This window comes from Molossus molossus, unplaced genomic scaffold (assembly GCF_014108415.1).
Source record: "Molossus molossus isolate mMolMol1 unplaced genomic scaffold, mMolMol1.p scaffold_m16_p_12, whole genome shotgun sequence".
NCBI lineage: Eukaryota > Metazoa > Chordata > Mammalia > Chiroptera > Molossidae > Molossus > Molossus molossus.
Genome location: NW_023425347.1, coordinates 66,521,925 through 66,594,013, shown reverse-complemented (window position 1 = coordinate 66,594,013; position 72,089 = coordinate 66,521,925). Strand labels below are relative to the sequence as shown.

Below are 72,089 nucleotides of genomic sequence, written 5' to 3'. Positions count from 1 at the left end.
GTCGTGAAGAAGGCATCCAAATGATGTGTCTCTCTCATATCGATGTTTCTCTCTGTCTCTGTTTCTCTGTCTCTGTGTCTCTCTCGTCCACTCTCTTTCTAAAAAAAATAAAATAAAATAAAATAGCCTCAGGCCCTGGCTGGTTTGGCTCAGTGGTACAGTGTCAGCCTGCAGACCTATGAGCCATGGGTTCGAATCTGGTCAAGGGCACATACCTCGATTGCAGTTCACCCCTGGTCCTGGTCAGGGTCGTGAAGAAGGCAACCAGTATATGTGTCCCTCTCACATTGATGTTTCTCTCTCTCTCCCCCTCTTTCCCTCCCACGCTATCTGAAGATAAATAGAAAAATATCTTCAGGTGAGGATAAAAATTAAAAGGAAAAGAAAAATAGCCTCAGGAGAGGATTAACCAACCCCCCTCCAACTCTGACCTCACATCCCCTTTCAATTTCAACCCTATTTCCTGCTCTCCTTTGTTACAAAAGTCCTCAAAAGCCTTACCTACTCCTACTGTATTCACTTTCTTTCCTCAAAATCTCACTTAAACTGTCTATGCCCCCAATATTCTATCAGAATTTCTCTTGTCAAGGTCACCAGTAATGTCTATATTGTTCAATCTGACAGTCAGTTCTCAGGCGCACATGATTGGGTTGATCACTACCATTTCCCAAAAACATTTTCTTCATTTTATTTCTAGAATCTACCCTCTTCTGGTTTCCTTTATGTAAGTTCTCCTCAGTCTCCTCTTCTGGTTTCCATGTCCTGACCTCTAACTATTGGAGTGTCCAGTACTCAGCATTCAGTTTTTGGACTTTTCTTGTATACATTCATTTCTGTGGTGGCCTCATGTGGCTTCAAATATCATCTATATGCTGATGAATCTCAAATTTTTATCTTTAGCCTGGACTTCTTCCCTGAACTCCAGATCCATATATCCAATTGCCTACTCATCATCTCCACCTGAATATTACATATGCATAGTATAAAGCATGGTATTGCCAAACTGAGCTCCAGATCTTTCTCTTAAAACTTGCTTCTTCCTCAGTCTTATTCATCAAAGTAAATCACATTCTTCCATTTCCTTAAGGTTAAACCTCGGTGTCACCCTTGACTTCACTCTTTCATTCCAATTTGATCCATCAGCAAACTTACCAAGCTCTACCTTTAAAATATTATATGTCAGAATCAGATCTACCTTTACTGCTACCATTCTGATCCTAGCCATCATCATCTCTTCCCTAGATTGTTGCAAAAGTCTCTTAACTGGTCTCTCTACTTACACTCTTATCCATTATCAACACAGCAACCAGAATGAAAATGTGGCATCAGAAAATAGAGTATATCACTTCTTGGTTAATCATTTTTCTCCAAATTAGTCAAAATTCTTGGTGCTTTTTCCCTCTGGGGAGCAGCCTGCACCATTTCCTTCCCCCTCACCTTCTCCCTCTTCTTCCCCCACAGGCACACATCTCCTAAACTCTAAGGGTCCCCACTAGGAGAACAATGGGCAGCAGCAGCTCATCCCAGGCTAATGCCCTGAACGTGTTCTCAAGGCCCTTTTTTCTCTGACTTCCCAAGAGAGCTAAGGCAGCCCAGCCTAGGCACTCCTGTTGCTTCTTCTACCCTAAGCCCTTCCTTGTTTTATTTTCCCCAACTTTGATAAAAGTACCCTCATAATCACCTGGCCTCATGTTGTGAAATTTTTTCTACACGGAGTCAAGAACGCACCATTAAATTTTTATTTAAAAATAATTCTTAAAATGCTCACTCTACCCTGGTTACATTGGCCACTGTGCTATTCCTGGATCACACCAAACACTCCAGCCTCAAGGCTTGTGTACTTGCTCTTTCCTCTACCTGGAATGCAAATGCAGGTCTTTGCCCATATACCATCTTCTTAAAGGGGCTTTTCCTGACCTCTCTAGCTCAATAATACTTTCTGTCTCTCTTCCCTGCTTTATTCTTTCTGGCTATTAGCACATTTTAAAATACTATATTTTTTTTCCCTGACGGTGGCTCAGTTGGTTGGAGCAGCATCCCAAACACCAAAAGTTCGCAGGTTTGATTCCCAATCAGAGAACATATCTAGGTTGTGGGTTCAATCACCAGTCAATTCCTGGTTGATTCCCAGTTGGGGTGCATATGAGAAGCAATTAATTGATGTTTCTGTCTCACAATGATGTTTCTGTCTTTCTCCCTCTCTTTCTCTCTCTAAAATCAATAAACATACCCTCGGGTGAGGATTAAAAAAAAAACAGCCCTGGCCGGTTTTGCTCAGTGGTCAGAGCGTTGGCCTGCAGACCAGAGAGTACCGGGTTGGGTTCCTGCTAAGGGCATGTATCTTAGTTATAGTTTGTCCCTGGCCCTGGTTGGTGTCATATGAGTGGCAACCAGTCGATGTGTCTCTCTCACATCGATGTTTCTCTCTCTCTCTTCTTCCTTTTCTCCCTCCCACTCTATCTGAAGATAAATGTGAAAATGTCCTCAGGTGAGGAAAAGAAAAGGAAAGGAAAGAAAAGAAAAGAAAAGAAAAGAAAAGAAAAGAAAAGAAAAGAAAAGAAAAGAAAAGAAAAGAAAAGAAACCACAACATTCTCTATAAGAATGTTTTTAAAAATTAAAATTAAATATTATATGTTTTACATATTTGTTTGTGTCTTCCCCTAATAGAATATAAGCTCCATGAAGCCATGTCTGTTTTGTTTACTGTTGTATCCCCAATGCTTTGAACAATGTCTCACATATAGTAGGTTCTCCATACTTATTTGTGGAAAGAATGAGCCAACCACAATGACCACTACAGGGAAGAACTGTGCCTCACTTTTATGTGAATCCCTGGTGCCCAATAGCAGCACAGAATAGGAACTAGTAAAATAAATGAATCTTCATTGTTGTTTTGAATAGTTGTGCCTCTCATGTGTTTCAGTGCTTTCTGGATTCTTATGGGTAACAGTGTTTCCTCTTTTTCCATCCCTCAAATATTCCTGTGGGGAGATAGAGATCTCCCTGGGCACTCTTCCTCAGTCACTTGGTATCTGGGATCTATTTCCTTTCTCCTTGTTCCTGGAACTTTTACCCTAGAACCCCGGCCAAGCCCTGGGTATATATGACACCATCTCTCCCTCGGGCTCCATTTCTGGATTACCTGCGCTTTCCACCTAATTTTAAGTGCCTGACACCCTTATCAGACTGATTTCTCCTTCATTGAAAAATAATATTTGACTTTGCTGTGTCCCCAGTACTTGGGATAGGGCCCAAAACATACTAGGCACACTATAAATGGTACTTGGACTAAATCTTTGCCTACTGCTAAATAATTTCCTATTATTTTATAGTTCTCATTCTTTCCATACTTCCATGTAGCCACCATAATACCTTAGTAAATTTTTTAGTACACATGTGTCTAAGGTGTTGTGATTAATAAGCATAGGCTTTGGAATCCAATATGAGTCCCTGCTCTGCAACTTACTGATTATATAACTTGGGGCAAGATACCTAATGTCTATAGCATCTCTTTTTCTATTAGTAAAATGGAAATAATAATGCACAGAAAGTTCTGGCAAGATTAAATTTAATAGTGTACACTAAATCCTAGCAATCTGGCACATAATAGCTCAATAAATAATAACACTATTATTCTCTAACTACTACTACTACTACTAGTAGTAGTAATAATAATAATAATAATAATAATAATAATAATAATAATACTCAGTATCTTGAGGTTCAGGGACTGTATTTCTAGCATCTGAAGATTGTAGACCTTGTAAGGGAGGGAAGTGATGAGAGATGGGGCTCCTGATGCCAGCTGGAGCCACATTATGAAGGGTTAAGGAGTTTAGCCTTTATTCTTCAGATAATGAAAAATAATCAAAGAGTTATGTAACACCTTGCCCGGCCAGTGTGACTCAGTGGATTGAGGGTCCTCCCAGGGACTGAGAGGTTTCAATTCAGGGCACATGCCCAGGTTGTGGGCTTGATTCCCAGTAGGGGTCATGCAGGAGACAGCTGATTGGTATTTCTCTCTTGAAATTGATGTTTCTATCTCTTTCTCCCTTCCTCTCTCTCTAAAAAAATCAATAAAAATATAATTTAAAAAAAGAATTATGTAACACCTAAAGCAAAGAACAGGCTAAAAATGCTATTTGTGAGTAGCAAATGAGGAGAGCCAGGAGAGCTGTGTGGGGCCATGTTAACAACTCATTGAACTTCATGGTGACTGACATCAGTAATGCATTCAGGCTATAGTTACATGATGTCAGCCTTTCAGATGAAAACAAAAAACTTCAGTCAAACATCTGGTTGTTTAGTCTACCCAACATCAAAGACCTGGCTGTTCTGAAACTTTGAGATGTTTGGCTGAAAGGTTTAGTTTTCATCTTCATCTAAGGAGACTGGTAGACACAATCACTATGATTTTTGTCAGCTCTAGGCTCGAGGTTTTCTTTTTTTAATTATAAAAACATTTTTATGACAACATAAAAGGAATTTATTTTTTAAAGAAATGCAAAACCTCCTTAACTCTACCTCTTAAAACAACTGGTTTCATATAGTTTACCTTGCTTTCTCACAATGAACATATGTCTGTGTCATTTCTTTGCATTTGGTATTATATAGTGATATTTACATTTTAATATAATTCATATTCAAAAATAATTATTATATAATATTATCAACTGGATACACTAGACTTCTACTGAATTTTAACATCCTGAGACTGTTGAAAATTTTGTTAACTCTAATTTTTTATTAAAATGAGTATATTTTATTCATTGATTCTTTTTCTCTAAATAATTTTAAAAGATAACCAATTAAAGTTGAAAATATTTTTATGACTGAGTATAGGTTCCCTATTTCACCACAATCTTATCAACATTGATGTTATAATCACAATGCTTTAAACTTTGACCAATTGAACCAGTTTTACATAATAACATATATGTAATATATTATAATATTAAATATAATATGCATTATATATTATATGTAACATATGTTTTATATAACATAATATATTATAATCTATATATGTGCTTATCTCTTCTCCTCTTCGAAAACGTCAATAAAATGAGAACAAAAATAAAATCAGTACAAATGATCATTTTAAAGCTGTCAACTCATGATGAAAGAGAATGCAAGAGAGTGTCAGTGGACATAATTTTAGAAGAGGAAAAAAGTAGCAGAGTTGAGAAAGCTAAAGTGTATGCTAAGAGGAGATTCCAATGGGATGCTATAGAAACTAATATGAATAAGAATAATGTTGTATTATTATATATCTTAGTAGATATCAGGCATTGTCCTAAGCATTTTACATACAGTATATAATTCATTTAATCGTCACAATATCCTTTGAGGTAAGCACTATTATTTTCACCATTTTAAAAATGAAGAAACTGAAGCATGAGGTCAAATACTTGTCTAAGATCACATAGCCAAATTTCAAACCCAGGCTATCTGTTTACAAAGTCCATCCCCTTAACTACTACATTGTACTGCTTCTTGAGAAAGGTTCAGTAATTTGAGGCACAGAGCATTGTGGGAGGCAGGGGTGAAGTCTGGAGATTGGTTGAAAGTCTGTGTAGAGATAAGCTAGATTTGCAGGTCCCTTTTCCCAACTCATCCAACCAGACTACTTTATCTCCCTACCCTGGCAAGAGATTTGATCTACAGAAAAATTGCATCTGAGAGGCTAAAGCCCAAATAAATTAGGCATTGTAATAGGGGGAGAGAGGTGCCAACTGAAAACAAGGGAATTAAGTAAATGTCTGCTTACTAAATGGTGAGTCCTCTAGCCCCTTATTCTACTTAGATTAGAGTTCTTGGATAGCCAGACAGCTATACTATCTCTGCTACCCAAAGGAAGAGACTGCAGAAACTGAGCACTTTCAGAAAAAAAGAACTGCAAATAGATGTTTTGGGGTTCTCCCGACAAAATGGTAAGATAACCTCCTTTATCACCCTACGGCAGCAATGTTTAACCTTTTCTATCTCATGGCATGCATAAACTAATTACTATATTCTGTAGCACACAAAAAAACAGGTATACTTTTGATTCATTCACACCAGACGGTTATTATTGTGTTAGCTCTTGTCATTTTTTATTTGACAATCTAAGGGAAAAGAGGTCAGTGCCCCTGACTATATAGTTATTGCAGGTTTTAAAAATTCTTGTGGCACATTGGTTGAAAATCATTGCATTTCAATGAAGACACCAAACAAAAAGTCCTGTCTGTTCACACAGTACTTACAATCAACTTTTTAGTACTTCACTACTTAATATGAAGGGCTGCAAAATTTCTCCAAATGTTTGAAAAAAAAACTCCAAAATGAGAGAAGCCAAAAGAAAACAAACAGAAAAATGGAATTCAAAGGAAACTGACAAATTAAGGAACAGAAGAAAAATGTTAAATGATCATCAGTGTACTTAGATAAGAATAGATATTGCATTCATGAAGCAAGACCAGGATGCTTTCTTTATTTTTATTTTTTTATTGGTTTTAGAGAGACAGGAAGGGAGAGAGAGAGAGAGATAGAAATATCGACAAGAGAGAACATCAATTGACTGCCTCCTACATGCCCCCCACTGGGGATTTGGCCCACAACCTGGGCACGTGCCCTGACCGGGAGTCAAACCAGCAACTTCATGGTGCATGGGTCCATGCTCAATCACTGAGCCACAGCAGCTGGGCAAATATATATATATATATATATATATATATATATATATATACACACACACACACATATATATATATTTAAATTTATATATATACACATATATATATAATTGATTTTTAGAGAGAGGGGAAGGGAGAGGTAGGGAGAAATGGAAACATCAATGAGAGAGAATACTGATTGGCTACCTCCTGCATGGCCCCAACTGGGGATTTGACCCATAATCTGGGCATGTGCCCTGACTGGGAATCGAACCAGTGATCCAGTAAGCCACACCAGCCGGGCTTTATATTTTTTTAAAACAAATCATTTTCATTTGAATTTTCTTCATTGAAAAATTTTATCATGCGTTTCTGTACTGACTGCAAGTTATTTTAACAAGCATTTATGTATGTGTTAGGTGTCTTGCCTGGCACTGGAGAAAAATAAATGAGCAGAATTAAACCTTTAGCCTTAAATAGCTCTCAGTATAGGTGAGAAAGGTAAGTAATCAAATAGTTATTAAACAGGTGACACATGCTATAATAGAGAGATATGGAGGGCATTATAGGAGCAGAAAGGACTGCATATCTGACTTTGCCTTGGGAGAAGGGGATCTGAGCTGTATCACAGAATGGAAGGGGGAGCTTTTCCAGGCAAATGGAATTGATGTGAAAATGGTTGGAGGTGTCAGCAAGTTTCCGTTGTCATGTTTGTCAAGGCTGGAAGGCAGAATGTGGCATTTGCCTCAGCCTTTGTTCTATTTTATTTGGGTCGGGTCAAGTTCTGTGACCTTTGGTGGACATTTTAAAAACTCAGAAATGTGCCTGTTCTTAAAATGTAGCTGGGGTTCTGTCTTAGAGGTAGAAATAATGCAAACAGCTATAAGTGGCACAGTGGCACAAATAGGAAGGCCAAGAAAACACTCAAGTATTCAAACTCTTGGTATGTTTTCACCAACAGCCTCAGTGTGTTTGATTTGCCCTGTAAGGGAGATCCCTGAGTTGTAGGCAGAGTTCCCAACTTTCCAAATTATGAACACATGCTTTTTATCCAAGCCTCTCCAAGCAAATAACAGGCATCATTTAATCATCTTTCAAAATACTATGCCCAATAGGAAATAGAGATTAGCTATGAAAATGAACACTAATCCAACATATTCCTTGGTTCCCTTTCCACCATTTCCACTACACCAGCCTAGTTCGGGTCTAAATATCAGACCATTGCAAATAAGTCCTGAAAACCTTCTCTACGCCTCCAGTTTCTTTCATTCAATCCATTTCTCCTTGCCACCAGATTATTCTTTCTAAAATACAGACCTAATCATGGAACTCCTTTGATTAAAAAGAAAACAGAACACAGAAACAACTTCAGTGCCTCCCATAGCCTATTAATTATGTGACCTTGGACAGGTGACAAAACTTGTTTCTATATCTATAAGAAGAGGGATAATATCATTTATCTGACTGAGGATTCAGTGATAATTTTCCTTTGAGGTCCACCGTGGTCCTGCAGATAAGCTTAAAACACTTGGCAGGCACACATATCTCTCCGCCATCTGGCCCTTTTCTACCTTTCCAGCTTCATCTCCCCAATTCTCCTTTGTACTTGCTGCTTCAACAGTTTTGAAGTGCTTGCAATTTCCTAAGCTGTCTAGGTTTTTTAATTTTTGCACATACTATTCATTTTGTCTGAATAATTTTTGCACATACTATTCATTTTGTCTGAAGTACCTTTCCCTTCGTGCCTACTTAGTTCTTCTTCATCTTCAAAACTCATTAAAATATTTATTGAATACCTAGTTATATATATTCTATGTTCCTCTAATCACTCAACAAATGTCTAAATCCCATCTGGAGTAATCCAACTGCTCTTAACTGCATAGGAACTGAAAATCAGAACTATTAAGACCCTTAGATCTCACCTAACCTAGCTGAAGAAATAGTTCTAGGGAGAAGAATCTGACCCAAGGTCATGGAGATCTCAGTTATCACTATTGTATAACAAAACATCTCAAAGTTTGTGGCTTAGATCAACGAACACTTTATTTCTCACTATTTTAAGTCAGGAATCCAGTTAGGGCTAGGCTAGTTACTTTTTCTGTGCCACATGGAGTCAACTGAGGTCACTTAGCAGTATTCATTTAGCTTCACTCACATACTTTGAGCCTTGGAAGGAATGACTAGAAAGCTGGCTCCATTTGGTCCCCTCTCTCCCTCTAGAAAGTCTCAATATGGTCTCTCCAGCAGGGTACATGGTGGCTCAGGGCTCAAAGAGACAATGTTCCCTAGAGACGGGGAGTGGAAATTACCAGTCTCTTAAGACTTAGGCTTAGAAACTAGCAATGTCACTTCTGGAGAAATCTATTGGTCAAAACAAAAATAGAGCCCTGGCTAGTATGGCTCAGTTGATTGCATGTGGTCCCATGCACCAAGGTCAGTGGTTCAGTTTCTGGTCAGAGCACATTCCTGGGTTATGGGCTCCATCCCTAGTAATGGGCATGCAGGAGGCAGCCAATCGATGCCTCTCTCTCTCTCTCTCTCTCTCTCTCTCTCTCTCACACACACACACACACACACACACACACACTGTCTCTCTAAAAAAAAATCAATAAAAACATATTTAAAAAAAAAAAATCATAGAGCCCACCCAGACTCCACAGGAGGAGACATACATCCCACCTGTCAATCACAGGAAGATCAAAGAATTTATAACCATTTTTAATCTGTCAGTATCTGCCATCTGGCTACAAATTATTTACATTCTTTAAAAATACATTCAAACACACACACAAAGTATTTTTTAAATGGAAAAAAAATAATACATTCACCTCCTCATAGGATCTATCCCCCAAAACTAAGCCTATTATAGCATCAAACTCAGGATTAAATTTTACAATCTCATTATCTAAATAAGTTTCAGGTGTGGATGAGGCTCCGCAAATATAATTCCTAGGATGTACCTTCTTGAGTATTATTCTGTCAACCTGAAGATCTCTGAACTAAAGAGATAAATTATCTTCCCCTTAACATACTTGACTACAATGGTAAGTCAGCCATAAGATAACTGCAATAGACACTACTGTTCTAAGAGATCTGTGGTGGTGGTAGATAGAGGGAATGGAGGTATCACATAGAAATTACTGGTGCATAGAAATTCTGAAAGCTAGCTAGGCACATGTTACCAGTTCCTTAACTAAGTTCTAGTTCTCCTCCCTGGGAATGAGTCTCTGTGATTTTTTTTTGATTTTTTTATCCTCACCCGAGGACATTTTTGCATTTTTCCATTTTTTGTTCAGATAGAGTGGGAGGGAGACATAGGAAAAGAGAGAGAAAGAAACATCGACGTGAAAGGGACACATCGAGTGGTTGCCACCCACACAACCCATCCAGGGCCAGGGACAAACCGCAACCGAACCAGGGTTTCTCTGGACCACAGGCTGACGCTCTAACCGCTGAGCCAAACTGGCCAGAGCAGTCTCTGTGATTTTTGTTCTGTTCCCTGAGTCATCCTTCTTTTTCCATAAGAAATCACCCATTTTTATAGTTGAGTAGTTTTCTCAGCCTTCTCTCTGCCCAAAGTAGATTAGGAGTCCAAAGACCTCTTTTAAGGTTGTACTGTCTCTGCTAGCTTCAGGCCAAGTTAATGTGATCCTTTTAAAATGTGGAGAGTTTCCTGTGTATCAAATTATACTTTACTCCATTACCCAAGAGACATGCCCACAAATTCTCTTTCAGAAAGCCTTTCTCACCTTGGGCTCCTATAAAGCTCCTGTAGAATGACACCCTTAGGACTTAGAAACCTTATTATTTAATACAGAGGATCCATGAGGCACAGCATTAAGATCCTCAGAATTTTTTCCTCCTGGGAATAATTTTTAAAGGATTTGCGACACATTGCCTTAAACCTTTCTGAGGTCTTAACAAAATATTTTACAGTTGCATCCTTGACTTGTCTTTACCCTCTGATCTCATTTTGCTAACAATACCTTGGATTTGATCTTAACTATGAGGCCATTTGTTCCTTTGGGATCCTTGTGCCATCTGGAAATACTACCCTGGGCCCTTCTTCGGTTTACCTATATCTTCTTACATTTTATCATAGATAGCTAAAAAAAAAAAAGAGAGAGAGAGAGAGCCCAGAAGACATTTTGTACTTTCTGCATGGAAACTCACCAGCCAGATCCTCAAGTTCATTAGGTAACTTTCTATTTTCCATGTTACAAGTAACCATGTTGCCAAACCCTCCTCCAGCTTCCAATATCAATTCCTTGACTGTTCTAGAAGTCCTCACCAATGATCTTCTCCAGGCTTTTCCAGCTTTCACTAAAAGACTCTTCAAGGTCCATAGCTAACATCATACTCAATGGTGAATGATTGAAAGCTTTTCCTTTAAGATCAGAAAAAAGCTAAAAATGTCCACTTTCACCACTTCCATTCAACATAGCACTGGAAGTTCTAGCCAGAGCAATTAGGTAAGAAAAAGAAATAGAAGCATCCAAAGGATAAGGTAAAATTCTATTTGTAGATGATACAATCTTATATGTAAAAAACCCTAAAGATTAAAAAATATACATACTGTTAGAACTAATTAATAAATTCCACAAAGTAGCAGGATACAAAATAAACACATAGATCAGTTGCATTTCTATATACTGACAATGAGCAATTTGAAAAGGAAATTACAAAAATAACTATTTAACAATAGCACCAAAAGGAATAAAATACTTAGAATTAGCTTAGCCAAGAAGGTAAAAGACTAATACAATAAAGACTATAAAACATTGCTGAAAGAAATCAAGACAATAAATGGAAACACATCTTATGTCCATGGAATGAAAGACTTAATAGTCACAAAGTATCAATTTTACCCAAAGCAATTTACAGATTTGATGTAATGCCTATTAGAATCCCAGCTACTTTTTTTTTTTTTTTTCAGAAATATAAAAACCCATCCTAAAATTAATTTGGATGGAATCTCAAGGGACCCAAAATAGCCAAAACAATCTTGAAAAAGAAGAACAAAACTGGAGGACTCGCACTTTCTATTTCAAAATTACTATGAAGCTACAGTAATCAAAACAGGGTGGTCTTGTCATAAAGACAGCTATATAGACCAATGGAATAGAATAGAGATCAGAAATAAACCCTCACATATATAGTCAAATGATTTTTTACAAGGGCACCTAGACTATTCAATGGGGAATGGACAATCTTTTTAACAAATGGTGCTGGAAAAAAAATGGATATGCATACACAAAATAATAAAGTTGGACCTTTAGCTAACACCACAAAAAAATTAGCTTAGAATGGATTAAAGACCTAAATGTAAGCTCTAAAACAAGACTCTTAGAAGAAAATGTAGGTCAAGAGCTTCACAACTTTGGACTTGGAAATGATTTCTTAGCTATGACACTAAGGGCACAGGCAATAAAAGAAAAAACTTGGACTTTATAAAAATATTTTTTGATTGTGCAACAAAAGATACTATCAACAGAGGGAATACCAAAATGAGATAAAATACTGGAAAATCATATACTTGGCTAGGAATTAATATACAAAATATAGAGAACCCCTAAAACTCAACAATAAAAAACAAATAACACAATTAAAAAATGGGAAAAGGACTTGAATAAACATTTCTCCAAAGAAGATGTATGAGTGACCAATAAGCACATGAAAAGATGCTCAGCATCACTGATCATTAGATAATACAAATAAAAACTACAGTGAGATACTATAAACAGTAGAATTTATAAGCCTCTAACCAGGCTAACTAAAAAGATAGAGGACACACAGTACTAACATTAGAAATTTAAAAAGTCTCTGGCCAGTGTGGCTCAGTTTGTTGGTGTGTCATCCCATATACTGAAAGGCTGTGGGTTCAATTTCCAGTCAAGGCACATACCTAAGTTGTAGGTTCGATCCCTGGTTGGTTACCTATAGAAGGCAACCAATCAATGTTCTCTCTCACATGGATGTTTCTCTCTCTCTCTCTCTCTCTCTCTCTCTCTTTCTGTCTCTCTCTCTCTGACCCCCCTCCCTCCCTACCCCTCTCTCTAAAAATCAATAAGCAGCCCAGCTGCTGAGGTTCAGTGGATTGAGTGTCATCCCATGGACTGAGAAGTCCAGATTCAATTCCCAGTCAGGGCACATGCTCGGGTTGTGGGCTTGATCCCAAGTAGGAGGCATGCAGGAGGCAGCTGATCCATGTTTCTTTCTCACATCGATGTTTCTATCTTTCTCACCCTTCCTCTCTCTCTAAAAAAAAAATCAATAAAAACATATTTTAAAATAAATAAATAAAAACTTTAAAAAATAAAATAAAATCAATAAGCATATCCTTGGGTGAGGATTTAAAAAAAAAGAAATGAAAAAGGGACATCGCTATAGATCCTATGGACATTAACAGGATAATAAATGAGTGCTATGAACAACTCTGTGCCCACATATTTTATAACCTAGATAAAATAAATGAACCAAATCCTTGAATGACACAATCTACCAAAACTCACAGAAGAAGAAATCGATCATATGAATAAGCCTGTATCTATTAAAAATTGAATCAATAATTAAAAACCTTCCAAAACAGCACCATGCCAGATGGGTTCACTGGTAAATTCTTTCGAACATTTAGGAAAAAAGTTATTCCAATTTTCTACAATCTCTTTCAGAAGATAGAGCAGGGGAATACATCCTATTGCATTTCATGATGGCAGCATTACCCTAACAGCAAAACCAAACAAAGACATTACAAGATAACTACTGACCAATATCTATCATAAACATAGATGCAAAAAAATCCTCAACAAAATATTAGCAAATAGAATCTAACAATGTAATAAAAGCAATTATATACCAAGTAAGATTTGTCCCAAGTATACAAGGCTGGTTCAACATTTGAAAATCAATTAATGGAATCCATTACATCAATAGGCTAATGAAGAAAAACAACATGATCATATCAATAGATGCAAAAAAAAAAAAAAAAAAAGCATTTGACAAATTCTGACACCCATACATGAAAAATGCTCTAAGTAAATCAGAAATAAAGGGGAACTTTCTCAACTTGGTAAAGAATATCTACCAAAAAAAAAAAAAAACCCCAACTACAGCTAGTATCATACTTAATAGTGAGAAACTTGAAGCTTTCCCACTAAGATAAGAAACAAGGCAAGGATGTCCCCTCTCACTACTGCTTTTTCACATTGTACTGGAAGTCCTAGCTAATGCAATAAAACAAAAAAGGAAATCATAGGATTGAGAAGGAAAAATTAAACAAACTTTGCTCATAAAGGACATGATCATCTATGTAGAAAATCCAAAAGAATCAACAAAAACACTCCTGGAACTAATAAGGTAATTATAGCAAGATAGCAGGATGTAAAATTAATATATAAAAGCCAATCACTTTCCTCCAGCAATGAAGTAGAATTTGAAATTTAAATTAAAATATCATTTACACTAGTACCACTCAAAAATGAAATACCTATGTATAAATCTAATAAAATCTATACAAGATCTATATAAAGAAAACTATAAAATTTTGATGATGAAATAAAAAGAACTAAATAATGGAAAGATAGTTTGTATTTATGGATAGGAATACTCAATATTGTCAAGATGTCAATTCTTTCCAACATAATCTATAGATTCAATTCAATCCCAATCAAAATCCCAGGAAGGTATTTTGTAGATAACAACAAACTACTTCTAAAGCTTTTATGGAGAGGCAAAAGACCCAGAATAGCCTGCAGATAATAAAAGATGAAGAACAAAGTTGGAGGACTGATGATGTCCAACTTTAAGACTTACTATAAATCACAGTAATCAAGACAGTGTGGTATTGAAAAAAAAAAAAAAACAAATAGACTACTGGAACCTAGATAGTCCCACACAAATATAGTCAACTGATTTTTAACAAAGGAGAAAAGGCAACACAATGGAGAAAAGAGTGTTTTCAACACATGTACTGGAACAACTGGACACCCACATGCAAAAAAATTAATCTAGACACAGACCTTCTACCCTTCACAAAGATTAATTTGAAATGGATTACCTCTAAATGTAAAACACAAACATATAACTCCTGGAAGATAATGTAGGAGAAAATCTAGATGACCTTGGGTTTGGTGATGAGTTTTTAGACACAATCCATGAAAGAAGACACTATCAAGAAAATGAAAGACTAGTAAGAAACATTTGCAAAAGACATCTGATAAATGATGTTCTCTAAAAAATATAAAGAACTTAAAACCAATAAGAAAATAAACAACCCTCTTTTAAAAACGGGCCAAACACCTTAACAAACACCCTATTAATTAAATATATGCTAATGGAAAATAGACATATAAAAGGAAAATTTCAGCCCTGGCCAGTTTGGCTCAGCAGTAGAGCGTTGGCCTGTGGACCAATGGGTCTTGGGTTTGATTCCAGCCGAGGGCACTTACCTCTGTTGCGGTTCGTCCCTGGCCCTGGTTGGGCTCATGCGGGAGGCAATTAGTCAATGTGTCCCTCTCACGTCGATGTTTCTCTTTCTCTCCCTCTCTCTTCCTCTCACTCTATCTGAAGATAAATGGAAAAATATCCTCAGGTGAGGATTAAAAAAAAAGAAAATTTCAGGGAAATGGAAATTAAACAATTAGATACCACTACACAATTATTAGTATGGCCAAACCTCAGAACACTGGCAATATCAAATGCTGGTAAGGATATGAAACAATAGGAATTCTCATTCACTGATGGTGGAGATGCAAAATGTTACAGACACTTTGGAAGACAGTTGGTACTTTCTTACAAAACCAAACAAACCCTTACCATACAATCCAGCAACTGTGTTCCTTGGTATTTACCCAAATGAGTTGAAAATTCATGTCCACACAAAAACTTGCAAACAGAATGTTTGTGAGACTGTAAAATGGTACCATTCCTGTGGAAAAAAGTATGACAGTTTCTAACAAAATTAAACATAGAATTACCATATAATCCAGCAATTCCACTTCTGGGTAGAAAACCAAAGAATTGAAATCAGGGTCTCTAAGAGATATTTGTACACCCATGTTCATAGCAACATTAATCATAATATCTAAAACATGTAAGCAACCCAACTGTCCATCAGTGGATGAAGAGATAAGCAAAATGTGGCATACACATACAATGGAATATTATTCAGCCTTAAAAAGGAAATACATTTTGAAATATGCTGCAACATGGATGAAACTTGAAGACATTATGCTCAGTTATGTAAGCCAGTCACAAAGGACAAAACTGTATGATTATACTTAGATACGTAAGAGTAGTCAAAATCATAGAGACAGAAAGTAGAATGGTGGATGCCAGGGGCTGGCAGAAGGGAGAATAGGAAGTTATTGTTTAATGGGTAGTTTTGGTTTTACATGATGAAAAGAGTTCTGGAGATGGATGGTGGTGATGGTTGCACAGTATTATGAATGCATTTAACACCACTGAACTGCACACTTAAAAATGGTTAGGGTGATAGATTTTATGTTAAGTGTATTTTATTTTTATTTTTTCTTATCCTCACCCAAGGACATTTTTTTTTTTTTTTTTTTTTGCATTTATCTTCAGATAGAGCAGGAAAGAGAGAGGGAGGAAGAGAGAGAGAGAGAGAAACATCGACGTGAGAGAGACACATCAAGTGGTTGCCACCCACACGACCCCAGCCAGGGCCGGAGACAAACTGCAACTGAGGTACATGCCCTTAGCGGGAACCAAACCTGGGTCTCTCTGGTCTGCGGGCCGACACTCTAACCGCTGAGCCAAACCCGCCAGGGCTGTTCAGTGTATTTTTATCACAATGGAAAGAAATGGGGGGAAATACCCTTTACTCTGATTTTATAGCAGTTTTATTGATAATTCTCCAAATCTGGAAGCAACTAAGATGACCTTCAGTAGGTGAATGCATAAGTAAAATATGGGACTTCCAGAGTGTGGAACATAATTCATTGCTAAAAAGAAATGAGTTATCAAGCCAAGGATAAACATGAAGGAATCTTAATTGCATAATACTAAATTTAAAAAGACAACCTGAAAAGGCAACATGCTACATGATTTCCACTATATGACATTCTGGAGAAGGTAATACTATGGAGACAGCAAAGAAATTAAGAGATTGCTAGAGGTTAGGGGTGAGAGAGGGATGGATAGACAGAACACAGAAGATTTTTAGGGTAGTGAAACTATTCTGTACGATGCTATAATGGTTGATACATGTTGTTATAAATTTGTCCAAACCCACAGAATGTAAAACACCAAGAGTGACCTTAACATAGGATTTTGTAATAGTGATGTGTGCTTGTAGGTTCATCAATTGTAACAAATGAACTATTCTGGTGCAGAATATTGATAATGGGGAGGCTATGCCTGTGTGGGGACAGGCTGTATATGATAAATCTCTGTACCTTCTGCTTAATATTGATGTGAATCTAAAACTGCACTAAAAAATAAAATCTATTTTTTAAAATCTGGTTCTCATATCTGCTTTGCATTAGATCTTCTGCTATCAGAGAAAACCAGAGCTAGACAGAAGTTAAAGTGGTGAAGGCAAATTTTATTCAAGAACTATTGCATTAAGGAAAGAGTGACCTCAGACTAGAACTGCACTTCATTCTGAATACAAAAAGGACAAGTGGGGATTTATGGATAAAGAACAAGGTTCGGGGTCAGTAGATGCAAAATTACTAAAAGGAAACATTAGGGATAAGGAGAATTCTAGCTAAACCTACTTGATAGAATTTTTACTCAAGGCAGGTCAAGAAGGTCAGATAACCACTTTGGGAGATTCTAGCTAAACTGACTCACCTAGATTCTTGCTAAAACTGGAATAAGTGGGCCAAGCACAGAACCCAAGTTCAGGGCCTTTAAGGCTTAGAGGACCCTGGCAGAGTTAGGTCAAGGAGAGTCTTTGTCACTGCAATAGTTCTGGTTACTATTTCTGATTTTAAATGACATTTTGTGATTAGGTCACACTCTGGTCTGTAGGGCATTTCCCAAGGGCTACTTTCTAAATCTGGGTTAGAAAGAGAGATCATTGAATAGCTACCTCCTTACAAAGGTTTATGCAAGCTGGGACAGTGACAAAAGGGCTTAGGATAGAAGAAACCAACAGGCCCTGGCCAGTGTGGCTCAGTTGGACGGAGCTTTGTCCTGTGCACTGGAAGGTCTCGGGTTTGATTCCCTGCCAGGACACATGCCTAAATTGCAGGTTTGATCCCCTGTTGAGTGCTCGCAGGAGGCAGCTGATGGATTTCTCTCTCTCTAAAAACTCTCTCTCTCAAATAAATAAAAAATAAAAAGAACAGAAAATTTAAAAAGTGAGCCTAGGCAGGGTTGCTTTGGCTCTCTAGAGACATTATAGGAAAAAAATGTGCGAAGGTGGACTGCTGTTGGCTTACTGGAGTCACAGAAAAGGGGGCCTTGGAGACAGGTTGAGGGGATTAGCCTGGTACCAGCTGCAACTGCTCACTGCCCCACTGGTTGCAAGTCTTGTGGGGATCCTTAGAGTTTAGGAGAGAAAAGAGGCATGCCTGAGAGGGAAGAAAGGCATAGGCTGGTTCCTTCGTTTTGAGGGTTTTGATGTATGGGAGTTTAGGGGAGGACTTAGGGGAGGATCTCAATAGAATATTCATCAGCTTTATGCTGATGTGCCAAAATGAGCCCGGCCAGTGTGGCCCAGTGGTTGAGCATCCACCCGGCACCAAGAGGTCACCAGTTTGATTCCCAGTCAGGGCACGTGCTCAGGTTGTAGGCCCAATCCTCAGTGGGGGGCATGCAGGCAGTGGCCAATTGATGTTCTCTCTCATCAACATTTCTATTTCTCTCTCCCTCTCCCCTCCTCTCTCTAAAAATCAATAAAGAAAAAAAATTTTAATGAGATTTATTTCCTTAACTTCATCTGTCTTTGGGTGTGGTTTGCACAAGTGGCACTAATTGGATTTATGTTGTCTGTCTCCCTGAGTATGTGATTTAAGCTATTTACCCTCTGGTTGGAGAAGAGAAGTGTAAACCATTTACTATTAAGTGTCCTTGGTTAGGGAAGATAGGATTTTTCGATTTACTAGATGGCTGTAAACTGCTTGGCTGTTTAACTGTCTCAGTTTCCTATTCCACTTTCCTGGCTTATTGACCTATCTCAATGTGAAGCCATGTTTCTGTTCCTACAAAACAATGCCAATACATACTTTTCAGGACTCTCATGTGTCTGGCTCATGCTAATAAATGGCAGTTATGATTATATATATTAAAAATTGAAATATTCATATATGATATGTAGATATACACAATATAATACAGTAATAGATCCCATTTTATATTGTCACATATATTCCAATAAAGTGAAATCAAGGATAGGTACGTAAGGAAAGTGGTCTTAAAAGATGGCCGAATTTAAAAAAAATAAAAAGAAGATGGTTGAATTTTGCCCTGGCCAGTTTGGCTCAGCAATTACAGCATTCGCCTGTGGATCAAAGGGTTGTGGGTTCGATTCCGGTCAAGGGCACATACCTCGGTTGCAGATTTGATACCCAGCCCTGGTTGGGGTCACGCGGGAGGCAACCAGTCATTGTGTTTCTCTCACATTGATGTTTCCGTTGCTTTCTCTAAAAATCAATGAAAAAAGATCCTCAGATGAGGATTAACAACAACAACAACAAAAATAGATGGCTGAATTTCAACAGAAGGGATAGCATGTCAAATAGTCAGATGTGGAAAAGCATAGTGAAAATTGAGGGCATGGCAAGTAATGTGATGTGGCTAGAGTGTAAGGATGCCTAATTGGAACTAGAAATAAGAATGGGACCAAATGGTGCAAGGCCTTAACGCCATGCAAAATTCCTGAACCACAAATCTATGAATGCTCTCTGATCACATTTCTTATGGCAGTGGTGTGGAGAAAAGATTGATGATTTAGAGGCAAGGGCTTCATTAAGAAGTTGTTGCAATAGTTTAGAGGATACAAGGAAAATAACAATGGGGAAAAAGAAGCATGTGCCTGAAATTTTCTCCCCAAAGAATCCAATGATTTCACTTTTCTAAATTAGAGAGAATTAAGCAATCATTTTGGGCAATGTGTGAAAGATTTTGATGCAAACATGGCATAAGTTATACACCTATTTTAGGTGGGAGCTATTAATGGGAAGGAAAGCAAGTCTTGGAGAAAAGGGCATACAGCAAAAGGGTTATATTTAATATGGAATATGAGTGCATTTTAATAAGATAGTGGCCTGGCTGGTGTGGCTCAGTGGTTGAGCATCGACCCACACACCAAGAGGTTAACGGTTTGATTACCGGTCAGGACAAATGCCTAGATTCTGGGCCCAATCCCCAGTTGGGGGCATGCAGGTGGTAGCCAATTGATGTTCTCTCTCATCGATGTTTATCTCTCTCTCCGTCTCTCTTCCCTTCTCTCTAAAATCAAGAAAGAAAAATAAATATTAAAATAAGTAAATAAATAAGATAGTGATTTTGCAGATTAGGAACTCCAAGAATCCTTTCAGATCCTCACCCAAATGGTCTAATCACTCTCCTCTGGATCTTCTAAAAACCTTTGGTAGGTGAGACAGAGGACTTATCTGTTTGTCTTCCCAGCTGGACTCTGAGCTCCATCAGCAACAAGCCTGGGATGGTAAATCAGTTTTCCTAGGGTTTAGCATAGGGTCCAGAACCCAAATAAACAAATAATTTAAAATAAATAGCCCTGGCCATTTTGGCTCAGCAGTTAGAGCATCAGCCTGTGGATCAGAGGGTTCAGTTCCCACTAAGGGCACATACCTCAGTTGCAGTTTGTCCCTACCCAGTTGGGATTGTGTGGGTGGCAACCAGTCATGTGTCTCTCTCATGTTAATGTTTCTCTCTCTCTCTCTCCCTCCCGCTGTATCTGAAGACAGATGCAAAAAATGTCCTCGAGTGAGGATTAAAAAATAATTAAAAATTAAATTAATAACTAAATAAAATCAGTAAATGGTATATAAAAGAAAGGGAGTCAAGACTCACTTCTTTTTGTTGAATGAATATTTGGAGCATTCTCATCTTTCTTGATGCCTTCCTTTGCATACATTATTTTTTGAGTTTTGTTTATCCAACCAAGAAGAGAGTCCACTCTACCTTAGGTAATGTGCCAGGGGAAGGACAGATGACTCAGCTTGATTAGACTACGACAGAGAAAAACCCAGGGACTGAAAGCACAGAGAATGCAACTAAACAGGACTGGAGGGTCAGTAGAGGCTTTCCAGGAGAAATGAAGTGGAGTCCAGGAAGGCTGAGGGGAAAAAATGGTTAGCCTGAGGGAAGTAGAAGGTCTGGAGTGAGTTTCTATTAAAGAAACAATGTAGGTAAAGGCTGCAACCAGGGGGAACAGTTTTCTAGATAACCAAAAGTATTTAGACAGCCTAGAGATTAGAATATGTGAGAAGACAATGCTGCTGAGATTAGGGAGACAGGAAGATTTGTAAAACATTTAAGAATTAATACTTAGTCATAACAATATTGGGAAACTATTGAAGGTTTTAAACAGAATGACATGATCAGATTTACATTTTAAAAAGATAATTCAGCCCTGGCCAGTTTGGCTCAGTGGTTAGAGCATAGGCCTGCGGTCCAGAGAGACTCTGGTTCGGTTCCCACTAGGGGCACGTTGCAGTTTGTCCCTGGCCCTGGTTGGGTTGTGCGGGTGGCAACCACTCTATGTGTCCCTTTCACATCGATGTCTCTCTCTCTCTGTCTCTCCCTCCCACTCTATCAGAACAAAAAAGAAAGAAAAAAGTGTCCTCTGGTGAGGGTAAAAAAAAAAAAGATAGTTCAATTGTGCAAATAATGGATTGGATGAGGCAACACTGAATGCAAGAACAGCTGTGAGAATACTGCAATAGTGTGGGCGAGAAATGGTGGTGGGAAAGCAAAGAAAGAACACTCTGATACATACAGCTGGAGGCAAGATCTCTCTGGCTGTAATGCAGGAGGATGAGGAAGTGACTGGATATGTAGGGAAGGTTCATTAACGACTTCAAGGGATGAAGGGGAAGCCATTTAACATTTTAATCATGGAAGTGATAGATTCAGATATGGGTTTATAAATAGATCACTTGGCAGAAGGTGGTGAGAAGACCGTCAGAACAGTGCACAAGTAAGAGCTGAGACAAGCGGGGAGAAGTGGCTGTGAAGAGGCACGGAAGACTTCAAACGTTTCAGAGCCAGTTACCAAACCGGCAAAGAGTAAGCAGAAACAGACGCAGCCCAGGACCAGCGGAGGGAAGTTGGGCCGGGGAGGGGGGAAGGGAGGTGCAGCCGGAGCTGCCCACGCCTCCCGGCGCCGGGGGCGGGACCAGAGCACGCACGGCGGCATGACGCAGGGCCGCAGCTGGCCTCGTTTTGGCCGCCGCCGCCGCTTTGAGGCGGAGTAGGATGAGGCCCGCGGCCGCGGCTCCGGCGTCTGCAGGAGCAGCAGCAGCTGAGGCAGCAGCTGAGGCAGTCGCGACGGTCGCGCCCCCCCCCTCCTGACCTGGATTAGGCCCAGCAGCTCCGTGGCCGCCGCCGCCCCGCGGGGGGGCGGGGTGGGGAAGTGTTTCGTCTCCCCGCCCGCCCCCCCCAACACCGCCTCGCTGGGGGCTACTGTCGCGACCCCGCCGGAGCCCGCGGCCCAGCCTTGAGCCCCCGCCCCCGGGGGCTGGCATGAGCGGCCCTTCGGCGGCGCCGGGGGGCGGGGGAGCCGCCACCGCCTGAGCCCCGGCCTGCCGCCCGACCCCACCTCTCAGACCGAGGCTGACCGGGGAGCTCACGGAGGACCCCGCCACTGCTTTCTTCCCACCCCTCCCCCACTCCCAGATCACACACCCTAGCCCCGGAAGATGGGGAACTGCCTCAAATCCCCCACTTCGGATGACATCTCCCTGCTCCACGAGTCTCAGTCCGACCGGGCTAGTTTTGGCGAGGGGACGGAGCCGGATCAGGAGCCTCCGCCGCCATATCAGGTAGGGGAGGGTGTGTATTGGGGAAGAAGGGGTGCGAGGAGTAGAAGCAGCTTCGGCCGAAATTAAGGGGGCTTCGAGGCTGTCACTACTCCCTGGCCTCGGCAAGGCCTGGCCTGGGGGGCGTTGACCTGCTTAGGGCTGGATCTGAGGGTGATTGCTCCCCACTCCCAGAAATGCGGGATCTTCACCTCTTCTCAAGCACGGCGTGGGGATGGTACTCCGTCCTTGAGTTGTGGGATCCGAGTACGTGATCATATCCCCGTGGCCAGCTGCTGGTGTTTTGCTTGTGGAGTTGGGAGTGACAGTCTCCTGCCTTTATGCCTGAATCGAGAAGATTCCTCATCGCACCGCTAACTGGGTTCTGGGATGGGTGGTTGCCCCCCACCCCATTTACGTTTTTATTTGTGATCATCCTGTCCTCTCCCTCCCTGCTCTCCTTCCTTGTTTGTGTTAACTGGTTCTGGTAGGTGTTCATTTCTCCTACTTGGGAAAAGATCTTCAAGTGGTGATTTTAGTTCCACCGTATCAAGAGTTACTTGTTTGTGTGTGTGTGTGTGTGTAAGAATTACTTGTTTGCATATGTATATATTCATTTTTAAACCCTTCTTTACTCCACCCCATGACACATCTTTTAAATGCTGTGACTTAATAAAACTTGATGATCTTGAACTTTGGAAACCTTTAAACCTGACTTGAGAAATACCTTCTGTTACTCGTGGTTCTCCCTTTGTATCAAAGACTTTCTCCTAAATAGTTTCATTGCTTTTTGTACAGCAATCAGCATCCCCAGATGTATTTACACAATTAATAAAAAGCTAAGCTCTCTTGAGAAAACTCAGGGTAGGTATGTAGATGTTATAATTCATAATATATGCAAACCTTTTCTCTACTTCAGATTCAAGTGATGTTGGCTAAAAACTTTTTATCCAGAAGTACTTGCACATTAGCTTAATTTTTTTCCTGAGGGGGTTTAGTTTTCTAATTGGGCAGTCTCCTTTGTTATTTCATGGTGACATCATTATTTAGTGTTATTCTTTTCTCATTCCTTTGTAAACGAGTGTCTCATGACACCAGAAAAACCTGATTACACAAGCTGGTTTTCTGAATAAAACCCTTCAGGGGCTTTTCATAAATACCAATAAAGTCCAGTCTTAATTGTAGCATACAGAAACCTCCATGACTTATCTCACATTCTGTATTCCAGGCTTATCACATACACCAGCCTGTTCATACCTCTCTGCCTTTCCTCTAGTTGCTCCCTCTTCTTGGAGCCCTTCCCCCAAGGTCGACCAGGTGAACATCTAATCCTCTTTGAGGACTCAGCTGTCCTGTCACCTCATATCTGGAGTCCCTACATTCCCTTCCCTCCTGCCCTGAATCTATCACTCCCTGTTTGTGTTCCCCTGAACCCTCAACCCTCCCATAAACAGCACATAGAACACTTGAGTGTTAATGTCCTTGTTTAGTTAGATGTATGTCTCATCCTTGAGGCATTTTCCTCTTCCCACATTGTAAACTGCATACAGGTAGGGACACTGTCTCCTGTTTTCTGTTGTATCCCCAGCATCTGGCTCATAGTAGATACTCGGTAATTGTGGGGTAAATGAAGACTATAAGCCTTGAGAACAGAATATATGTACTCAATGCTTTGTTCAATTTCAGGCACAGAAAAGCACTTAAATGTTGAATGAATTAATGAATTTGAATGCAGAACTATGTTTTGTAAGCTTACACACCCATTTCTTCCAAAGAATTGTCACCGGAAAGTATCTTTAAAAACCCAAGCTAAATCTGGATGTCTTTTTGAATCTTTAAAGCAAGCAAATTGTTTATATTTCACTTTTCATTTCCCTCAAAATACTGTAAGACTGTATATGTGCTTATTTCTGTTTCATGAACAAACTTTTGTAGAGGTATGAATTATTTCAAAATCTTTCATGTTCCCTAGCCTCTTTCCAGGCAAATTGAGTATCTTTGACTTAATTGCCCTTTTTGTCTTATCCTTATCATTACATAGTGTTGAGAATTGTATTTGTCTTTTTCAGGAAGACTGGATGATAATGAGAGGTGTGTTTTTTTTTGGTATCATGGAGGAGCATTCTTTGAAACATGTTATTTATGACAGTGGGAGTTTTTTGTGGTGTTCCTTTCCTGAAATGAATGACCCAGATATGCAAATTTGGTTGGTATCAATTGAAAGAAAATAATCTTTTTAAAATGGGAGCATAAAAAAGAGAAACCTTAGTAGGAAAAAAATTGCCCCCCATGAAGGAAATAAGATTTTAGAAATGGCTTATTTAGATGACCTGAGAAATACCAATCTAAGGAAAATGATTTCTATTTTCAGTGGACAGAAGTAACTCCCCCCCTCCTTAAGTAGTATATAATTAGCAGAGTTATAGGAATATTGCCTAATTACTTTAAAGGATAGCCTCAGCTATAATAGGATTAAACATGTTTTTTCATAAAGAAAGTAACTGATTATAAAGGAACACACTGGTATTTTTCTGTAGTGAAAAGAGATTTTTGTGTTTGTGTTGCACAATGTAAATATATGCCAAAAGTTCTATACAGTAGACTTTTTTTTATGAATTCTGGTTATTTTCTATTAGCAGAATCTGACAGATTTTTTTATTTTGCTTAAAAATAAGTACTGCGCCCTGCCTGGTTTGGCTCAGCAGTTGGAGCGTCGGCCTGTGGACCAGAGAGTCCCGGGTTCAGTTCCCGATAAGGGCACGTACCAAAAATAAATAAGTACTGCACCATTAGTCAAAGTTTATAGGAAGTATATATTTCTCTCCTGGGTTTCTTTAGTAGCCTTCTAACTGCCCTCTCTTGCCTCCCTAATAAGTTTGTTCTTTTAAGATTTTTTTTTTTAGAGAGAGAAGGGGGGAGAGAAAGAGAGACATTGATGTGAGAGGGAAACATCAATCTGCTGCCTCCTGCACACCTGCTGCTGGGGATTGAGCCTGAAACCCAGGCATGTGCCCTGACTGGAATTGAACCAGCAACCCTTTGGTGCATGGTCTGACACCCAACCAACTGAACCACACTGGCCAGGGCCCAATAAGTCTGTTCTTGATTTAGCAGCCAGAGTGATTCCGATAGAACAGATCATGGCACTCTGCTCAGCCTTCTGTGGATCCCCATTTCATTCAGTGTAAAAGCCAAATTCCTTACAGTGTCCCATAAACCTTATATGATCTATTCCCTCTGCCCCGCATACCTCTTATACATCCCCCCCCCCCCCCCCCCTTCCCTGTAGCCTTTCTGGCTTCCTTGTTTCTAGGATACTCCAGGACCTTTGCTCTGGTTTCTGTGCCTGGAATGCTCTTTCCCCAGGTATCACTGTGGCTGACTCCCTCACTATCTTCAAGTCTTGACTCAAATGACACCTTCTTAAGCCCTCTCTGACCACCCTTTTAAAAATTGCAACCTGCCACAACATCCTGGAATTCTTCCTTAGTCTGTTCTGTTTTTTTCCCCTTTAACTTTTATCACTTTCTAACACGCAGTCTTTACTTATTATGCTTATTATCTGTCTCCTCCCACTAAGTGGTAAGCTCCCTGAGAAAAGGGGATTTTTAAAAAAATTGTTTTACAAGTACCTAGAACAATGCCTGATTCATATTAGGCACTCAGTTTATGGTTGAATGAATGGATTTCTTCTAAATGAATTAATATATTTTGAGGCAGGTGCATTTGCATGTACATTCCTAGTGCCCTTTTTTCTTTATTGTGGTTCATTTTTAAGGATTCAATTCTAAAAATCAAACCTCAATAATATTAAATTTAGGAGTCGGTTTAAAATACGCCCTGGCCAGTTTGGCTCAGCGGTTAGAGCGTCGGCCTGTGGTCCAGAGAGACCCGGGTTCGGTTCCCGCTAAGGGCACGTACTTTGGTTGCAGTTTGTCCCCGGCCCTGGTTGGTCGTGCGGGTGGCAGCCACTCGATGTGTCCCTTCACGTCGATGTTTCTCACTCTCTCCCTTCCTCTCTCTCCCTCCCATTCTATCTGTGCAAAAAATGGAAAAATATCCTCGGGTGAGGATAAAAAAAAAAAAATAAAAAAAAAAAATAAAATAAAATAATTATTGACCCAGCCAGTGTGGCTCAGTGGATGAGCATCAACCCATGCACCAAGAGGTCATCGGTTTGATTCCCGGTCAGGGCACAGGCCTACATTGTGGGCCAAATCCCCAATGGGGGGCATGCAGGAGGCGGCCAGTTGATGTTCTCTCTCATCAATGTTTCCATCTCTCCCTGTCCCTTCCTCTTTCTCTAAAATCAATAAAGAAAAAAATTTTTTTTTAAATACACATTTAAAAAAATAAAATAATTATTGATAATTTAGATTTTTTTTCACCCTGTATATATTCTATAACGAACTTTATTTTATGAGAAAGTACTTGAATGCTTGTTCTTAAAGAAATGGGAAGGAAGAGGTTAGAGCTTTTCTTGAATTAGAAGGTAAAAACAAAGAAGTTTGGCATACCCTTTATTCTCTCTTTCTGGAGTGTTTAGAAAGAATACAGAGGAAATCTTCCTATCAAGGACAGTCTTAGAAGGGTTGTGAGAGGGAGGATAAGTCATGAAAGAGTAGAGAATGAAGGTCCTTAAGAGGAAAGGGCCTGGTAGGTAGCCCAGTGCCCATATGTGAACAGGTTGAGATACCACTGTTATCTAAGACCTGTGTGTCATGCTAATTCAAGAGTGGCATTCTATTAAAAGAGCTTAATATACATCGAACAACAGAAGCCACTCAACAGTATTTCTTTCTGAATATATATAAATACTGGTTTCTCTTGGTTTTGTAATAGTTAAATAATTTGAGATTTACTAATCTCCTCCCCCCCATCTTATACTTTGTGATTAATACATTTGAGGTTTTAAAATCAGAAAATTAGATATTGTTAATACAGCAGTGAATGCAGGTGTAGCTCTGGTTTTGGAGTCTGATAGATCTGAATTCAAATTCTGGTTGTTAATGTAAAATATGAGGAGAGTTTATTAGATTATGTTGTGTTTTGAGGAGCATCCTTCACAAATAACAAAACATAACATTTTAGATATTTCAGATTATGACTGAATAAAGCTTTCTTCGAGATACTTTAAAAAAAAAGGCTTGATGTCTCCTATAGAACTCATTAAAAGTAACCCCCTCTTTGAATAGTCTATACTATAATACAATAAAATGGTTATTTAAGCACTAATATGCTATTAATATCTTGTTTTTTCTGATACCTTCATGATGTTAAATTCAATTAATTGAAGCTGTTTTTATGTTTTAGCATTTTGTTTACCATTTTGGTGGAAATTACCTCAAAATGTAGTTCAGATATCTTTTTGTTTGTTTGTTTTTTGTTAATCTTCACCAAAAGGATATTTTTCCATCTATTTTTAGATAAAGTGGAAAGGAGGTGGGGTGGAGAGAGGGAGAGAGACAGAGAAAGAAACATCAATTTGAGAGAGAGACATTGATTGATTGCCTCCTGAATGACGCCCAACCAGGGCTGGGGCTGGGGATGGAATCTGCAACCCAGGTGTGTGCCTTTGACTGGGACTAAAACCCTCAACCCTTCAATCCATGGGTCTGCGTTCTAATTGCTGAGTCAAACTGGCCAGGGCTATATTGGTCTTACTGAAAAAATTATTTAACTTTTAAAAGTGTCCTATGTATAAAATTTTACCCTTGTTCACTGAGGTGCAGATCAACTCCAACCTTTTTTTTGTTTTTATCCTCACCCTAGGATATTTTTACATTTATCTTCAGATGGAGCAGGAGGGACAGAGGAAGGAAGAGAGAAAGAGAGAAACATCGATGTGAGAGAGAAACATCGATTGGTTGCCACCTGCACAACCCCAACCGGGGCCAGGGACTGCAACTGAGGTATGTGCTCTTGGCCAGAATCAAAGCCGGGACTCTGGTCTGCGGGCCGATGCTCTAATCACTGAGCTAAATCGGCCAGGGCCAACTCCAACCTATTTTAAAAAGCCTTCCCTTGCCCAGCCAGTGTGGCTCAGTGGTTGAGCGTCAACCCATACACCAAGAGTTGCCAGTTCAATTCCCGGTCGGTGCATATGCCCAGGTTGTGGACCAAATCCCCAGTGGGGGAGCATGCAGGAGGCAGCCATTCGATGTTCTCTCTCATCAGTGTTTCTATCTCTCTCTCCCTCTCTCTCTCAAAATCAATAAAGAAGAAAAAATTTAAATAAATAAGTAATAAAATAAAAAAGCTTTCCCTGACCATTTTGTCCCTTCTCACTCCTGATTTTGTTTGTATTATTTATCTGGAAATCATATATTACCTTATAAGTTAGCTCTGGTACTTTAACAGTTATTATCTTTCCAGATTAGTTTTCCTTAAAAATCAGAATGATGTAAGATTTTAGAATTTCTTGGTGGAGTAGAATGGTACCTTACACATTGTGGACACCCAGTGACTAACTTAGAACTATGCCATCTCCCTCTTATTGTCACCACCATAATTGAGGTCCTCTTTACCTCTCACAGTAATCTAATTGACATCTCCTCTCCTCCCCATTCACTTCATTCCTTACTGCTAGACAAATTCTATCCAGATCATATCCCTTGCATCTTAATCCTTAATGATTCTTCATGACTTATCATTGAAGGTCTAGCTCTGTCTTAATTCTCTGTCAGAGTCATAATCTGGCTCCTCATTTATTTTTCCAGCTTTTTTTTTAAAAAAAAATAGGTTTTTATTGATTTTTTTAAAGAGAGATAGAAACACAGATGTGAGAGGGAAACATCGATCAGCTGCCTCCTGCATGCCTCCTATTGGGGATTGAGCCCGCAACCTGGGCATGTGCCCTAAATCCATGAGATGACACTGAATCCACTAAGCCACACCGGCTGGGCTATTTTTCTAGTTTTTTTTTAACAGTTTGCTATAATCTAATATACACCTTCTCCTTTCCATCCTCTGCCTTTGCTCATTCTATTCCAATTGCCAGGAATGCTTTCCCTTAATTTCCAATGTAAATTCTATAGCCTGGATCCTTTTCTGATCTCCCCCCAACATGAACAATTTCTTAATCTGAACTCCTTTAGAAGTTTGTTTACCATTTTTAGGACACTTTATCCTTTCTATTTGATTTTAATTAGTATTTATAATAATGTCACATACCCTCTACTAGAATCCAAGTCTCATGATTCATCTTTGCATTGCTAGAACTATTCTTTTCACATAGTAGGCACTCAAATACTTGAGTAAATGTGAAAATCAGTTATTTCATTTTCTGTAAGAGTTTTGAAGTTTGCTTCTTTTTTAAAAAAATTTTTATTGCCCTAGCTGGTTTGGCTTAACGGTTAGAGCGTTGACCTGTGGACCAAAGGGTCATAGGCTGGATTCCAGTCCAGGGCACATACCTGGGTTGCAGGTATGATAACCTGGCCCTGGTCAAGGTCATGTGGGAGGCAATCAATCAAAGTGTCTCTCTCACATCAATGTTTCCCTCTCTCTCTCCCATCCATTCTCTCTTAAAAAAAAAAAAAAAAAAAAAAATCAGTGGAAAGAAAAATATCCTTGGACGAGGATTAACAAACAAAAAATTTTTATTCATTGATTTTAGAATGGGGCGCTGCGGGGAGACACACACACGCACACACACACATCAATTTTGTTGTTGCATTCGTTGGTTGCTGCTTTTATGGGCCCTGACTGGGGTTGAACCTGCAACCTTGGCATGTGGGGGTGATGATCCAACTAACCTACCCGGCTAGGGTGGTTGTTTGCTTCTGTATAAATTGTTCCCAGAATCATGTACTTTAGTGTTTGGCCTTTGTACTTTAAAGGGTTATGCTATTTTCTTCTCCCACATTCACTATTTTTATCTGACTATTCAGTTTTGTCCTGTCAATTCTAATTTATAAAGTGCATGAACTTTGGGAAAGTTAATCTCTGCATCTTTTTCATTTGAATTTGGTTTGTGTTCTATGTCGTTTAGCTTTCCTTGGTCTTTTTTAAATAAATAAGCAAAGATTATTTGTTTGCTTATTTACTTATGATCTTTGTTGCAAGGGTTTTGTTCGCTTATGCCTGATCTCCCACTCTGAATGTCCTATAAGTAAGGCTGATTCTTTGCCGTTAAGCATGTATGCACCTTTAAGAGTAGGGCAGTCTGTGTGTCACTTTAATTCTAGAGCTAATTATAGGGTAACTTGAGAAGTTGGGGTAATAAGTTACTTGGTACATAGGATCTGAAAACTTTGACTTTCTTAAAATATTTTTAGTTAATGCTTTCTAGAAAGTACTTATATTTATTGTAAAATTTAGATCTTTTAAAATCTTAATATAGTACTTTAGAATCGGATTCTTATTTTTTCAAGGTCTTAATTTTATTTGGTTTCTTCTAAACAAAAATTGTCATGGATGGCTACTATAGGTTCTCCTTGACTTTTTTTTATTCAACTTGCACCCCTTCTTTCTACCTTCTGTCTTTATTAAGCCTCAGCCGAGTTAAAATCAGGAAATGAGGAGGGGAGTGAAAGGATGATTCTAAATACAACTGGAATTAAATGTTACATTTCTTTGTCATCTTGTCTCAAGCCATTTTTGAATATAGTTATTTTCTGTATATTACCTTCTTTCAAGCAAAGAGATAGGGATGATGTATTTCTATCATTTATTCAACTAGGTTATTAAATAGGCTAGAACAAATTTCCAGAAGTTGATGCCTTACCAATAACTTTTTTTTCCCCTTCACTGAGGATATTTTTCCACTTATTATCAGATATAGTGGGAGGGAGGGAAGGTGAGAGAGACAGAGAGAAACATTGATGTGATAGAGCCACATCGACTAGGGCCCGGGATGAACCACAACTGAGGTATGTGCCCTTGACCGGAATTGAACCCAGTCAGGGCACATACCTAGTTGTTGTGGGTTTGATCCCCAGTTGGGACGTGTATGGGTGGCAACCAACTAATGTTTCTCTCTCACGTCATTGTTTCTGTCTTTCTCTTCCTCTCTAAAATAAATTTAAAAAAACAACAACATATCCTCAAGTGAGGATTTAAAAAAAAAACTTTGAGCTTAGTTTAACATGAATGCACATATACCTATCTTTTAATTAAATAGCCAACCTGAAGGGTAATCCCAGAGGCCAGTTGAGTAATTATCTTGTTACTTAATGTAGTGAGCATACAGTAAGGTAACTAAGGGATCTGAAAGTGTGGGAAAGAAAACAATCCTCCAGATATACTTGTTTATAAATTTATAAAATTTTTTAAATTTCTTAAGAAGCTGAATGGCTTTAAGAAGAGATACTTTTATAACTGACCCAACTAGTTAAAGTTACATATAGTTTTGTATAACCATTTAATTCTTATATTTGTGGTGGGAAGAAGAAGCAATTTACTATAAATTGAATTGCAAGGCTTTAAGCATAAAAAGCAGGATGCTTGATACCTGTTTTCTGTCTGTCAGCAAGTATGTGTTAGCCACCAAGGGGAAAGGAGAAATGAGTCCTTTACCCCTGAAGAGCTACCATTTTAGTTAAGGGGACAAGATTAATGTATATACATGAAGCATTTATTAGTTCACTGTGAAATAGTGTATGATCGAGTATTACATTGTTTGATGTAGACTTTGAAGTTGGAGGATCAATTTGTGATAAGGCAGTGAATCACAAATTTACTTTGTAGGTTCTGAAGACTTTAAAAGAAGTCCTATGTTAAAAATGAGTAAAAGCGCCCTGGCCTGTTTGGCTCAGCGGTTAGAGCATTGGCCTGTGGATCAGAGAGTCCTGGGTTCAGTTTCTGCTAAAGGCATGTACCTTGGTTTCAGTTTGTCTCCAGCCCCATTGGGGTTCTGTGGGTGGCAACCAGTCGATGTGTGTTTCTCTCTCTCTCTTCCTCCCTCTCTCCCTCCCGCTCTATCTGAAGATAAATGCAAAAAATGTCCTCAGGTGAGGATTAAAAATGAGTAAAAGCAAAAGAGCTGCTCTTATTAAACTATGAGTGAGGTAGTTTGAAGCCAAAAGAATAATGAGTAGGTGGTGAGCATGAATTTAGAGAGTTGTATAATCTTATACAGTTAGAGTGTAATATATAGGGGTGGGCAAGGTCAATTTACAGTTATAGTACAAATAAATACTACAAAAATAAATAGTCATACAAGGATAAACTGTGTTTTGCATACTCACAAGTGTAAACTGACTTTTGCCCATCCCTGTATATGTGTGTGTAAACCTTTTTATTGTTTATATACAATAAGCGGTATATCTTTAACAGTATCTTAACTATATAATCTTGTGAACTTTTACATATTATAATCACTATCAAGGTATGAGCCTATTTCCACCCCATCCCCCAAAAGACTCCCTCATACCCGATCCAACAGTCAATACCTCTTCTGCAAAGGTAACTGCTATTTTGACCTCTTATAACCATAATTTTGTTTTGCCTAGTTTTGAAGTTAAATAGAATAATTTGTTCAGCATTGTGAAATTCATTTGTGTTCTTATATGTATGTGAGAGTAGTTCATATTATTTTTATTGCTGTACAGTATTATATAAATGTATTTTTAGGTTAATTCTGTTAATGTATGCTTGGATTGTGTTAGTTTTTGGCTGTCTAAATCTGCTGTGAACATTCCTTTTATGTACATAATATATATAAGCACCTGTTTACTTTTATTATTTTTTTGTTTTGTTTTTGGTATCAAACTCGGGACTTTCTGGTCTGCAGGCCGACGCTCCAACCGCTGAGCCACACCGGCCAGGGCAGCACCTGTTTACTTTTAGTATATATCCAGGAATGGAATTGCTTTGTAATGGAGTAGATATATATTTAGTTTTTCCCACAACATTTTATTACAGAAATTTTCAAAAATACAGAAAAGTCGACAGCCATACTCCCACCACTTATATTCTGCAGTTAACATTTTGCCGTATTTGTTTTAACACATGTCCATCCCTCTATCAATGTATCCTGGTTTATGATGCATTTCAAAATAAGTTGCTAAATAGTTTTCCAAAGTGGTATCACCGATTACACTCATACTAGCAATGTATGAATGTTCTGTTTGTACTACATCCTTACCAGTACCAGGTATTGATAGTCTTATTTTATTTTTAAAAATTTTTATTTATTGATTTTTTAAAGAGAGAGAGAAACATCAGTTTATTGTTCCACTTATTTCTATGTTCATTGGTTGATTCTTGTATGTGCCCTGACTGGGGATCACACCCTCAACCTTGGCATATTGGGACGATGCTCTAATCAACTGAGCTAATCCTACCAGGATTGTTAGTCTTACCTTAGACATTATGATGTGTCTAGAGTTATTTCATTGTGGTTTTAATTTACACTTCCTCAATAAGAAATGCATCTCAGTATACGTACTGATATGCATTTGTTTGTTTTTTGTGGCTGGCCTCTTTCACTTAGCATGTTTTCAAGATTTAGCTATCTATGTTGTAGCATGTATCAGGATTTCATCCCCTTTTTTTGTTACTCCTCACCCAAGGATATTTTTTTCATTTATTTATTTTTTTTTGATTGATTGATTTATTTTAGAGAAACATAGATTTGCTATTCTACTTATTTATGTGTTTATTGGTTGGTTCTTATATGCCCTGACTGGGGATCGAACCCACAACCTTGGTGTATCAGGAAGATGCTCTAACCAGCTGAACTACCAGGCAAGGGCTTCCACTGATTATTTTTTAGAGAGAAAGAGAGAGAGAAGAGGAGAGGGGAGGGCAGAGGAGGGGAGGAGAAAAAGAGAAACATCGATATGAGAGAGAGGTATTATATTGGTTGCCTCCCACATACACCCCAACTGGAACAAGGAACCTGCAGCCCAGGTATGTGCCCTTGTCTGGGAATTGAACCTGAGACCCTTCAGTGCATGGGCCAATGCTCTAACCACTTAGCAACACTGCCAAGGCAGGACTTTATTCCTTTTTATTATAAAATATTCCACTTTATGGATCTACCTCATTTTGTTTAAACATTCTTCAGTTGATGGACATTTGAGTTTCTACTCTTTGGCTCTTATGAATGCTACTATGAACATTTGTGTACAAGTTTTTATACAGATATGTTTTCATTTCTCTTCCACACACCTACTAGTAGAATTGCTGTGTCATATAATTCTGTGTTTAACTTTTTGAGGAACTGCCAAATTGTTTTCCAAAGCACTTGTACCGTTTTATATACGCACCAGCAGTGCTCAAGGGTTCCAATTTCTGCATATTGTCACCAAAACTTATTATCTGTGTGTGTGTGTATTTTGTTTTGTTTTTTAATAATCATCCTAGTAGCTATAAAGTATCTCATTGTGGATTTGATTGCCTATCCCTAAAGGCTGATAAAGCCGAACATCTTTTTGTGTGCTTGTTGGCCATTTGTATATCTTCTTTGGGGAAGTGTCTGTTCAAATCCTTTGCCCATTTTTAATCGGGTTGTCTCTTTATTATTGAGTTGTAAGAGTTCTTTATATATTCTAGTCCCTTGTCAGATAATATGATTTGCAAAAGTTTTCTACCATTTTGTGAGTTGTCTTTTCACTTTCTTGATGGTGATATTTGAAACACAAAAGTTATTAATTCTTATGGAATCCAGTTTATTTTTTTCTTTTGTTGCTTTAGCTTTTGGTGTTGTGTCTAAGTTTGCCCAAGGTCACAAAGGTTCACTCCTATGTTTTCTTCTAAGAGTTATTTTTAGCTCACATAATTAGTTATATGATCCATTTGGAGTTAATTTTTGTGTATAGTGTAAGGAAGGCCCAAATTTATTCTTTTCTGTATGACTGTCCTATTATTATACCCCCATTTGTTGAAAATAGTATTCTTTCCCCGTGTCTTGGCATTCTTGCCCAAAATCAATTGTTCATAAATGTAAGGGTTTATTTCTGGACTCTACAGTTAATGCTTCATTGATCTGTATATCATCCTTTTGCTAGTACTACACTATGTAATAAGTTTTGAAATCAGGAAGTGTGAATCTTCCAACTTCATTCTTATTATTGAACATTGTTTTCACTATTCTTAGTTTTTTGTAATTTCATATGAATTTTAGGATCAGCTGTCAAATTATGCAAATAAACCAGCTGGGATTTTGATAGGGCCACATTTGAATTTTTTAAAATGAACCTACATTGAAACATCATTATCACCCTAAGTTGATAGTTTACTTTAGGGTTTACTCTTGGTGTTGACACTCTATGGTTTGGGCATTATGTAATGACATGGTTCCATCATTATAGCATCATACAGAATACGTTCCTTGCCCTAAAAATCCTCTGTGCTCCACCTATTCATCCCTCCCTCTCCCTAACCCCTGGCAGCCAGTGATCCTTTTACTGTCTTCATAATTTTGCCTTTATCAGAATGTCATATAGCTAGAATTATACAGTAAATAGCCTTTTCACATTTTACTTAGTAATATGCATGTAAGATTCCTCTGTGTCTTTTCATGGCTTGATAGCTCATTTCTTTTTAGCACCAAATAGAATTTCATTGTCTGGATGTACCACAGTTTTATTTATCCAGTCACCTATTAAAGGATATCTTGGTTGCTTCCAGATTTTGGCAGTTATGAATAAAGCTGCTAAACACACCCATGTATAGGTCTTTGGGTGGACATAACTTTTTAATTCCTTTGGGTAAATAGCAAGGAACACAATTGCTGGATCATATTTGGAAAGAGTATGTTTAATTTTGTAAGAAACCACCAAACTTCCACAGTGGTTGTGCCATTTTGCATTCCCACTAGCAATGAGTGAGAATTCCTGTTGTTCCACATCCTAAATAGCATTTGATGTTGTCAGTGTTTGGGATTTTCACCATTCTAATAGGTGTATAGAATGGTATTTTTTATTTGTTAATTTTAATTTGTAATTCCTAGTATTTGTCAGTGTGATAACCCCCACCCTCCTCTTTAGGTGGGACAGGATGGCAAGAGGTGAATGGGATTGGATATTTCTTTTCCCCACATGGAAGGCTAGAGCCAGCTGTATTGCCCTTTCCTCTGATAAAACCTCAATAGGTTGGCTCTGACAAAATAGTTTCTTTTGAGGGCAGGCCTTATTAGAATAGAATGCTCTGGTACATGACAAAATGGTTCCTTTTCTCCTCCCCCTTTTGGAAGCACAAAGAGATTTTTCTCTGATATTCACTGTAAGGATCTGCTAAAGCTCTTAGAGGTAAAACTTAAAGAAGTGTGAGGTCTCCCTGGAGTTTGTAACTCCGACTTGTCTTCTCTGAGCCCCCAGCAGTCCATCAATTACAGTTCAGGTTTTCCTACCCCAGTAATGGTTCTGCTAATGTTTTCTGCTCTGGTAAGTTATGATTTTCTGTATCTACCTATCTGTCTCTCTAATTTTTGGATCAGTAGTCGCACTGTGACGTCACTTCTTTGATTGATCAAGAAGAATTGTTGATTTTTCAGTTCATTCAGATTTTTAAAATTTGTTATGGCGGAGTGGTGACTTATAAACTCCTTATAGGCCAGAAATGAGATGTTCTTAATTTTCATTATAATTCTGTGAAAGTGATTATTGTTATTCCCATCTTATAGGTGAACAAACAGGCTTTGCAGTAGAATTGGGCATCTTATGAGAATTGAGTCTTAGACAGTAGAGGTAATTGCACAGTGTGCCAGAGGAATTGTAGAACAATGAAAATGGATATGATACACTAGATTTGGCTCAAAGTCAGTCATTGGAACCTGGGAGCCCATTTTCAGTAAAGTGAAATCTGTCAGAAAATGGGATATTGGAATTAACTGTTTTATACAGTGATAATTGAGTTAATGAGACTTCTTTTTACAAAAAAAAATTTTTTTTTATTGATTTTAGAGAGGAAGGGAGAAGGAGAGAGCAATGGAAACATCAATGAGAGAGAACATTGATTGGCCACCTCCTGCATGCCCCCCACTGGGCATTTGGCCCACAAACTGGGCATGTGCCCTGATTGCGAATCGAACCAGCGACCTCTTGGTGCATGTGTCAGCATTCAACCACTGAGCCACATCGGCAGGGCGAGTTAATGAGACTTCTTTATAATGAAGTGGGTTTAAAAATATTTCATAAGTCATATAATGGAAGGTTTTATATTGCACAACAGTGTTCTGCTATAACAGAAATATCCCTATGCATAACATTCGTTTTGTCATTTGAAGATGAGCAGAGCTGCCACTCAGCAAAATGCTGAAGTTAGCAAAGTATGTTTTTGGTGTTCCCTTGTCCTCTTTTCTATCTTCAATTGGTGATTCTCCTTTTATCTTTTTTTTTCCCCTTAAGAGATCAGGGCTCCCTGTCTAGCCTTTCTCTCCCAAATCAAAATAAAATATGGTATATTTATTATTAATTGATATTAAAACATCAATTCCTATCTATTAAGATTGATTGTAGTACAGCAGGTCCTCTAATAACATTGTTTTCTTCTGTGTGGTTTCATTATAACAATATTGAGGGGGGATAAAGGATTCCCTAGCTGGGACCACTGTCTTTGTGGAGTTAGCACATTCTTACTTCTGCATGGTTTTCTCTGAGTATTCCGGTTTCCTCCCACATCCAAAGATGTGCACATTGGCTTAATTGGTGTGTCTCAATTGCCCTAGTATGAGTGAGTGTGGATGTTTGTGTGAGTGGCCCTGCCATGGAAGGGCATTCTTTCCAGGGTGGTTTTCTGCCTTGTGCCCTGAGCTGCTGGAATGGGCTCTGTTCACCCTGGACCCTGAACTGGAATAAGTGGATTGGAAAAGAATTATCTTAATCTTTCTTAAATGTAAGGAAAAATTACATTTATTTAATGTTTAATATTCAAAGTGTTTTGGGTCTTTATTTAGAATTTTGATAATGTTTTTGTGACCAAACATATGCCAAAGGAACTTAATTCTTATTTATATCAATTAGCCTATGGTAAAATTGGCTTCTTTATGGTATGTTATTTCATTTAAAGTTGCAGTTTCCCAGAACCCATTGACGACATTAAGTGGGAACTCACTGTATGATGTGCATGTGTTTTATTTAGCATTATCTCCACTGGTCATTTGTATCCTACTCTCTTGCCTTTTACTGTAATAGTTTTTAAAATGTAGAAAGTAATAGTAGTAGATTTGGAGCTAAGAGAGCCCTAAAGTCATAGGTACTGATAAGTAGTCTATTCAGAGTGTTGGAGGAGCAAGGATGTCCAAAAAACAGGACTCATAAAAAAGTGAAAAGGGAGGATGGGGTATTAAAATCACACAGAGAAGCTAATGGATTTAGTTATAGAAAGTACAACTGCAATTAGATTTAAGTGAAAATTTCCAGTTTAAACAGGATTTATTACGGATAAAAGAAAAACTTTCAAAAATATAAATTTTTACAATACCTTTGTCAACGTTTTTTGTTTCAATACACTACCTTTGGGAATAGTGTCTTACTAAAACTGATTCTCACTGGGTCCTTTTTCAAAGTTTACAACACTCACTTTTCATTCTTACTCCTACCATAAATCACTGAAATATTGACTTCCTAGCAGATTTTCATCTCATTTTATTGATTCAGAATTGTTAGATTAGTTATTACACTCTGGAAATAATAGAATCGCACCTCTAGAATCTTGAGTTATGTAGGACTATTTGTGTTACTGGGTGAAGTCAGTTCTGCTTTTAAATCTTGTACCTGTTATGTATGTATGTATGTATGTATTTATTTATGTTATTTTATTTATTGGTCTTAGAGAGAAAGGGAAAGGGAGAGAGATATAGAAACATCGACTGGCCGCCTCCTGCATGCCCCTCATTGGGGATCAGGCCCATGACCTAGGCATGTGCCCTGACCGGTAATCGAACTGGCGACCTCTTGGTGCTTGGGTTGACGCTCAACCACTGAACCACACTGGCTGGGCTTGTACCTGGTTTTAATCATTTTTTTCTCATTGTCTTTTCCCACTGTCAGATGGTTCTTCATCTGCTATTAAAGTATCTGTACTATAGTACCTCTTCTAAAATTTTGCATATTGGAAAATGAGATAATCAAGCTGGTCATATTTCCTAGCAGCTACCAATAGAGAGATCCCAAAGGTAGTACCTATGAGTAAAGAAGCATTTTTATTTGTGAATAAACTATTAGGGAATTTCATACATGGGCACCTTCTTGTTTTTAAGTTTAAAAAATTTATTTTTAAAGTTTTCTTGGCACAGATTTACTTAAGTAAATAAAGTCAATTATAGCAGATAATCCACATGCTTTTGAGAGTAGGAAAAGGTAAAGGAAAGAAACCTTTAATATTGAGATAAGCTTATCAGTGTTTCATTTTTCACATACCTCTCCCCCATTGTATTTCATCATCTGGAATTTTCTCTAGTCCCTAGATTTTGTTTCTCAAGATGGTTTTTATTTATTCCTTAAAACATTTTAATTAGCTAGAACTCCTTATAAGATCTAAGTTCTTAAGAGCAGTGTAATTTTTTTTAATCCTCACCCGAGTATATTTCTCCATTTATCTTCAGATAGATAAGGAGGGAGGAAGGGAGAGAAAGAGAGAGAGAGAGAGAAGCATCAGTGTGAGAGAGACACATCGATTGGTTGACTCCACAACCGAGGTACATGTCCTTGTCTAGAATTGAACCTGTGACTCTGGTCTGGGGGCCGATGCTCTAACCGCTGAGCAAACTGGCCTGGGCAAGGTTAGTGTAATCTTTAGATTGATGAATACTTAACCCTTAGGTCCACAGATCCCTATAGGGTCAGGGATAGAACTGCATTTCAGTATAACTGATTTCCTTGGTAATCTTATGTATTCATTCAAAAACAATATCCAAGAAGAGGTCCATAAATTTCATCAGATTGCTAAAGATTTCCATGCCACAAGGAAGGTTAAGAATCCCTGAGAGGCAGTCTTTGAGTTGCAGGTCATAAGCTCATATCACTGCTGCCAGAAACCACAAAGGCTTTGTGGTTTGAGCCACAGAGTTCTAACAAAGGTATGCGGTACAGGAATTCAGTTAAATTTTGCTGTTGCAACACTATTAGGTAGATTGTCAGACTTCATTTAAGATTAGGTAGCATGATATGGGGCCATTTTAAAATGGCTAAATTCTGAAATCTGTTGAGAAAATTAAGTTGAAATATAATTTCTTAGTCATAGATGAAAAAAATTTTGTATCACATTCTCAAAAAAAATTGCTAAGACTTTGGGCTTGCAGACATTTTTTTTTTTTTAATTCACAATAAAAAATACAGTTACACTATGCTCCAGTTTATGAAACTGGAAACAAGTTTCATAAAACAGTATTGACATTTATTATGTATTCTTTATATTCTATTTTATATTTTAAAAACTCCTAGCTATAAGCCTCTGAAATTGATTTCATAACCTACAGGTAGGTCTTGACTTGCAGTTTAGAAAACATTTCATGATGCAGAGCCAATGACAGTGAAATAATTTAAAACATTTTGTGGCCTCCATCTCAAACAAGGTCTTTTAAGAATCCAAACTTGCCTCTCTATAAAAGTGTTTTAGAGCCCTGGCCAGTTTGGCTCAGCGGTAGAGCGTCGGCCTGCGGTCCAGAGAGACCCGGTTCGGTTCCCGCTAAGGGCATGTACCTTGGTTGCAGTTTGTCCCCGGCCCTGGTTGGGTCGTGCGGGTGGCAGCCACTCGATGTGTCCCTTTCACGTCGATGTTTCTCTCTCTCTCTCTCTCTCCCCCCCTCCCCACTCTATCTGAACAAAAAATGGAAAAATGTCCTCGGGTGAGGATTTAAAAAAAAAAAAAAGTATTTTAGAGAAGTGGGTACATGTTTTTACCCTGGGGATAGTCACTAAGATGCTTGTGCTTGGTCCTTTACATTTATTTTATTTATTAAGGATTTTGGACTTTATCCTAGAGCAGTAGAAAGCTAGCCACTAAAGGATTTGGGGTGGGGCTGGAGGAGTTATTTAAATTAGAGTTGCATTTTAAAAGATCTCTGAAAACAAATTGGAAGGGAATAGTGGATATGAAAACACTAGTTAGGAGGCCACTGTGTTAGATGTAATGTCAGCTAGGGTGTTAGCAGTCGAAATGAAAAGTTATGAATGAATTCTGTTTATATTTAAGAGAGAAAAACAACACAATTTAGTAATGGATTGTATGGACAGAATGTGTCCAGGAGATGAGGATATAGACACATCAAGAACAGATTGTTTTGGGAGAAGATTGGCTGTAAAGGGGTGTAGGAATAAAGGCGATAATGGGATGTGGAATTGAAGGTAGATTAGTTTGTTTTAATGAGAAAAACTTGATCATGTTTATAAACTGATAGGAAGGATCCAGTGAAAAGAAGGGATTGAAAAGGGCCAGCAGCAAAACTATAGGAGGGTTGGCCTACATAAAAGAAAACAAAACCTTTTTTTTTTTTATCCTCACTGAGGACATTTTTGCATTTATCTTCAGATAGAGCCAGAGGGAAAGAGAGAGAAAGATCTATGTGAGAGAAACACACCAAGTGGTTGCCACCCACACAACCCCAGCTGGGGCCGGGGACAAACTGCAACTGAGGTACGTGCCCTTAGTGGGAACTGAACCCTGGCCTCCCTGGTCCGCGGGCTGACGCTCTAACCACTGAGCGAATCAGCCAGGGTGGAAAACAAAATCTTTAAAATTATTTTGTAGCCTTGGCTGGTTTGGCTCAGTGATTAGAGCATTGGCCCATGGACCAGTGAGTTACGGGTTCGATTCTGGTCAAGGGCACATACCTCAGTTGTGATTTGTCTGTGGCCCTGGTTGGGATCATGTGGGAGGCAGCCACTTGATGTGTCCCTTTCACGTCGATGTTTCTCTCGCTCTCTCTCCCTCCCACTCTGTCTGAACAAAAATGGAAAATGTCCTTGGGTGAGGATAAAAAAAAAATTATTTTGTAATAACTATTAAATAATAGTACATTCATGTAGCCAAATTCTACAGGAGTACAGAGATGTAACATCCTCTGTTCGCCAGGCACTGAGTTAGTTCCACATCCCATCGACAGCTAATTTTTTTTTTTTTTTTTTGCATTTATCTTCAGATAGAGTGGGAGGGGGAGAGAGTGAGAAACATCGATGGGAGAGAGAGACACATCGAGTGGTTGCCACCCACACAACCCCAACCAAGACCGGGGACAAACTGAAACCGAGGTACGTGCCCCTAGCGGAAACTGAACCTGGGACTCTCTGATTTGCAGGTTGAAGCTCTAACCGCTGAGCCAAACCAGCCAGGGTTGGACAGCTAATATTAATGTGTTTGTGTACCCTTCAAGAGATTTTACACACATGCAAACAAATACAGATAGTCCTCCCCCACCTCATTACACAAATGTAGCCCACTATATACACAATTCTGCACCTTTTTTTTTCACTTACTGTATCTTGAAGCTGTTTCCCAATCAGTACCAAAAAAAAGCTTCATTCTTCTCTAGGGCTACATACTATTTATTGTATGTACCATTTCCTTATTTGATGGACATTTAGGTTGTTACCGTTCTTTTGATAGTGCCTCTTTCTTAACAAGATGAAAAAAAAAAAAAAACTAACGAAATAGGTAAACATGTAGGCAAGGCAGGGCTGTATGTTTGATTCTAGAAGTTAGGGGACTCAAATGATCTGGGTTCAGAGAGCTTGGTGGTCCATTTTGGAGCCAGCAGATAGAAACTGAATATTTAGGCTAGACCTCCTCCCAGGACCAAACTGGAATTACAACTAAAATATAGAATAGTCAACCTGAATATTTAGGTTAAAGAGCTGATATGTGGAAACTTTTTTGATCAAATGAGCAGGAATTGTACCTCAACTAGGGCAATCTGGCCAGGCCAGTAAACCAAATGGTGGAGAAGAGTCATTGAACCAACGTCGGAGACAACAGTTTCAGGAAAATTCCTGAAATTACATGTCTTGTCAGTTGAAAGTCACTTTCAAAAGACCCTTCTAGTAGAGAAGGATTAGGACTACTTTTGGTAGCCTCTTGTTGGGACCCTTTGTTCAAGGTAAAAGATCTAACCCATCTGGAGGGCAAGGAGTCCTCTTTACGGAGAAGAATGTTTTGGGTTCAGAAACTCTATAAGAAGACATTACTGCCTAATTTTCAAAGAATTTGTTTCCTACCATTGTTTTTCAGTTTTAGAACTTGTAATTTTAATCTAAAATAGAAAAATTCGTTAAGTTATAAACTTGTTTGCAGAGTGAATTAATTTTTTCAACAATTTTTTGTGTGTCTGTGCTGTCACACTGTTGGGTACCATGGGCCAAGTATAAGATAGAAATATGAAACAGTGCACAGTCATAGGGGTGACAGTTCTTAGAGGAGGCTTGAGGTAGGAGAGCTAACTATTTTTAAGAGTTATTTGAAAGGGCTTTTTGAGGAACTGTGGGTGTTCAAGCATCAAAAATCAAGACTTCCCTTATTCCTTTGTTTGGATTTTTTCCATATATTCCTTCAAATGTGAACATAAGTTTAATGTTTCTTAACCTTTTTAAAAAATGTAGTAACTCTTGAGAATCCAAAAATCATAAATTCTCTTCCTAGGAAGATGCACAGACTTTTGTATGCAATTTTAAGGAATTTATGTACTCCCTTAAGCCCTGGACCTCAGACTAACAATCTTTGGTCTAGTATCTCAAACTTCTGTTCCTACCATCTTTCATTGCCTTTTTCAGTATATGTTGTCTACCACTGTCAGGTAGCCTGTTAAAATATAGCCTTTATGTTACAACTCTTCAATGATTTTTTTTTTTTTTTTAATCATCTGAGGACATTTTTCCATTTTTTGTACAGATAGAGTGGGAGGGAGAGAGAGAGAGAGAGAAACATCGACGTGAAAGGAACACATCGAGTGGCTGCCACCCGCACGACCAACCAGGGCCGGGGACAAACTGCAACCAAAGTACGTGCCCTTAGCAGGAACCGAACCCGGGTCTCTCCGGACCGCAGGCCGACGCTCTAACCGCTGAGCCAAACCGGCCAGGGCTTCAATGATTTTTCAATGCCTGCTACTTAATATAAGGGCCAAATATTTAAGAACAGTTGATGTCCTCTACTCTTGGAAATTTGACTGAATGGATGTGACAAGGTCACACCGCTCTTTTGTAACATCAGACTGAGCCAGATTTTCCTGACTTACGGTATACAGCATGTTCTACCATTGGATTTCATTACATAATTCTGAACTAAGAGTAGTTTGTATACTTTAAAGAGATATTTTGAAATTTGTTAACAATCTGTCTTTTTCTTTTGTAGTTTTACACCTTTAAGTATAAAAAAACAAAGTTAATTTCTATACCTTTGCATTCCAAGTTGCATTGTTGAAACCAAATACTGTTTAGTTAATAAGTAGTACCCTACGTGCAAGGAACTCTCAAAAGAATATTGGACTAATATATAATACATGGATGGGCAAAAGTAGTTTTACAGTTAAGTACACAAAGTGCAGAGTTTATTCTTTTATTATTACTTAACAATTGTTGTATTATTTATTTGTGTTACAACTATAAACCTACTTTTGCCCTCTCCTGTAAATGTGTTAGACTGATTCACTATGTCTTTATTTTATTTATTTTTTTAATCCTCAACAGAGGATATTTTTATATTTATCTTCAGAGTGGGAGGGAGGGCAGGGTGGGGGGAGAGAGAGATAAACATAAATGCAAGATAGACACATCTATTGGTTGCCACCCGCACAACCCCAACTGGGGCCAGGGACGAACTGCAACCGAGGTATGTGCCCTTGGCCAGAATTGAACCCAGGAATCTGTGTTCCGCCGGCCGACGCTCTAACCGTTGAGCAAAACCGACCAGGGCTCACTATTTCTTTAAAATAGAGTTAATACATGCTACAACATGGGTGAACCTTAAATACATTATACTATATGAAAGAAGCCAGACACAACAGGTCACATATTGTATGGATTCATTTATATGAAATATTCAGAATAGGAGCAGCTTGGTGGCCAGAGGCTGTAGAGAAGGGGAATTGGGTGGTAACCACCTAATGGCTACAGAATTTTTTTTTTGGTAGGTTCCCCTAGTGGGAACCGAACCCAGGACTCTCTGGTTCTCAGGCCGATGCTCCAACAGCTGAGCCAAACTGGCCAGGGTTTCAGATTTTTTTTTTCCCTTCCAAGAGATATCCTGACAAGGAGGTGGCATTTTCTGTATATTTCTCTCTCTCTCTCTTTTATTTTTTTATCATTTTTAAATTTTTCAATTACAGTTAACATACATTATTTATATTCATTTTAACTAATGGGTACAGAGTTTAATTTTCTAATGTTGAAAGTGTTTTGGAAGTAGATAGAGATAGTGATTGCAAAACATTGTGAGTGTACTAAAGGTCAGTGAATTGTCCTTTTTTAAATTGGTTAATTTTATATTACGTGAATTCCACCCCAATTTAAAAAGTCAGCAGTAAAAGTCATATTCTTGGCCGAATTAAATAAACATTCTGACTTACCTCTATTTTGCTTTCATTTTCTATTTGAATTATAAGCTAAATTTTCTTAAGATAACTTTTAAAATTAGGTATTTACTTAGTGACACCAACTTTACAAGGTTCTCTTTCCTTTTAGTAAGTTGCAAATTAAATACAATTACATAGAAATAAAAACTATAACTCATCTTTACAGTGCTCTCATGAAACTGCATTTAACATTTCATTCTATATATTTTTTTCCCCCAAATGCAGATATTTTTATTTTTTTGTTATCCTCACCTGAGGACATTTTTCTATTTTTTGTTCACGTAGAGTGGGAGGGGGAGAGAGGAACAGAGAGAGAGAGAAACATCAACGTGAAAGGGACACATCGAGTGGCTGCCACCCGCACGACCAACCAGGGCCAGGGACAAACTGCAACCGAGGTTTGTGCCCTTATCGGGAACCAAACTCGGGTCTTTCTAGACTACAGGTCGATGCTCTAACCACTGAACAAAACTGGCCAGGGCCCAAATGCAGATATTTTTAAATATGTGTGTAATAGTACTCAATAATATTTTGCATCCTTTTAATTATTAGTCATTTTATAAGTATTTTCTTGTATTACTACAGTCTTTAGAGCTCTAATTTTTAAACCCATAAATATTAAATCTATATTGTTATTCTGTATATTAGGCTATTTCTTGGTAACCCAAGGTAAATTTTTGATTCCTGGTAGAGGTAGAGGAAATAGTAAGATGTATTTATTATCCAGAAATCATGCTAGGGACCATTTTATGAAAAAGTAGTATGTTCACAGTTTCACTATGAAAATAACTTTTAAAAAGCTGGCTGATGGGCCCTGGTCAGTTTGGTTTGGTTCCCGCTAAGGGCGTGTACCTCGGTTGCAGTTTGTCCCTGGCCCCGGTTGGGGTCCCGTGGGTGGCAACCAGTGGATGTGACCCTCTCACGTCGATGTTTCTCTCTCTCTCCTCCTCTCTCCCTCCCGCTCTGTCTGATGATAAATGCAAAAATGTCCTCAGGGAAGGATTTAAAAAAAAAAAAAAGCTGGCTGATGGGTAGATAGCCTTGTTTAGAACAACTTTATATTTGAGTTCTAAGATTAACTCTGTATTAATTTTAACTTTTGCTTTACTTATGTGTGAACTACTGAGATCAGGTTAGGAAACTTCTTTTTTTTTTTTTCTCTTGAGGTACATTACCAAAAGGACTTAAGCACTCTGTATTTCATGTTCTACTAGTTTCTATTTCTTTTACTAGTTAAACAGTTTACTGATGACCTGACCCTGGAATTGAGCTTGAGGAAGAATCTAAAGACTAAACCTGATTTTCTACTTCCAGACGTGTAGGTGCTGACATATGACACAGTCTGAGTCAGTAGACAGACAAATGTCAGCATCGCATTCTGGCTAGTGTGGCTTAATTGGTTGAGCATTGCCCCATGCCCCCAAAAGTTGTGGGTTCGATTCCCAGCCAGGGCACATACCAGGTTGCAGGTTTGATCCCTATTTGGGGTGCATATGGAAGACAACTGATGAGTGTTTTTCTCTCTTCCTCTTCTTTCCTCTCTCTCTAAACAATCAATAAAAACATATTTAAAAAATATATAAGCATTTTACTGTTTATTTAGTACAATCTTAATGTTGAGCTCTAGGGCATTCTTAGTATCTATGTCTTAAAGAAGATCATCAGAAAATAACTATAATTTTTATTGTTTCCTATATGAGAATGTGTTACATGAAACAATATGAACAGCCCTGGCTGGTATGGCTAAGCAGTTAGAGCATTGGCCACGGACCGGACAGTCCTGGGTTCAGTTCCTGCTAAGAGCACATACTTCAGTTGCAGTTTGTCTCTGCCCCCGGTTGGGGTCGTGAGCATGACAACCACTTGATGTGTCTCTCTCACATCGATGTTTCTTTCTCTCTTCTTCCCTCCCTTTGACTCTATCTGAAGATAAACGCAAAAATGTCCTCGGGTGAGGACATTAAAAAAAACATGAACAATTAGAAGGCAAGTATTAGAGATACGGTATTGAATTAATAGTGCATTTAATAAAAAGGAACCACCTGTATAGAAGCTGCAACAATTGATCTAACTAGATGATGTAGAAAAACTACTTGGTTATACTAAGCTTAGGCCTCTTTCAGCTAAACAATCTTATAAGATCCTTACTCTTTTCACCTCCACACTAAAATATTTCACTAGGCTTCTAGGAAAAATGTCATGATAAAATGTAGGCTTTTCAGCATCAGGCCACAGCAAGCCCCATGCCTCTCGCTAAGTGGCCCCAGGCCTGGCACTAGAAGCAGCCAGCCTTGGTTCATAGCTTGGTTTTGTCTGGGCACCGCCAAGCCTGGCACAAGAAGCAGCCATCGGCAGATTGCTTTGTAGCCGCGGGTAGAACACAGGCAGTGACTGACCTTGCCCCAGAACTAGCACACCCAGTGGGCAGCTTCAGACCACGCTGAAGCACCACCACCCACCCACCTCTATAAGTGACACATTCAAGGAATGGACTCAGTGGGTATCAGAGCTCTGCTAAAGTAAGTCTGGCTCTGTGGTGGGACCCTGTAGAGCTGATCATCCAAGGTAGTCAGAGGTTGGTGATTAGTGGGCACAACCGGTCCTTGCAGCTGATCAGCCTGAGTAAAACCCTCCCACTGACATGCCAACAGCAATCAAGATTCAGTTACAGCCCTGGCCGGTTTGGCTCAGCAGTTGGATCGTCGGCCTGTGGACCAGAGATTCCCAGGTTCAGTTCCCGCTAGGGGCATGTACCGAAAAGAAAAAAAAAAAAGATTCTATTACAACAGAAGGGTGTAAAGTCCACACAAAGGGTGCACCTCGAGGGCCCAGCATGGTGACCAAGGAATCTATGCCACTGAACCCTACAGGATACCTAGTACAACAGGCCACCCTAGGAAGCCTAGGAGACATAGCAACTCTACGTAAATACATAGAAACAAACACAGGGAGGCAGCCAAAATGAGGAGACAAAGAAACATGTCTCAAATGAAAGAACAGGACAGAACTCCAGGAAGAGAACTATATGAAGTGGAGATAAGCAGTCTAAAAGATGCAGAATTTAAAACACTGCTTGTAAGGATGCTCAATTAATTTAGTGAGAATTTCAAGGAACTTCGTAAGACCTTCAAGGTACTTAGTGAGGACTTCAAGAACATAATAAAGGATCAGTCAGAAATGAAAAGATAAACTAACTGAAATAAAGAATAATTTATAGGGAATCAGTAGTAGAGTAGGTGAAGCCAAGAAGCAAACCATCGATTTGGAACATAAGGAAACAAAAAACACCCAATCAGCAGCAAAAAGAAAAAAGAATCTAAAAAAATGAGGATAGTATAAGGAGCCTGTGGGACAACTTAAAGCATACCAACATTCGCATCATGGGAGTGCCAGAAGAAGAAGAGAGAGGGTAAGAAATTGAAAATCTATTTGAAAAAATAATGACAGAAAATTCCCTAACTTGGTGAAGGAAACAGACATACAAGTTCAGGAAGCACAGAGTCCAAAAAAGATGAACCCAAAGAGGTCCTCACCAAGACACATCATCATCAAAAGGCCAAAGGTTAAAGACAGAGAATCTTAAAAGCAGTTACCTACCTACAACGGAGCTCCCATAAGGCTGCCAGCTGATTTTTCTAAAGAAACTTTGCAGGCCAGAAGGGAATGGTAAGATATATTTAAAGCGATGAAAAGCAAGGACCTACAATCAAGATTACTCTATCCTGCAAAGCTATCATTTAGAATTGATGGCCATACAGTTTCCTAGACAAGAAAAAGCTAAAGGAGTTCATCATCACCAGTATTATATGAAATGTTGATGGGTCTTTTTGAAGAACAAGAAGATAAAAAAAAATATGAACAATAAAATGGCAGTAAATACATACCAACAATTGACAACAAACAAAACGAGCAAGCAGAACAGAAACAGACTCAAAGATCAGAGAACTTTTTGTTGGTTGCCAGGTGGGAGGGGGTTTGAGTGAAAAAGATTAAGGGATTAAGAAGTATAAATTGGTTGTTAGACTGATGAACCTCAAAGGGAAGGGGGGGCAGTGGGGCGGGAAGAGAGAAACCAAAGAACTTACATGCATATATGCATAACCAATAGACACAGACAATTGTGTGGGGAAGGCAGAAAGTGGGTGGGAGTGGAGAGGAGGGGTCAAGGTGGGGGCAGGGAGGGACATCTGTAATTCATTCAACAATAATACGTTTTTAAAAAATGAATAAAATTAATTGTAGGCTTTTGCAAAACAATTTTCTACAAATGGTACTGGGACACATGTATATCCTCATAGTACAAAGAATGAAGTTGGACTCCCTTTCTCACAAAAATTAACTCAGTGGCTTATATACCTAAATGTAAATGCTAGAACTCCTAGAAAATATCAGCAAGTCTCCATGACCTTGGATTAGGCAAAACCTTATTAGATATGATACCAGAAGCATGGGTAACCAAAAAATAAGTAGGTGGACATCAGCAGAGTGAAAAGACAACCCATAGAATGCAAGAAAATAATTGTAAGTCATTTATCTGATAAGGGGCTGGTTTCCAGAGTTTATAAAGAACTCATACAACTCAATAAAGACAAAAGCCAGTTTTTAAATGGGTAAGGGATCTGAATAGACATTTCTGCAAAGAAGATATAAATGGTCAATCAGAGCGTAAAAAGATGCTCACCATCATTTGTTTTCAGGAAAATGCAAATCAAAACCACTAGGGTGACAAAATAAGCCCTGGCCAGGTAGCTCAGTTGGTTGAAGCATCGCCCTCTACACCAAAAAGTTGCAGGTTCAATTCCTGGTCAGCATGCTTTCTGGGACTGGAGGGGTAGGGGGATGGCTAACCGATCGATGTTTTTTTTTTCTCTCTCTCACTTTTTCACTTTCACTCTCTTTTCCACCTTTTGTCTCTCTAAATATATCCTCAGTGAGCATTGAAAAAGAAAAGACAGTAAGATTTGGCAAGGATGTGGAGAAATTGGAAGGAACCCTTGTTTGCTGCTGGTAGGAATGTAAAATGGTACAATTGCTTTGGAAAAGTTTTGTTAGTTCCTCAAAAGATTAACATAGAATTATCATATGACCCTGCAATTCTGCTCCTAGTTATATATCCAAGAGAATTGAAACATATGTCCAAACAGAAACTTGTACATGAATTCTCATAGCAGTATATTTATAATAGCCATTAAGTGGGAACAATCTAGATGTCCCATCAATTGATAAATGGCTAAACAAAATGTGGTGTATATATATATATACACACACACACACACACACACACACACACACACACACACAATGCTATATTATTCAGCAATAAAAAGGAATGAGGTTCTGATACATGCTACAACAACATGGGTGAAATTTGAAAACATGATTTTATTTATATGAAATATTCGAAACTGGCAAACATATACTGACAGGAAATTAGTGGGTACCTAAGGCTGAGGAATTTGAGAACACATGGGGAATGACTGCTAATGGGTATATGGAGTTTCTTTTGGGGATAATGAGAATGTTCTAAAGTTGTGATAATGGCTACATAACTTTTAACATACTAAAAGTCATTGAATTGTATACTTTAAAAGGGTTAATTGTGTGAGTTATATCTCAATAAAGGTATTATATTAAATGTAGGCCTTTTGCCATATAGTGATATCATATTTTCTCAATGCTGAGATGTACTTTTTATAACTTTTCAATGCTTTTTAAAATCAGAATGTATATTTTAATTGGTATGTACATTTACTGGGCTGAAATGGTTTTCCATTTAGCCTCAGAAACTTAAAAACCAAGAAATATACTTCCTAAAGAGTTATTTTGCTAAATTCTTTCAACCTAAGTTCAACAGTCTTTGAAAGAAATGAATTTTTATTAGTGATGTTAGTCCTGGTCCTTCAAAAAATAACTTTAAAAAAAAAAAGAGTGGGAGGGTATCTGTTAGAGAACTTATTGCAGTAAACGTAATCCCAGACTTCCTGAGCTCCAAAGCCAATCCTTGGCAGCTACGGACATATTCTTTTTGGATTTAATACCCCCCTTTTAAGCTTACATCTTTTAACTCCTTAAAGGCTACATATATTCTGACTCTGGTTGATTTTGCAAAGATTTTTGGGCTTATTACTCTTAGCTTTCAGATAGGAATATTATATTTGCATATGCTCTTTAAGGATGAAAGAAATTATGAAATGCATACTCTTATTCTTTGAGCTGGTAAAATTCAAAGATAGGATGCTTAAATGAGAAAAATTCCAGTGTTTTTTGGCTGTAGCAAAGAAGTAGTTCCAACAATAATTCATGCATTTAGTCAGAGGAATATTTCTTGGTCTACAACTAACCTGGAGATCTGCCCCATAGGTAAGCAATTCTTTTTCAGTAAGTGGGTGCTATTTCCCATCTGGAAATGAGTTTGCTTGGTGAGAAGGAAAAGGTAGTTTAACTTAGGGGAAAAAAGGGTGGTGGTGGTTAGGAGACTCTTGTCTTAGACAAAATTAACTCCAAGGTACTTATTTTAATGATACACATGGATTAGAATTAGAAAGCTTTCAAGCAACGGAGACCCATCTCTTGCCTAGGGGCTTTGGGGCTTTTCATTTGTGGCTCTCCTAATGTCTGCTTCACTCAGCATTTCTAATCCATCTTTAATGCTGTTAGTTTCCTCATAACCTCAATTTACACATGCCTCTTATTTACTGCTTAATGACTTTCAAGTCAGTTGATTCAGTTTTCCACCTCTAATTCTAAAAGAAGAAAGAATCTGATTGGTTCAGTTTTGTTTCACCAGTCAAATGTTGGCTAAGCCTATGGGTCAGCTAGAATCTGTGCCTGTCCCAGAAGTTGCCAAATCATGGAAAATTTAGGAATAGTAGGAGCTGTGGGTGAGGTAGTTATCTTCGTTGCTTACTATATCTGTATCCCCCTACTATAGGGGATTTAGGCTTCATAAAGACAGAGACCTTATCTGTCTTGATCAGTCTCTCTCTCATTTGCCTAAAACAGCATTTAAAATGTGATTGGGTGTTCAAGAAATACTGTAATTGATGCCTAGGCTCAAAATGTGATCTTGATTTCAGCTGCCTTGAGATTTAGATGGACGAATAAGCTTATCTAATGACTCGCTAATGCTGAGTGCCTATGGTGATAATGCCTACCAAACCCTCCTTCGATTAGGATACTGTTTGTAACCCTGTATAAGTGGTAAGTGAATATTTATGTAACAAATGAAAGAAGCCAACTTTTTCATTTCTTTAAAAACCAAGCAAATAAATGTCGAACTACCTTCTTGGAAGAAGTTTGTTTATTTGTTTGTTTGTTTGTTTGCTTGTTTGTTTTTCCCATGCAGATCTCTCTGGTTTGTATACTTTCTCATTAAATATAACATCATGTCATTTGTCAGCATCATAGATGGGGTGCTGGCTTTTTCCCCCCTCTATATGTATAACTGTATAATTTATGTAAAAACTATCCTTTATGGTTTAGGAACTGCATTAATACTAATCTTTGGGGTTTTGATTGATTGGTTGGTTTGGGGTTTGTTTGTTTGTTTGTTTTGGTCAAGATTCATTGAATAGCAGTTAGAATATGCATTGAGACCATCTATTCCAAATCCTCCATTTTATGGCCTTGAGTTTCAGTCTGGCAAAATTTAGAGAAAACATTCCCAGTGGGAGACTGCAGCTGGGGAGGGGGTGGTGCCAGCAGCAGCTTGTAACAGGCTGTAAGGAAAAAAATCAGAAGAGCTGCCTCTTAATTCCTACTGGAGGAAAGGATACAGCTTTTGGTGACAAGCTGCATTCTTTAGTAGTGACTTTATTTTTCCTTCACCACAAACCAGACTTGTACTATTTCCAGCCTCAGCACATTATTTAGGCACTTCCCTACTGCATTGTTTTAGTTTTCTGAAATTGTATCATATTCCCTAAATTCAGTCCATCTTTTAATGCAGTACCTTGCAGATAGACACGTTTATACTTTGATCTGTTTCTTTCTTGGCTTTTAAACTCCCTAGGATTGGGGCCTATTATATTTTTCACAACTGCCCATCATTTTGTAGGTGCTTCATTATATATTAACAAGCAACTGTATGCTTCAGAGATTTTTCTCATGAGAAGGTCAGACCTTACTTTTTTGTGTGACTGACCCTGTCTTTTTCCTTTGCTTTGCCTCAGCATACTTTTTAATCCTTTGTTCCTTTTTTGTTCTGCCTCCCTCCATGATACTGCATTTCTTTTCCTAACACACATTTTAATTTTAAATTAATCACTTTATTTAAGGTAAATGTTTTCCCTTGGATTCTTTTGTTGTTGTTTGCATGGAGAATTAAAGACATAATTAAAAGGGAAACATGTTTAAATGTATTTTAAATATATTTACTTCTTTTATTTTGAATTCTCCTTTTCAAAATTTAACTCACAGGGCAAGTACATGTGTGTCTTCTATCAACATTGAGGAAATAATAGATACAATTATAATACTTTTAGCCTGGCCAGTGATGCTCAGTGATTGAGCATCAACCCATGCACCAAGATGTCACCGGTTTGATTCCTGGTCAGGGCACATGCCCAGGTTGTGTACCAAATCCCCAGTAAGGGGCATGCAGGAAGGCGGCTAGTCGATGTTCTCTATCATCGATGTTTCTGTCTCTCTCTCCCTTCCTCTCTTTCTAAAATCAATAAAGAAAAAAAAATTTTTTTATAGATTATAAGACTTATGTAGTTGATAGGGATAAAGGGAAGAGGGGAAGAAAGAGGAGTCAGGAAGGATGAAATGTCTACCTTGGATGACTAGTGATGTCAATAGAGGAAGGCCCAAATATTGAGCCCCTATCTTGATAGGTACTTATATTTTCTTAGTTATTCCTTATAACACTCTTTGAAGATAGGTATTCTGTTCACTTTTCTGATGAGGAACCTTATGCTTAGAGGTATTATGGTCACATACCTGATAAGTGCCAGAGCTGAAATTCCCTGAAATGTCTATGTTCTTTCCAGTATACTTCTCTTATCATTAACATAGATAGTGGGTATAGGTAGTCTGGATTTGAGAAGGATTGTGGAAGTAGAGGAGATAATTAGTTTGGTTTTAGGCATCTTGAAGTTCCTGTGGGATATATAGATAGAAATCTGAAAGAGGCAACAAACCAGTTATTTTCACTTGAAAAGTCTTGGTTGTAATTTATGTCAAGCTTTCCTTTTTGTATTGTGGCTTAATCCAAGTCACTAGCAATTTTTTCATAGCATTTTTACAAAATTCTAATACAAATATATGACATGAATGACAGAAACACGATGAATGCTTTAGTTTAAATCACTTAGTTACCCAATAATTTTTGTTGAGTCCCTACTATGTTTCAGATACTGTGCTGGGTAAATAGTGTACATTGGTAAGAAAACAAACATAGTCCCTACCCTTATCAAGCTTTTAGGCTATAGTGGTGAGGAAATACATTAATCAAATAACCACACATAATATATATAATAACCACACAAATAATCACATACGTTTTTAGCCCAAGCAAAAAATACCTCATGAATTATATTTATAGACATAAAGTTGAGGGCAACCAATTGAACCATCCTGAAGATGCCAGCATTTATATTAATTCACAGTTTAGTACATTGGTGATTTAGATTTTTATAAACTGATTCATGGATGATATTCCTTTTTGTACGAAGTGCCCTTGTACATTGGAAATGATTAGTTTTTGTTCTTTTTTTCATCCTCACCCGAGGACACTCTTTCATTTTTTGTTCAGATAGAGTGGGGAGGGCGAGAGGGGGAAACATCGACGTGAAAGGGACACATCAAGTGGTTGCCACCCGCACAACCCAACCAGGGCCAGGGACAAACGGCAACCGAGGTACATGCCCTTAGCAGGAACCGAACCCAGGTCTCTCTGGACCACAGGCTGATGCTCTATCGCTGAGCCAAACCAGCCAGGGCGGAAATGATTAATTTTTAAACATTATTTTGCATGGGTCTTTAAAGTCAATTTTAGGGTTTGCATTTGGGAGCAGTGGTGGAGGGTAGGTATCATTATTATCAGTCATTCTTATAGAATATACTTAGCAAAACAACAGTATAATGGCATGTATCCTAACTTTATTAAGTATCTAACAATTGGCAGGGGGTCCCAGAAAATGGAAAGAAATACTGGAGTAAGTTAATGGGTAACTAGCATTTGTAGGAAACATTTTTAGTAGACCATTTATTCATCTTTCTATTCAGTAAGGAGCAAAAACAGACAGTTCTTATCAAGGCAAACATTCCAATGATAACCATGTATAAAATTACATCCATGACAAATTCTGTAAAAGAAAGTAACTTGGTATATAAGAACCTATAATGTAGGAGAGTGGTTAGTTAGGAAAGGTTTCTGAGAAAGTGGAAGTTGTTCAACTGAGCTCTGAAGGAAGAAAAGGAGGTATTTAAGCAGAGTGATGATGGAGGAGAATGTTTCATGCAGAGAGTACATATAGAGTACATATGACTTCATATAGGAAAGATATGAAAGAAGGCCAGTGGGGCTAGACAGCAGTGAGTGAACTGTTAGATGAGGAAGGAGAGGTAAATAGGTAGGTTACCAGACTTTGGAGATCTTGTTAAGGACTTTGGCCTCCATCCTAACAGCAGTGAGAAGCTATCAAAAGAGTGTTAAGGTGTGTATGAGGAGGGCATATAGTTGAATTTGTTTTGAAAGGACTGCTGTAACTTCTTGGTAGAGAACAAATTGAGATTTTGCTAGCTAATATTGTATACCAGAGAAGAAATGGGAACTTAGACTGGAGTATTGGCAATAGACATAGAAAAAAATGAACAGCTCTGGCTGATTTGGCTCAGCAGTTAGAGTGTCGGCCTGTGGACCAGAGTCCTGGGTTTGATTTCCACTAAGGGCACATACCTCGGTTTCAGTTTGTCCCCACCCCAGTTGGGGTTGTGTGGGTGGCAACCAGTCGATGTCTCTCTCTCACATCGATGTTTATCTCTCTCTCTTCCTCCTCTCTCCCTCCCACTCTATCTGAAGATAAATGCAAAAATGTCCTCGGGTAAGGATAAAAAAGGAGGGAGGGAGGGAGGGAGGGATTTGTGTCAGTATTTCAATAGAAAATAAACTCACTAGAACTTGGTGGTGTGTTGAATATGGGAGGGTAAGGGGGACAGAGGTCCCGAAGATATCTCTGTCTTAAAGAACTAGAAAGAAAGTGTCATGCACTAAGATAGTGAAGTCTTGAAGAGGACCAGATTTTGGAGGAGAGTTCATTTTGGAGGGGAGGCCATGTTGAATTTGAGGTATTTTGGGGACATTGCATTGGAACTGTTAAGTGAGCCTAGAATTTAAAAGTGAGATTTAAACTGGAGTATATATTTGTGAATTGTTTATATCTAGTTGGTAATTTTAGCTGTTAACATGGACACAGTTATTAGGTGAAGAGTATAGGGCAGAAGAAACCAGGACAAAACCAGTCACATTTGTGACTCCAAATAGTAACATTCTGAGGTACTGGGGATTGGAAATTCAACATACGGATTTATGGAGACAATTTAGCCCATAACAGCATCTCTATCTCAAAAGTGGTTTTCTCTGTGCTAAATAATAAATATTCAAAATACTAGTTCCTTCAGGGATCTTTTTAAATTTACTTTGAGAAAAAGAATAAAACACAAGTACTGTGTAGCTACTGTTGTTACAACATACCTTTTTCACAAAGGAGCATTTCTAACAAATGTCTCCAGATACACAATTTGAAAACAAAGAAGTCAATGCAGACACTATTCCTCACTCTGAACATTAGAATGTTCATCAATTTCATTGAACTTGGGACTAAGTCATGGGACTTAGCATATAATTATAATCATTTAGACACAGTGAGCCATCAGTTAGGGAATGATGAGAACTGTCCTGGTATCTAAATTGTAAATACTATGGTTTCTGTATCTCTGTCTAATCTTCCATTCAATAGCTTCTAGCTTATATTAGAATCAAGATTCCATTTGCTATCTAGAGAATACTATTGGATCTCTAGTTAGTAAACAGTAATTCATACATCACGCCTTTTTTGTTGCATTTATCTTCAGATAGAGCAAGAGGGAGAGAGGAAGGAACAGAAAGAGAAACATCGATATGAGAGAGACAAATCAACTGGCTGCCACCCGCATGACCCAAACCGAGGCCAGGGATGAACCACAGCTGAGGTACATGCCCTTAGCACAAACTGAACCCAGGACTCTCTGGTCTACGGGCTGATGTTCTAACCACTGAGCAAACCTGACCAGGACACATCAGTCCATTTTTAACAAATATGCTGGCAATTAAAATTATATATGTGTGGTAAGAAGGGTGAGGCCACATCCATCTTGAAAATATCAGTTCTTAGTCATTTCCTTCCCTCTATGGCTTTCTGAAAAGTTGCATATAAACTGAAATTAGAATGTTGAATCACTTAAAATATCTACATGTGGTATTTAGAGGGTTTCTTTGGTTTAACAACAACAACAAAAAATGACCAAAAAAGAAAATGCATCCATAATGTGAATTATTAAAAGATAGGGTTTTAATTTTAATGTCTATTAGTGTGTTTCTTCATAAAGTTGAGTTTTCCTTTTCTGTTGTCTTAATTGTGTTCTCTGTGCACAAAATTGAACTGTAAGACTGAAGAAATCTAGCCTCTTAAAAAGTACATGCTTAGAAATACTACTTAGAAACAATTTAGTTCTTTTTGTCTGTAGTAGGTGTGTTCACTGATTGTGGAGTTCCTTATTACCATAGTCTTGCACCAGTTGTTCCAGTGTGACTTCATATGTGTCATATCTCGGTGCAGATGCAGCTCATCAAGACTGGTCAGCTGGACTCGGACTGGGAGTAGGGAAGGTAGTTTAGACTGGGCATGGTAATCCAAGGGTTGAAAAACTCAGAGCTGGCAGGGGTCACAACAGAGGCCAAAATGTTTCTTGTACTCAAGGAAAAGCCAAAAAGCCAGGACCAAAGCCAGGGACAATAGCAGTTAGCTTAAAGTCTGCAAACCAGTCATTTGATGATGGGGAGAAAATTAAGAGTTAGGATACCTTACAAATGTTGACATTTACAAAGCCCTTTATGTTATCTTATATACAAGTATATCATCACGCTCTAAAGTGCTGCTATTATCTCCTGTAGTCAAAGATATGAAGAGACTTGACTCAAGTCACCACAATAAATAGCAGAGACTCCAATCTTTTAATTTTTAAAAAAAATGTTTTTATTGATTTTTTAGTTAGAAGAAGGGAGGGAGGGAGGGAGGGAAACATCAATGTGAGAGAGATACATCAGTTGACTGCCTCCTGCACACCCCCCACTGGGGATTGAGTCCACAACCTGGGCATTTGCCCTGACCGGGAATCGAACCGGGACCCTTCTGTCCATGGTTTGACACTCAGTCCACTGAGCCACACTGGCTAGGCACAGTCTTTTAATTTTTTTGGTTGAAAATCCTATATTCTTAGATAAAAGTGTTTATTAAATTGTATTCTATTGATTCCTAGGATTCCACCTAGGTTAAGGGATGGGGTGGGATCGGGACAGGGATGCTCACCCCTTTAGGTGACATTCCATCCCAGCTCCATTCACCAGAGTAGCTCAGTCTTAAATATTGTGATTATAAATAAGATTCCTTTGATCAGTAGTGTTGCTTAAAAAACTCAATGAATTAATAAGCTATGTTACCTTTTTAGACCAGGTAGTTTATGAAAGTGACAATGGAGACTAGAAATTCCCAAAGTGATTGCAAGGAGAAACTGTCCTCTGGTGTTTTAAAACAACTTTCTAGCTTAGGTAGCAGCAGAATCTGATTTTTCCCCAATCTTACAAACTATCTGAACTAGCCCACAGGAGTTCCAGTTGAATAACAGAGGAGTTATGATTAGACTTTAGAGTTTATTTTTCTGTCAGTGATAGAATCTGTTTTTACAGGGGCAATTTATAGATGGATTGTGTTCTTCGAAGTTCTTAAATTCTAGACATTATTGGAATTATAAAACCTTCATTGCAGATGAAAAACCTTTATAGAACCATTTATTAGAAATGCCTTATTTTGATGGCTTTTTTGAAATGTTATTTCAATGTACTGTTCTTCAAAGTGATGTAAATGGACAAAGTCCAAATTGTTTAACTTATTAATCTTCTTGCTATCTAGCAACCAAGTATAGTGTAGTGAAAATTACTGGCTTAAAGGGAGACCAGAATTCTTTTTTTTTTTTTCAATCTTGACCCGAGGATATTTTTCCATTGATTTTTAGATAGAGTGGAAGGGAGGGAGACAGACACATCAATTGGTTGCCTCCTATACAACTCTGACCCGAGGCTGGGTATCAAACCTGCAACCTGTCCTTGACCAGGAATTGAACCTGCGACCCTTCAGTCCTCTAGCCGACACTGTAACCGCTGAGCCAAACTGGCCAGGGCGGGAGACCATAATTCTAATTCCAACATTGTAGGTAATTATGTGACTGTAGGTAGGCAAGCTTGGGCCAATAAAATGGAAGAGTAGTTGGTCTTAGATACATTTTAAGATTACTTTTGGAAAAGTTTTGTTTACCTCTGCTAATCCATTTCTTTTTTTAAATTAAATTTTATTTGAATTTTAGCTTCATTGAAGTACGATTGACATAAAACTGTAAATCCAATTCATTTCTTAAAGTAAACATTGGAATACTGTTCTATAATCATAATATTAGAACTGCAATAATGATAGCTAATATTTATATGAAGAGCCTTTATATGTTTGTATCATGTTGTATCAGAGACACTTGAAATTCCCATCTAATTCTTAGAGTGGTCTTAATACTTTACACGTAAAGAAACTGAGGCTCATAGATGTTAAATAACTTGGTCTAGATCTGAAAGCTAACAAGTGGCAGAGCAAAGGTCACTTTTTTTTTAAGTCTGATTCATGAAACTTTTTTGCATTGAAAGCTTGCCTAGTAGGTATAAAACCTTGAAGTGGTGACTGTCTAAACCAGAGATGAAATGGCCACATTTATGATCATTAATAACTAAAGTTGTAACTTATATGTGTACTGTAAAGCCTGATTAACAAAGTTACTTTTCTAGTGCATAAAATAGGGCTTTAATATATATGTTGTATATAAAATATTGTATCAGTTTCAGCTACAAACTGAAAAATTTTGTATATGTACAAAGCTCATTTAAAAGGAAATACTGGCCCTGACTGGTTTGGCTCAGTGGTTAGAGCATCAGCCTGCAGTCCAGAGAGACCCGGGTTCGGTTTTCGCTAAGGGCGCGTACCTCGGTTGTAGTTTTTCCCCGGCACTGGTTGGGTTGTGTGGGTGGCAGCCACTTGATGTGTCCCTTTCATATCGATGTTTCTCTCTCTCTCCCTCCCACTCTAAACAAAAAATGGGAAAAAAAATGTCCTCAGGTGAGGATAAAAAAAATAAATAAAATAAAATAAAAGGAAATATTTTTTTTAAATATCTCTTTTGGTTTTTTTATCCTCACCCAAAGACATTTTTCCATATTTTGTTCAGATAGAGTGGGAGGGGGAGAGAGAGAGAGAGAAACATCGACGTGAAAGGGACACATCTATTGGTTGCCACCTGCATGACCCAAGCAGGGCCAGGGACAAACTGCAACAGGGATACGCACCCTTAGGGCAAACTAAACTCCGGTCTCTTGGACCGCAGGCCGACGCTCTACCGCTGAGCCAAACCGGCCAGGACTTAAAATACTTTTTCTTGCCCTGGCCAGTTTGTTTCAGTGGTTGGAGCATTGGCCTGCGGACCAGAGAGTCCCGGGTTCGGTTCCCGCTAGGGGCACGTACCAAAACAAATAAAATACTTTTTCTTTATAGATTTTAGAGAGAGAGGAAGGGAGAGGGGGAGAGAGAGAGAAACATCAATGAGAGAGAACATTGATTGGCCACCTCCTGCATGGGGATTGGGCCCACAACCTGGGTATGTGCCCTGACCGGGAATCGAACCGGCGACCTCTTGGTGCATGGGTCTACACTTAACCACTAAGCCACACCGGCCAGGCAGGAAATACTCATTTTTTAAAAAATAATTGTTTATAAAGCAAAATATTGCCTGTGTCATATTGTTGTAGTTACACAGGGATGAAAGAAAGCTTTCAAGCTGTACCAGAGAAATACAGTCAGTTGGGTATTTACCTTCCTCTGTGAAAGCTAGAATTGGGTGGATGGGGGGAAGTATAGGGGGATAAATGGTGATGTATGGAGACTTGACAGGGGGTGGTGAACATACAATACAGTGTACAGATGATATGTTTTAGAATTGTGACAGTGTACAGATGATAGTTTTAGAATTGTGCACCTGAAACCTATAGAATTTTATTAATCAGTGTCACCTCGTTGAAGTCAATAAAAAGGAAAGAAAAAAAGAAAGAACAATTGACAGTCTTCTCACTTGATGACTGCACATGTAACTGAAGTTTCCTGTATCTGTATAATCTTTCCATATAATTAAGCTGAGGCTAGAGGCAGAGTTTGTTAATATTGGATGCCAAGGAGGAAAATTGGGAAAGGCTTTATTCATGTCAACAACCTACTGGACAGGGTAGAATTTAGACCAATGAACCTATAGGGAAAGGTTAAAAAAAAAATAGCAAGAGTGCCAGGCTGGTGTGGCTCAGTGGCTGAGCGTTGACCCATGCACCAAGAGGTGCATGTGCCTGGTCAGGGCACAGGCCCAGGTTGTGGGCTCAATCCCCAGTGGGGGGCATATAGGAGGTGGGCAATCGATATTCTCTGTCATTGATGTTTCTATCTCTCTCTAAAAGTCAAAGAAAAAAGAGTAAAGGCAGTAAGATGAAAAAGCATGGAACTTATAGGAAACAGTTAGTTTCCCTGCGATATAGCTCTTTGAATGTAATGTGAATGGTTATATAACAACTGCCATTTGTTGAGTTCCTGCAGTTCCAAGGTTCACCAGCTTCCTCATTTAAGCCTTGTAACAACCCTATAAGTAAGGTAGGATCTAATCCAGATAAGTTAAATAGTTTAAACATGGTCACTCTGTTAAGTGGCAGAGAAATAGCCATACTTAATAATATGATGTCTTTGCATGTGATATGCATGAAATAAATATTTGGATAAAGAAATAGTTTTGATAAGTATTCACATGCTTATTATTTCCTAAATGGCAAGAGAGAAGTATGAAAATACTTAAAGTAATTATTAATGAATTTATATGGAAATTTATAGAACGCGAAACTTTGAACTTCTAGCATTTTACTTGTGCCAGAGAATATACTCTTAATTATTTGATAAAAGATTTACTGGGTTTGAACTCTTTAATTATATATTTGTTCTGAATCTCAGAGAAAAGAAATATTTAAAGTCTTGAACTATCTTTGACCGGAAACTCAGTAACTCCTGTCAGAAAAGAAGTTTATGAAGATAAGGATAATTTAAAGGAGCATAATGGTATCTTTAGGAGACAATGTGGAAGTATTTTTTTTCTTGAATTAAATATTTCAGTATTTGAGCCTAGTTCATATCTATCTGAGGCTTCCTCCTAAAATTTCTCTGTGAAAAGGATATTTATACTTGGGCCCTTATAAATTTTCATTGTGGGTGCTCTCTCAATTATTTTATTTTGAACCACAGAAGCCATTAACTCAAGACAGCCTCAATTGATGCTAGCCCAGGATGATTATGGAGGTTATTTCATAGAATTTTAAAAAAAATCTTAACATAAATTTAGCAGTTATTCCTGGAGGCAAAATCTCACAGTTGCAAATGTTGGCTATCATTGTAAACAAGTACTTTAATTGTAGAGATTGTCAGTGATCCTACAAGATGAATGGAAATAGTATTTTCTAATGTAATGTAAGTAGTTGTGATTTGACATTATATTTTCCATGAAAGTTTCATACATGGATTCAAAGTGTTATGTCTCAGTCATTTTATTCAGTAGAGATGTTCTCTGGAAAACATATTAAGTGTCTCAAATAGTTCTAGCCACAGTGAAATCAAAGACTATCTTACTCATACTTCATTGAGGTGTCTTCTCAAATATCTCATCAGAGAGGTTTTCCCTCAGCATCCTATCTAAAGGTGCATCTTTCATCATTCTAGCAACTTTATTTTGTTTATTCTCAATACCCTATCACCTGACACATGATAGATACTCAGTGAATATCTGTTGAAAGAATTTACGAACAGTATGAGTAAAATTATTTTATAAATGTGAGTAGAAAAACAATATGGCAATATGTCTAAATTACTATATTTTACTTACATATTAGTATATGTAAGTAAATGAATGTGATAAGTTGATATTTGGCTATTTAATTTATATCCTTGAAAGCTATGTATTCTGTTTGGGAGGAAAGATGGCCTCATTTTGGCTCACCCAATTTTCACATCCAAATATGTATTCAAAAGCCTAAAAAGGATTTTACAAAAGTTTATTGCAAAAGTAAACTTTTCAAGTAAATAATAATTTTAAGGTTGCTGTCTATGTGGAAAGAAAAACTAAGTTTGCAAATAAGAGTCTTTAGTGGCCAGTTTTAATGTAAATAATGGTATACTGAGGCCACAAAACTCCATTGTGACCTACAGAATATCGCATATAATTTGTTAGCTTAATTAATTATATTGATTTATGTATTTGCGTATCAGGAATGAATATGTCTGGGTTTTATGGTCTTCATGGAGAAATATTTCACATAACATTCCATTTTTTCAGGGAAGCTTGTTTTTACTGTATATCCTTCAAAGTAGGTCAGATATGCTAAAGTTAAAGCATAGTAAAACAGCCCTGGCTGGTTTGGCTTAGCGGCTGGAGCATCAGCCTGCAGACCAGAGAGTCCCCGGTTCGGTTCCCGCTAGGGGCACGTGGGGGGCGGGGGGTCAAAGTAGAACAGAATCTTATACTACTACTATACACTATCTCAGCCTACCTCTCCCCAAGCCCACCCCCAGCCAAAAAAGAAGAAACACGCCCTGACCAGTTTGGCTAAGTGGTTAGTCGGCCCTTGGACCAAGGAGTTACAGGTTTGATTTCGGTCAAGAGCATGTACCTCGGTTGCGATTCGTCGTCGTCCCCCCCCCCCCCAGTTGGGGTCCTGCAGGAGGCAGCTACTCAATGTGTCCCTTTCACATCGATGATTCTCCCTCCCTCTCTCTTCCTCTCGCTCCCTCCCACTCTATCTAAACAAAAAAGGGGAAAAGACCTCGGATGAGGATTTAAAAAAAAGAAGAAGAAACAAAAGGAAAATATAAACCTAGAAAGAGATTTTTTTTTTTAATCTTTATTATAGAATGTAGAATGTATTACAGATGTTCCACATTTTTCCCCCATTGACCTCCTCCTCCCCACTCCCATCCACCTCCCGCCTTTTCCCACACTATTGTCTGTGTCCATTGGTTATGCATACAAGTTCTTTGGTTTATTTCTTCCCACCCCCCCCAACCCCTTTCCCTTTGAGGTTTGTCAGTTTAGCAACCAATTTGTACTTCTTAATCCCTTCACCTTTTTCACCCATTCCCCCAACCCCCCTCCTCCCATCTGGCAACCAACAAAATGTTCTCTGTATCTATGAGAATGTTTCTGTTCTACCTGATCATTTTGTTTGTAGATTCCATTGTCGATAGATATGTATTCATTGCCATTTTGTTTATTCATATATTTTATTTTTTTCTTCAAAAAGACCCTTCATAATTTCATATAATAACGGTTTGGTGGTGATGAACTCCTTTAACTTTTTCTTGTCTGGGAAACTTGGAGATTTTTTAAAAAATAATTCTTTTCTACATTTCTTAAAATTTAGGAACAAGTTCCAGTTCCAGTCTATCATCCAACACCTAGCCAGACTCGCCTAGCAACTCAGCTGACTGAAGAGGAACAAATTAGGATAGCTCAAAGAATAGGCCTTATACAACATCTGCCTAAAGGAGTTTATGACCCTGGAAGAGATGGATCAGAAAAAAAGATCCGGGAGTAAGTTTCAATAAATTTATACATGTTTTAAAGGTCTATTTTAAGATACTTTCTTTTGAAAAATATTCTCCTGTATTATGGAAGTCAGATAATATAAACAGTTAATGAAAGAGAGTATTCAGATGTGGCAATTTAAGAATAATTTTCATGTAAAAATAGCTTTTAAATGATGGTGTGAATTCTGACCATTTTATATGTTGCTTGTGTCTATTTGGATGAAAGTTGATGTCAGTTAAAAAACAATTGGTCTGTGTAAATATGAACTAGTACCAACATTGCCTTGTCAGCTGGGAAAGTAATTTGGCAGTGTGTCAAGGACCTTCAGATTTATATCCTTTGAAACAGTTAATTGCAGAGATCTATCCCAAAATGTTACATCACTGTAACTTCTATAGCTTTATGCATAAAGATATTTACTGTAGTTTTATTTAGTGAAAAACAATAGTAGAGGTATAGTTAAGTAAATTGTGGTATAGAAATACTTTGGTAGGTTATTTAGCCATAATCTGCTGGCTTATTCTTAGAATTTTTGATATATATAAATAAAAGCTATCAGACTGAAAAAAAAAATTATTTACCAAGGGTTTTCAGTGATATGAGGAAAATTTTATATCTGTTCTTAACTTGTGGAATAATTGTGTTAAGCCTGGTGAATTGAATACAAAATTTTACTTCTGGGAGTTTTTGTCCTCAGAGTTATTGTCTGAGAGTTTCAAGTGAAGACAGCCATATTCCTTTTAGGTTGAAAGTGGTCTTGCCAATACAGGCGTGATCTAATGTACTGTGTTGATGTTTGACTGTTTGAGCCATAGCACCATTTAGTGCTAGGACTTAAGATCATAACCTATCTAGAACACTGACTTTTTTTGTTGTTGTTAATCTTCACACAAGGATTTTTTTTCCATTGATTTTATTTATTTATTTATTTTTCTTAATTGATTTTAGAAAGAGAGGAAGGGAGAGGGAGAGAAGATAGAAACATTGATTGGCCACCTCCTGCATGCCCCCCACTGGGGATTTGGCCCACAACCTGAGCATGTGCCCTGACTGGGAATTGAACTGGCAACCTCTTGGTGCGTGGGTTGATGCTCAACCACTGAGCCACACCAGTTGAACTCTCCACTGATTTTTTCGAGAGTAGAAGAAAGGGAAGGAGAGAGAGAGAGAAAGATCAGTATGAGAAGACGCATCGATTGGTTACCTGCCTCCTGTACAACCCCAGCTGGGGCCAGGGATCGAACCTACAACCCAGGAATGTGCCCTTGACCAGGAGTTGAACCCTGGACCGTTTGGTGTACAGGCAGATGCTCTAACCACTGAGCAACACTGGCCAGGGCTAAACACTGACTTTTGAAACACTGCAGAATTGGGTTGCTTCTTGAACATACAGAAAAGTGCAGGGAACTTGAAATGGGTTGATGAAGAGAATTCCAGCCTGTAAGAGCCCAGTAAATAGGCTGAAATTAGTGGTTCTGTTTTTATATATGTATAGTTATTAAAAGGAAAACTATTTTACTCCTGGACTTAAACTAAAAACTCAGTTCGCATAAACGAAGTTTATCTAACTGGTGGTTTCCTACCTAAAGCATCACATTCTTTCAGTGCCTTCTACATGTAGCTGTTTTACAAGCACAGTTCTAGCAATGGACTTGATTCTTGTGTGGTCCATTTCTCTTGTTCTGATGATTGCTCTCAAACTCTGCATATTTCTAGGGGATTGAAATAATAGATTGTAGATGGTTTAACCATTATAGGAAAAAATTTCAATTTGCTTTGGTGGTAGGATAACTGGCAAGCCATTTTTACCTGTTCAGATTAACACTATCTTTGTAATGGGATTTTAAAGAGTATTCTAGATAGATCGCTTCTCTAAAATTGCTTTCTGGTTTCTCTCTCTCCCAACAGGTGTGTGATCTGTATGATGGACTTTGTTTATGGGGACCCAATTCGATTTCTGCCGTGCATGCACATCTATCACCTGGACTGTATAGATGACTGGTTGATGAGATCCTTCACATGCCCCTCCTGCATGGAGCCAGTTGATGCAGCACTGCTTTCGTCCTATGAGACTAATTGAGCCAGGGTCTCTCATCTGACTTCAAGTGAACCATCATTTTTGGTGGTTTTGATCTTTTGTCACTGAGCCCAAAGAGCCAGGGATTAGGAATTAAGATCATGCACAAAAGTTTCCTAAAAATTCCTGAATGGCTGCAGATGTTGAGGGAAAGTATGTCATATTTTAGAAATGTTAGGGGGAAAAGTAGGATGGTATTTTTATGTAAAGCCTTGACCCAGTGTTTAAAAATATATAATTGTATTTAGGTCTTGTTATTGCTCCACTACATAGGTAATTGTGTAAAGTGTTACAGCAGCTGTATATGTTTAAATTGTGTGTGAAGATTAGGAAAAAGATAGTGGTTGTTTTTCCTAAATGAAATAACTTTTCCCCACCCAAATTCTTTTCTGAAGTTGCTGGCATTTGGGTCAAGGTTTTATTAAAAGCTACATTTTATAACACTGGCACAAAAAAATAAGTAGTTTTAAGCTTGTTTGCACAGTTCTTTTTTTCCATTGGAAATGGAATTCATTGCCTTAGGTCTTTTTAAATAGTGTATTATTATCGTTGGGGCTGGCTCTATGCTTGAAAACCAGTTTATTTATAACCTGTTATAAGTGCTATATCTGTTTGCAGTTAGGAAATGCAGAATTCAAAGTGATCTCCTAGCTTGTAAGCAAACTGAGATGCACTATCCCTTTCTGTTAAAAAAAAAAAAAATTAGTTTAATGTGTCAAGAAACAAATTCTGGTGAAGTGGGGTTTAATATTACCCTTTCCTATGTGTTTTATCTAATTATTTTGGTTAATATGGTGATAATTAAAAGTCGAGGTAAATTTTAAATATTAAGATTTCTGATTTATTGAGCTTGAATTATGCCACAATGCTTATGTAAAAATGACAGTGGCACCATGGTGAAACAGAGAAAAGTTTCTCAGTTTTAGCAATTATGATTTATTCTTTCTTGTGACCTCCTTCCCTGTTGTCTTGAACCATAGCAAAAGGATACTGCATCTCTTATTATTGTAATGCTGAGGTTATTGAAGTTATACGAAACATATCTCAGTCTCTGTTTCTTGGAAAGTCCTGCTAGCTGACTGATAAGTCTAGTGAGCAAGGAGAATTAAGATATATGTATTTCATGTTTTGCACACAAATGCAGAATTTGTATAACTACATGACTTCACAGTTGTGATCTCAAAAAGGAAGGAATTTCTCCTTTATTTTTTTTTCTTGCAGTTAATGTAAGAACACTGAATCTCTAAGCTTCTGAAGTGGTAGAGGTAGAGATGGTCTAGTAAAGATGTAGTTGTAATGTTTTATCCATTTAGCATGTGTTTATTTTTCGTTATGTACTCAAAGGTGGTTTATTTGTTCAGCTCAGTGATATTACAAGGTAAAAAAAAATCATTCATTAGCAAAAGGAGAAACAGTTTCAACCTAACAAATCAGAAATGTTTCTTATTATTTTATATTGAGTTGAATTTTTGACTCTAACACTTTTCTACATACAAAACACAAATATCTTGAAGGTTCTTCATAACTGCATTATAGAGGAATTTAGTATGTCATAAGTACTTCTTAAAGATTTGATATTTGACTGTAGTATCCATATGTTGGTTAATTTTATTATGAGCCCCATAATGGAAAGACTTAAAAAGATGAATTTAAGAAAAAAATGAAAGGAATTAAATTGTCAGGTTTTGTTAAATTGTTACATGTATCTTGCTTAATTTTTGTTCATTAATTTATATCCACCAAATTACATAAAGCAAATTTGGAGGAAACACCTGAAGTTGTGCAATATTTTTAGTGATATTACTGTTTTTATCCTTGTGTTTTCTACTTAAACATGATGTCTGTGTTATCAAGTATTATAGACATACTTTCTTTTTTTCTAGATCGTTAAATTTGGTAAATGAACTTTTTAAAAAATCATTTGCTATGTTGCTGTTAGTCTTTCTTTATACAAGACTTCTTTCACAGAAGTTTGGTATTAATATTGAGGGAACCAGTATTGAGCTGAATGTTTTTTGTTTTTTTTTAAGGTACTTTGTATTCCTTGATTTTGATCTTCACATATCATGTTAAAAACCATCAATTTTGGCTTTTACTAAGTTAAATAAAGTTGCAATACAGTTGTAAAGGGCTAAAGTTAGAGTTGATTACATGACAATATTTCCCAAGTTATCTAATCTTTTCTTTAAAATAGATATGTATAGATTTAATTAATTACTTTTAAATCTCTACATATATATACTTTTGGGAAAGTATTTTTATGGATTAGCATTTAATACATTTAATCATAAATTTAGAAGTTTGACAGCTTCAAATTTTCTAAAGCCAAATAATAGACTCAACATAATTAGATTTGAGCAAGATGTGTTCATGCTTGGCTATAGGATTTAAACTGAAAAGCTTGATGAGGAAAAAATAAAAGAGTCTTATTCTTTTAAATGTAAACCCCCCCAAATTGAAATACTTTCAGATACTTTTAGTTTGGTTCACACAAACCTTTTAAATTCTACGAGTGTTCTTTATAGACAATCTCTTAAACCAGGTATTATAACTCTCTCCCTACTGTTAGTATACCGTGCGATATTAAAACAGTATGATTTTACAGAATATAGTGAGCATTAAAGTAACAAATTCTCTATGTACAAAGCTCTTTCATAAGGAAGCATGCGTTTTAATAGAGGAATAACAATAAAATAGTCGAAAGTAGAGCTGCCTATGGTCCTGAGACTGAACATGGGAGACAGAAAATGGTGAGTTTTTTTGGCATAATTCAGAAATGTGTGCAGTTTGGTAGCTACCTCTGCTTACAAGGCATTATATAATTTCTGAGTCAACTGATTCACTTTTGTGTAAATGCATCATAGCTGACATAATAACCTCAACTGATTTTTTAAGCCTTTAATTTTGAAATTAGTGGACATGGGAAAAGTTGGATTTTTGGTTAGTAGCTCATGTTGTAATATTAAATTTACTGACCTGAATTTAAAGATCATGTACTTTTTTATTGGGCGGGGAGAAAGCCAGAAAAGATAGTTTGTTTTAGCCCACCTCTTATACCCTCTAAATAGCCCCCTGCTCTAGTCATATACTGTACTCACCTAGACCTCCCTAAGACAAACCTGGCTCAGGATGTTCCCATCATGGGATGCATGGGCATGAGAGCCAGTCTTCTACTGACTACATTATATTAATCTTTTGTGGATTTTGCTGAATTCCTTCTTCTTTTTTTCCTGCTTGGTCCCAGTTTCTAAGAATTTTGCCATTGAGGTCTCTTGTTTCCATTAACTTCGTGCCCCTGTTCTCACAAAGGTTATTTGATGCTCCTGCTCCCTTTGAAAATGAACTGGTATTACAGGCTAGCCTGCCTGTTAAAAGTTTCAATCCACCCATTTATTTCTTTAAGTACATTTTTTCCTTAGGAAGATATACTCAAAACCTGGGTGCTTAATAAGTGCTTGTTAAATAAAGTATAGAGTAAAAATTTCCAACTACAAAATTACATCATTACATTGAATATAATTAAAGATTGACCCACACTGTTAGGTGAGATTTTTCTGAGAGCTATGAAAAATAGTTTCTAGAAAAATTTTTTCTCAGTTCTGTATACATCAAAATATGTATTTGTGCTCAGGGAGTGATTTAATGTTCACAATTCAGATTTAGACAGGGCTTTAGTTTGTGATGATTTAAGTGAAACAAGGGTTTAATGGAGTAACTGTAAATGTTCAGTTGTATTGCATTATATAAACATCCTAAAATAGTGCTTTTCCTAAGTGGTTTAAAAAATACAGTAAGTTAATTTTATGTATTTAGGGAAAACTTGCTGCACCATTTGTTAGCTGTGCACATACAGTATTTTTAGCTAAAGAAAAATAACCATCTACTTTTTTTAAGCTCCTAGGAGTTACATTATAACACATTAAGGTTTATATTAAAATAACATATAGAAGTTAGTAAATGGATGAGGCACATATATTTGGGGAATATTAAT

At 37.9% G+C, this 72,089-nt stretch overlaps 1 protein-coding gene across 1 annotated transcript; it reads left to right on the top strand.

The window, feature by feature from the left end:
• Window positions 1-22,014: 22,014 nt before the first annotated feature.
• RNF11 (ring finger protein 11) lies at window positions 22,015-68,835 on the top strand. The gene is made up of 3 exons (XM_036255640.1): window positions 22,015-22,634; window positions 65,855-66,024; window positions 67,930-68,835. Exons 1-3 carry the CDS (start codon window positions 22,512-22,514, stop codon window positions 68,099-68,101), a joined length of 465 nt encoding a protein of 154 aa, XP_036111533.1. The 5' UTR covers window positions 22,015-22,511; the 3' UTR covers window positions 68,102-68,835.
• The last annotated feature ends 3,254 nt before the right edge of the window (window positions 68,836-72,089 follow it).

Excerpts from the sequence above, each read along its gene's own strand:
- RNF11 (XM_036255640.1), top strand. The coding sequence starts at position 22,512 with ATGGGGAACTGCCTCAAATCCCCCACTTCGGATGACATCTCCCTGCTC. Across the intron at positions 22,635-65,854 it reads AGCCTCCGCCGCCATATCAG|GAACAAGTTCCAGTTCCAGT; the intron begins GTAGGGGAGGGT and ends CTTAAAATTTAG. Across the intron at positions 66,025-67,929 it reads TCAGAAAAAAAGATCCGGGA|GTGTGTGATCTGTATGATGG; the intron begins GTAAGTTTCAAT and ends CTCTCCCAACAG.